This window comes from Temnothorax longispinosus, chromosome 11 (assembly GCF_030848805.1).
Source record: "Temnothorax longispinosus isolate EJ_2023e chromosome 11, Tlon_JGU_v1, whole genome shotgun sequence".
Lineage (NCBI taxonomy): Eukaryota > Metazoa > Arthropoda > Insecta > Hymenoptera > Formicidae > Temnothorax > Temnothorax longispinosus.
Genome location: NC_092368.1, coordinates 17,353,636 through 17,425,724, shown reverse-complemented (window position 1 = coordinate 17,425,724; position 72,089 = coordinate 17,353,636). Strand labels below are relative to the sequence as shown.

Below are 72,089 nucleotides of genomic sequence, written 5' to 3'. Positions count from 1 at the left end.
ATTAATATTAACCGTCCTGAGAAATCTTTAGCTTCTAATAATCTTGCTAATTCAATGGCAATTAACGATCCAAACGAATAACCCACTATTAGAAATTTCCTTTGATCTTTTATTTTCTTTAATATGTGCTAAGAAAATAAATATAAATGTATGTGTAAGCTGTGGTATAATACGAAAGATTTGTACCTCTAATTGTTAAATATTACTTATATATATATACCTATAAACTATTTAAAAATAATCAAAACAAATATTTTAATTAAATTTGATCTCCTTACAGGCAGCAAATAAGCGGCTGATTTCATCACTGAATGACTTTCATCAGGAATATTAAGTACACCGTGTTGCACACACGTTGTCGAAGATTTAATTCCTGATGCTATAGATTTATATACACTTGAACATCCTTCGATTCCCGGTAAAAGAAATATATTGTCTCGATCAACCTCCTTGGTAACAAGTTCTACAAGAATATCTGGAACAAAGTCTGAATCCTTCACTTTTCGAATCAACATGTCGAAGCCTTCCAAATTACTTGGCTCAATTTCATTTGTATCGTAGATCTTTCCTTGTTCCGTTGTAATTGTCATTTGTCGAAGTTTAGCAAAATTTAGAGTTTTAATGTCTTGCGCTGTCAAGGAAATATCAAACTCTCTTTCCAACGTTTGCTTAATTTCAACTGCCATCATCGAATCCATACCCATTTCGACCAGTGGTACGTTTGGTGGCACTGCGTTTATGTTCTTTAATTCTATTTTGAAATAAAGTAAGAATTGTATACTAAAATCAATTTTATGTCATTGTAGTTAATCCTTTAAAATTGAATATACAACAAAGATTTTAATTAAGAATTATTACATTTCTTGGTAAATATGCATAAAAGATCAGCACTCACCGATTTTATCGCTACTTAAATATGTTGTAGGGGGAGGGAGTCTTTCTGAGTAATTCTATGCAAAAAATAAGTAAGAGACGGCATTGTTTAGAAGAAATAGCAAATTGAAGTTCCACAATTTTATTACTTTTTGTAGGTATTATAAAGTAACATTAGTTCTAAGAGAAGTAATTTGTTGATATGTGTGTATAGACAGTACACGTGTAGGCGGGGAGGGCTACCGCCTCTCCCCCACAAGCAGAAGTAGATGGGGGTGGACCTTGGTTCGCGTGGAAAGTTTCTCATTCATACAACAATTGGTGGGTTAGACCTTTGATTTACATTGAAGTTCATCCCACCCCACACTGCTTATAGAGCAAAACAAGGTCTAGCATTGTACGATTTAGGTTTTCAACTTTCCACGCGAACCGAGGTTCACCCTCACCCACCCCTGCATGCGGGGTAGCCTCTCCTCCGCCTACATATGTACTGTATATACACACATATCAGTAAATTACTTCCCTTAGCACTGACATAAACTGTTATATTCTTTAGTTACATTATGTGTTTTTAACTTTTAAATAAACAGTGACGCCGATTATAGTAAGTTATAAGGAAAAGTTATTCAGAATCACGTCCTTAACAACATATGTAAAGGTCATTAAAATCGGTGAGACTACTCCCTTTCTGTATAATTATATACCATTTTTATGTGTGTATTTTTTAACGAATAATTGTAGAGATAACTATTAAAAAGTGTAATAACTATTAAAAAGTGTAACAATTATTATAGTTTTTAAACTTGTTAAGATAACTTTTACTCTGTTCATCGCTCTGATACTGTTAAAACTGCATCAGATGTAAACAATCAATGCATGTCACATTTATAACAAATTTGGTTGAACATTTAATGCGCCAGTGCGCACTAGTGCGACCAACTGAATTTGTTATTAATTACAATTACATGTACAAAGAAAACTATGTGACAAACAATAGTAGAATAAATTGATATAATTATTATTTAAGTAATCCGTAACAAAAATTCTAGACAAAATTATTTATTAGTTGAATACTTTTGTGTTAAAAGACGAGGGCCATTATTTTTTTTTGCTTTTACTTTTTGCTTTGCCTTCTATTAAATATTAATTATAATCTAAAAATTTTGATTATATATAGGACCTAAATTATACAATAATTAAAATGAGAGAAACACGTAGAGGCCTCCTAAGAGGCCTACTTAAAGTGTTAAGTCTGCAGTAATTGTAAGATAATTTTCCAAATATTATAAGTATAAGTATTCGTGTAATTTTGTGCAAAAAATATATTTTTTGAAATATTACTTATTCCAATAAATATACTTGGAATAACATTTTTATTTCACTTCTATTTCCTGGCTATTATATGTATTTAGTATTTTTCTTTGTTTAGCTTTGCATAAAACTGCTTACCCATAATATGAGCAACTGTTTCATAAATATTCATTGATCCGCCAATTTTTGCTTTTTCAGCAACAACCATACTGCTTACGACAGGTCGATCTTGTAACAGAAATATTTCTAATGTCTTCAAACAAGAAGATATTCGTTGTTGCAATGTACCTCCAATAACCAATTCCTTATTTTCTTCTTGCATATCTGCCACGAGTCCGACATCACCAACAGCACCCCACTGTATCGCTAAACCGTGTAATCCTTCTTCTATCCTCTTCTCACAGATTCTCTCCATTACGGAATTAGCCATCCCATAATTTGTCTGGCCTGCGTTTCCTCTTCCACACGACACGGAGGAAAAAACGATAAAATGTCGAAGTTGCAGACAAATCTTCCTCGACAATTCGTCCATTTTTTTCGTCATCCATGCTTTTGATTTGAATGAATCCTCGAACGTTTGAGGTGATTGATTTTGAAATATACAATCTTTTAAAACAACTGCAAGATTAAATATGGCATCCACTGGTGCTCTTTCTTCAGCAAATTTTAACAGGGATTCACAATCTTCATGTTTCAAATTATCATCGACTGTAACGATCTGTACATCCACACCGTAAGATCGCCATAGCTTTACTCTTGATTGCTGATAACCTGTTCTGATCCCGGTTCGTGATGTTAATACCAGATTTTTTGCACCTCGAAGAGTCAACCAGTCTGCTAGCTCTAAACCAAATCCGCCAAGTCCACCCAAAATAACGTAGCATTTATGCTCCAAACAATAATATCGTGGATGAGCGAGTAGTGGAGAATCCAAAGGCTCTTCCTCTTTGTGAACTCTGATAATTATCTGCGAATAAGCAATTAAGAAACAATCGTTTTTTCTATAAAGTAATAAATTATAAATAACAAAGATTTCATATTTTATTTTATTATTGATATTGTTTCGCATTTTATCATTATTTTTATTATTAACTTTAATTAATTAATAATTAACGTTATTTATTAATATAAATACAAAAATTTTTTATGTCAAATATAATTTTAGTAAACCTACATTTGTTACTACCTTTATAGCATTAATTAGAAACAAAGAATTGTTTCTAATTTGATATGATAAAATATTCTGTATCATAATTACATATTTCTGTGTATATTAAGAAATAATTGTACCTTGCCAATATGTTTTCCAGCGGCCATATATCTAAAGGCAGCTTCTATTTCATTTCTTTCGAAGACTCTTCTGCATAGTGGTTTAATAGCACCGTCTTTTATACCTTCTGTTATCGTTTTCCACAACCTTGACTTTTGTTCTGCGTTTGAATAGAATAATTTGTCTAATAAAATGCCATGAAAGCTAATATCTTTAGAAAAGATAGATATATCCAAGGAATTATTGGAAACCATATCAAATTTTCCAATTTCTAGAAAACGACCACCATTTGCTAAACAGCGAACAGATGCTTGTAATTTCTCTTCGGCTAAAGAATTCAATACGATATCCACCCCACGACCTTTTGTACGCTGCATAATCATTTGTTCAAAGCTTGTATCTCGAGAGTTTCCGATATGATCTTCGGGAATGGAGGGAAACGTTTCTCTTATAAACTGTCGTTTCTCGACAGTTCCAACTGTCGTAAACACTTCGCAACCTTCGTGAAGCGCAAGATGGATCGCAGCTTGACCAATGCCTCCAGTACCAGAATGAATTAAGATTTTGTCTCCCTTTTTCATTTTACCCCTTATGTATAAAGCATAGTAACACGTGCTGTACACACACGGAATTGTTGCTGCGTCTTCCATTGTCCACTTGTCAGGTATAATCCAACTAAGATATTTATCGGCCACAAGAATGTTCGTCATTCCTCTATGCATAAAAATTTTGAAAATGTATTTATTTATCTAAACGTTACATTAAAATAACGTATATATTGCATATTTTTAATTTAATATTAAATTTAAGTTAATGTCACTTAAATTAAAACGTTATTAATACTAATTAATGATACTCATATAAAATAGAAATTAATACTGTCAATTGCAAAAAATTCTTTTTATCGCATATGTATTGATACTCTATATTTTACCCGTGTGAACATAATCCCATTATCCTCTGCTTATGCGTATTGAAACCAACAAATTCCAAGCCAATAAAACAGTCGTTACCGCGTTCGCACGTTTCAGCGTTGAGTCTGCCAGTAGCTATCATGATATCTTTAAAATTAACAGACGTATAAATTACATCAACGAGGTTTTCATGGTTAATGCGAGACATTCTGCTCTGTGTCCAGCAAAGAGTACTCATATCTCCTTGTACCTGTTATAAGTAAATATTAATTAATATTTTTTATTATAAAATTTATAATAGAACATCTTAACATACCATCTGCGCAACGTAAGCGCTCTGAACAAGTTTTGATTCTAACGTTGGTAATGGAAAATGCCTGTATGATCCCCAAACGTTACCGGAACGTATAACATTGATGGGTAGGTCCAACTGTAGCTGCTTCGTGTACAATGGTTCTTGCAAAGAAAATGTAGGCGCTTTGTCATCTTGAATAAATACGCTTCTAATTATTTCGCCGCCTGGTTCTTTTCGCAAACAATTAATAAAACCGAGTAGCCCGCATTCGAAGTCTGCTTCCGAGACGAGAATTATCTCGGTATCTACACCAGTCTCGTTTTGCACCTTTATGATTGATTGCAGTTCATCTACCCATGAAAATTCGTAATTGTTCACATGTACAATCCGCTGGTTTCTCGTAATATGTCGCGTTTTTCTTAATAACAAAAACTTCTTGTCATTTATTTGTTTTTCCAGTATGATATCCAACTCATACGTTTTCAGGCATGAATAATCATAGACCGCACCGGATTCCTCCAAAGTTAGTAGAAAACCCTGTGGCATTAACAGAGACAGCAACTGTTTATATAAACTTTTGCTATTTTTTGTCAAAATATTGAAACCAAGAACTATCAAACAATTCTCGTCCTTCGACAACTTAGTAATTTCCGTTGTAGAAACGTTGTCGGGTAAAGAAATATTTGGGAATTTCTCGCGGGTCGTCACGAGTTTAGTGTGGTGTCGAATCAGCGGTAAATCATTTAAGATTTCACTAATAAGTGGAGAATTTAAATCTTCTGGTACCACTTTGTCACTGTCATCGACAAATTCGATAATTTTAATATTTATCATATTGCCACATTCGAGTGCAATGTGCATTGACATTCTTATTGCATCTTGCAACGACATAGTACCTAAATCACGATGAGCAACAAATTTGTATTCTTCAAGAACGGTATTAACTACTTTTTGTCGGCGAGATATAGGTGTAGCCACAGTGCCACAAATTTCTATTCCTCCAGATATTATAGCGTCTAAAGACTTGTAACGACGAACAGAGAATTCTGCAACGTAGCAAATTTGAAATTTATTTGTCAGGCAATTGGCCGCATTGTATCACTTATTTTACTTACGTCTATCTTCAAGTGGATAATCCTGAATTATCTGTATGTGATATTTCGGATCGATAGTTAGTTTGCGAATTCTTGTTGGAACAAAAAGGCTTCTTGAATTCTGTCCTAAAATCATCATCTGTAACATACTGTCCATAAATGCCACCCAATTGCATGTCCATGCGATATGGCCGTTTGATCCAGTAACCGATGCGCTTTTTAATCCACGAAATGCGCCAGCATATTGATAACCGCGAAGTCTTAATTCCTTATAGATGTCTTTTGTACTCATTTCTTCTTCACCATCGATACATTCAGCAAGATTAGCTGATATTTTTTCATTTTCAACATTGGTTGGAATTCGTACTGTTCCAGTAACAATAGCATTATCTCCTTCCATTATTTCAAACCTTTTGCTACCTAGATATAGGTGTAAATTCATTAAACGTAATATAATTTTATAAGAAATTAAAATTAATATAAATATGTCAATTTGGAGCTGGACCTTACAAATGTAGTTGACTTGTGAAAAGAAAGAAGATTCCGCGCTAAGATTAATTATTCTCATATATTTTCTCTGTATATTTTTTACATTTTAATTATAGTATATATTGTGCCATAAAAACGGCATATAAGCTTTAAAATCTAATTAAAAAATAAAAAACTCACGCTAGAAAATTAATTGTTTACGTAATAATATTACCTTCTTGGATCGAGAGAGTTAATTCGATCTCATTTTGTTGTGATAGCACTGTAGCACGAATAAAATTAACGTCTTCAAATACAACTGGTGTATTGATACATTCTTGGTTTTTTAACGATGCGATCATTTCCCAGATATAAAAAAGATATCCCATAGCAGGAAATAAATTTTTTTCATTAACGACATGGCCCGTTAAATACACAAATTCTTCATCAATTGTACTAATACTGACAACTATTTCCTTTTTGTCAATTTTTTTTTTGTGAACTTGACGCACTACAAACAAATCTTTTGAATGATCCCATCTGCAAACGTTATTAGAAATTATTATATAATTTTCGTGTAAACGAATTAATTGTAGAAATTACTCAATTCAAGATTTGATCTAAAATTGAAACTCAGATTCTAAAATATCACTGTTATCTGTTCTATGTAATAGGCATAAAAGGATTAACATGTGTATATAAGAATACATTTTATAAGAATACATTTATCTTTGAGATAAGTAAGGTGATGGAATGTCTTCAAAATACAGACATGTGATTTCGAAATTAAATGATAAAACTAACCAAGTTTGAAAAAGAGTTCAAAGTTCTAATTTGCTATTATATTAAATATGTTCTCTTCTGATTTCACCTAAATATTTCAAATACCTTATGAGAGGAGAAATCATTGGGGTACCGCGGCTTACAGGAAATTCCACTGTCGGATAGAGATTTGCAATCTGTGGCTGCAATCCAGCGTTATAAAGTTTTCCGATTGATTCTAAAAATATCTCATTATTATGATTCTCGGTTTGTTCATATAGCGCTACGTTTGTTACTGTAGAGTATAAATAATTGTTCAAAATGTGTTGAAGAATATTCTGAGGAGATATTTCAATCGTCACTGTATCTTTTGGAACTGAACGTATCGTCTTTGCGAATAACACCGGAAACAACAAGTGATTTGTATAATATTTTGAACATAAAGGTATAGTATTGGAGTACTCGTTGGGGATGTTGTCAGCCACTTTGAGCTGTGAAACTTTTTTTGTGGTAATGTTCGGTTCAAGTATTCTTCAGACTTAGCTACAGCAGGTTTGATGTAACGACTATGAAAAGGTATATTACCACAAGAAATTTCTTTTACAGGTATACTATTCGCCTAAAAAAAAGAAAATAAAATCTAAATATTATAAAAAGAATATATAGAAAAAATAGAAATATATAAATATTATTAATTGCTTGTTTTAACAAAACAATTAAAGAAACTAGATAGAAGAAAGATTATATTGTTTATAACATTAATATATACCTGCAATTTGTTGAGGAATGCTCTTATAGAATTTGTTGGTCCGCTTACAATAAAATTAGAAGAACTATTGTAACAAGCTATATCGATATCCGAAAGGCACATAACTTTTAAGGTTTCAAGGTCGAGATTAATTTCAGCCATGGAGCCGTTAATTATTTTCGACTCGTGAAGGGCTAAACCGATGAAATATGCCGACAGAATCGTTTCTTCGGACGTTAAACATCCATCGGCATATCCACAGATTAGTTCACCAATGGAGTGACCGATTATAAAATCGGGGACTACACCAATAGATGTTAAAAGATCAACTAATCCAATCTGCGATACATATAAAAGAAATAGCTTTCTATTTGGTTTAAATAAAGATTAGAATTATGAAGTAATTATAAAGTAATTTTTATATTTATATATATGTATATACATATATACATATATATATTTAATTTATGAAGGCAAATAAAGAGTTTTTTTCTTACCTGTAGTCCAATAAGACTCAATAAAAAATTTAAAATATTATCAAAAATATTTTTATTATCACTTGTTAAAATATCTGTAAGTGATATGCCGTAAGATCTCAAAACGATACCACATTTCTGGATTGCCTTGGCAAACACTGAGAATTTCATTAGAGCGCGACCTATAAAAATTTTAATAAAGTTTCTAAATTTTAATATACAGATATGTACATGCATCCGCGTATTTAGATATTTAGATTTTTTCAGTTAACGGTAAGGGTACGTAAGAAACTCTAGCCTCTTCCCATATTGTTGTATTTGTTCTAGGATAAAATTTAATTTTACTCGTTAACTGTAATAAATTAAATTCTTAATAAATAATAAGCAATGAATCAAACTTTTATGTATATATTATGATAAGTTTGATAACATACTAGATAAGAATATGTTATAATCATAATCGTAATACTCCATATTTGTATATACGTTCTGTATATTTATATATCCTATAACTTAAAATTCTTCTTTGTTGAATGTACATTTAGAATATTTCATAATAATATATTTACTTACTCATCCCAAACCATTGAGATCCTAATCCAGAAAATATAAAACAAATCGGTCTTCTGATATATGGAGTATGTTCTATTTTATTAATTGTATTATGAGATATTTTAGACTCAGTTATCATGTATCCTCTGTAAGGATGACCTTCTATATCATCATTATGAATATGATGTAGCAGAGATATAAACTCAGCATCTATTGGTCGATTTCGCACCTGCATTCAGTAACAAGAATGTACATCCTATAATTCTTGGAATAATTTACAAACAAGGACGATAATATTATCTTATTCTGCAGCGCAGTTTTACTTTAGCAATTATTAAATGCATTATTATTACTTAATATATTAAGTAAATATATATTTAATACATTGACTTTCCTTTTTTGTGCAAATTCGAAATAATTTCGAAAGTAATTATGTACGTAAATATCTTTTTAGACACTATATAAATACACGTGTGTATATTTAATTGTTATGTTTGTTATATTTATATGATAATACAAAAAACTAATGTCAAAAATTATTTCTAAAATAAATGAAATAAGTCATTATATATAATATTTGCTTACATCATCTAAGATGATTTTAACTGCTTCCTCCGTACGACCAGACACAGCTACAAGCCTAGGTAAATCATCATTTGGAGCTCCATTGTCAATTTTTTGTTTAGGATTTGAGTTTAATAATATGTGGCCATTAGCCCCTCCAAACCCAAAAGAATTGATAGCTACATAACCACCCTCCCATTCTGTTGGTTCAGTGACGATCTTTATTCTTCCTTCGATAATAGCAGTTAACTCTTTTCGCGGACGCTTGAAGTGTATAGTAGGCGTAATTGTACCAGTTTCCATCGCTAATAATACCTTTAAGAAATTACATCTTTTTATTAACAGTAATTATAGTAATTATTTTATATAAATTTATTATATACATATGTAATATAATTGTAACAATATAAAAAAATATAAATTGCTACAATCACATTTTCAGCAAAGTCAGTGTTAAATCATTTTTTTACACAATGTACCTTTGCGATTTGACAAAGGCCACTGGCGGGTTCGGAATGTCCAATATTTGATTTTACCGAGCCCATCAATAAAGGAGTGTTTCTTTTAGCGCATATAGCCTGGTCGACAGACATAACTTCTACGGGATCACCAGCAAGAGTACCAGTTGCATGGGCTTCCATGTAAGATAACTCACTGGGCATGATTTCACATTCCTTATAAAATTCATCCAATAACATTTTTTGCTTTTCGACCGATGGAAAGGTAATACCTTCTTCTTTAAAACCATCGCAATTTATTTTACCATGTACGAGGGTTGCATATATTCTTCTTGCATTTTTTGCCTTTTGCAGATATACTACAGCGACCGTTTCGCTACGCATATATCCAGTGCCTTCCTCGTCAAAGGGTTTACAATAACCATCAGAAGATAAAACCCCTAGAAGGAAATTAATTCATGTTATTAAATAAAGTTCTTCAAGCTTCGATTTAATATCTAAATGTAAGGATAGAAAGAAAGCATGGGCTTATTGAACATTATAGACAAAGAGTGCGATTGTTTCACAGAGCACGTTATTGGATAAACAAAAACGTAAAATAATAACATAATCTTAATATAATTCACACACAACAAGAGTTTGTCGATTTTAATCAATTTAAAATACGAGGTTATTCTCGTCCAATTTGACGTGGGAATTGCTCAGATATATCGTATTAATATAACAAGAACGACATATGATCAATGATTATTTAAAATCTGAAATTTGCGTAAAGATGGAAATATAAATGAGATATAAATAAACATATCAAAAAATGTTTATGATCCATACAATATATAATATACAATATAATAAGATATAATAAATACATACCTAGATGGTAAAATTGAAATTGTACATGAGGATGGAGGATTAGATTGGCGGAAGCGATAATGGCCGCATCGCACTCTCCGGACTGAATCAGCTTGTAAGCTTTCACTATAGCAACGGTACTTGAACTACATGCAGCATCAATATTATGCGATTGTCCAATAACGCCGAGCCAGTAAGAAATTTGATTGGCCATGAGAGAAGTGTTGCATGCAATCATAGGTAATCCAGCAAACTAATCACAATACATATTTCTAAATATATTTAAAGTATTAAATGTACAAATAATAAGTTACAAATTAAATATTTATTTTTTTAACTGTTTAAAAATATTGTATAATTTTTATACACTTTACATAATAAAAGGGGATTTCTATGCTTGCAACAATTTTACACATATAGTTATTATTTAATAACAATGGAATTTCGCTCGACAAAGCAACAGCTAAGTAGTTTAAAACGGCCAAAATTCGAGCAATTAACACAGATGTTAAAAATATATTTAATACTTCAATAACGGTATATACAGTCGTGTTTACGTTTCGAGCCTTACTTGGCCTTCTTCAGAACAATAAAAACGTATAAAGAATAACGCATTACAATATCTCAACTCATTTTACAAAAAAGGAATCAGATTCGACCCAACGCTACAGTTTACATATTAATCAGATCTCACCCATGTATAAGAACGATTAGTCATAGAGAAGTCGGAAGAATATAGCGTCAAGTACCCATTTGTCAAATTACAAGCAGAGAATCCGTCGTTTCCTTCGTTGCATGACTTATGTGTGTCCATAAAACCCGTGCAATTGTAAGACCTTTGTCGCCAGACCGTCTTAGTGGCAACTATATGGAAAGTTAGAAATTCCGTAAGACAACGTGAATTTAATTATTGAGTTTTGTCTCATAAACGGACTCACATAAGCGATCAATGCAACAAGAACGGAGGTGAATTTTTCCATCGTCTTCCAACAGCGTGTGCTCATCGCGAAGGATTACAGACGACTGAGACAATCGTTACGCCTTATATTTTCGAAGAAACGATAAAATCCGTTATTTTCGAGTGGTTGTTTCAACCCCTAAACGGCGAGATAAGCCGCTAAAAAAAATACGTGTCTAATATTTTTTGATGCTTTACAACATATCCAAAGCGCATTTAAATCGGTGAGGGACACTTCCGACCGTTCCTTGTGAGACAATGCTCGCGTCGCAAGGGCACAGCAACCAATAGTCATTGTTATTAAAAAGACATTTATGATAACAAGTTCAAAATATCAAAATAGGCATCGTTCAATAATTCCGTGTCCTTGTGTCCTTTAAATTTATGCCATTTGGCTGCTCTTTAATGTGTATCATTTCTGCGGTCAATCTTTTTTTGTAATTATGCTCAATTTCTAAAATGCGTGCATTGTCCCAATCAAATGAATGATTGAATTTGTACATGGTTCTGAAATGTGGGTGGTCTGAAAAAAAATATGGTCATTAACTATATTGTATTGTCTTCGGAATGACGGAGCTTTTTTTCTCTCCTCGTTTTTGGCGTCAAGAAAAAAATTCCTGAATTTTTCACTGTTTCTGCCCAATCTAGAGTAGACTAACCCCTTAAGAAATATTTAAATTTCAAAGCACATTTAGTGAGAAGTAAACATACGGGTGATAATTTGGTATAATATACATTTTTTAGTGGAATATGTATTTCATGTAAAATTACATATAATCTGCATTTTTCAGTGTAAGTAGTAAAATATTGCATGATTTTTTTCAGTGTATTTTTAACATCTGTGTTAATTGCTCGAATTTTGGCCGTTTTAAACTATTTAGTTATTATTTCTCTTTAATTTCTATTAATTGTATATAATTGTATATAATAATTGAACATATCTCACTTCAGGTTCAAAAGCAAAAAAGATCGAGTCCCAGACACAGAAATTGCTGTAAGAACACTCGTTCTTGTTCCCTGTAATTCTTTTGGGTTTACGCCGGCATCGATAATTGCTTCGTAAGTATGCTCGAGTAACGTTCTAAGCATAGGATCCATTATATGAGCTTCTGTTGCGGGTATATTGAAAAATTCTGAATCGAATTTCGCGATATTGTTGACTTTACCAATTCGATGGGGCATATTATAAGCTATATAAGAAATAAATATATTAAAAAGTAATAAGTAAAAGAGGATTTGACAGTACAATGCGTTTGACAAAGCGTACATTAACGTAAGTTAACGTTATAATAACTAATATATAATTATACATTGGACATTTTGACTTTGTTTTGAATAGTCAGATCTTCAGCCGTGACAACTGAATCAAAATAATCTCATACTCTCCAACAAGAAATAATTTCAAAATTTGGTGGTCTAAAAGTAGTATAATCTAGGAGAAAATTCAAATAAAAGTTAGAGCCTCCGCACAAGACTCTCGTATTGTAACGTAGCGTAACGTAACATGGATCAACGCACAAGAAATGTATCAATTACGGCGTTGTACGTTTCTTGTGCATTGAATTACGTTACGTAACCTTACCAGACAAGAGTCTTGTGCGAAGACTCGTAGCCTATCCCTATAATATCACAGTTTATAATATAATCGAAATAGAAATGACAGTCGGAACTTCAACGACAAGAGAAGTAAATTAAATCGCCCATCAGTTCATAAAATGCGAAAATGAGGTCATATTTTATAAGAATATTTATATAACACTAAGGAACACGGATTTTTGGTCGGGCCAATGGCAACTGATTGTGATAGATTTTTTTCCGTAGAATCCGAATCTGAAAACGAAAATAATGAATTGGCTCTATTTTTTAAGAAATACGGTGCTTCCGTTGTTTTTCTACAGATGTTCAAAAATGACCAAAAACTGTTTTTAGCACTTTTGACCCCGTTTATTTAAAAAACCAGAGCCAATTTAGTATTTTCAAGGTCAACTTCTTGTTCAGCGGAACTAAATTAGTAAAAAATACCTATTCCTTTAAAAACAATCTGAAAACAATAAAATTTTGTTGACCAGTGTAATATATACACTTATTTCTATATAAAAAATAATAATGTTTTTAAGAATTTATAATATGCATCTGGATTGTTTTCAATTATGATATTAGAAATAACGTAGCCATAAAAATGTTTGAATTAATAAAAGATAATTTATAATTTTCGACATAAATTACGAGGATTGTTTTCGTTATATATGTATATATTATGTACGCATATACGTAGAGTTACACAATTTTCTTGGATTTTGATATCGTTTTTTTAATTATTAGATTAGATATTGCAAATCTTTAATTACGATTAATATATACGATAATATAAAAAGAATATTTTTCCTAATAAGTTTTGAAAATATATCTTAAGGAGGTTGATTGCCGTCACATTGCGGGGCAGGCGGCGAGAAGGGACGATTGCCAACTCTATAAGAATCAAATTTTTCGACGCGTGAAATAAACGAGTTTTAGCAAATAAACATTATATATGGAGTGCATTTAATTAGCTGTTTATTAAGGTTTTAAATCGTTGTTTTGTACAATTAAAATCAAAATACGTTAAAATGTGGCAATACGCTGTTTTATTTTTGCAATTTCTTGATAACTATCAGTCTTCGTAAAAGTATTTCCTAAATATGTAAAGAATTATTTGCATCTATTCTCATTAAATTCTTGTCATTTTTAATAGGCTTTCGAGAGTTACATTACAGGTGTCGTAACATTTTTGCTATGTCGCCCGTGTATAAGAGAGAGATAAGAGTTTATCTTTAATAATTAGTTACTCGACAACAATCCAGACAATTGTCTTCAACTTTGGCATGGACGACAGATTCCCATATAGACGAATATCCTCCATAAATTTGAACAAATTCTTATCATATTGATTTGAACAACCAACCTCCTTAATGTTAAAAAAAAATTATTACATTTATTCCACCGTCCATGATCGCTCGAACCAAGATCCACCTTGTTAAATAGATTTTCTTGAAACTCTTTTAAATTGTCGCTATTAGGAAATCGGCCAGCAATACCAGAGATTACGATTTCTTCTTCAGCATCGACGCTGAAGTTCGGTCGATTCATAGTATCTTTATTTTATCGAAACAAACAAATTCTACAACAAAATGTCATTATTTATTTTTTGAGAAAACAGACATAAATGTAAAATACAGAAAAGAATCAAATACAATGTAATATTACATATACGTACCAATAGGAAGTGGAAGCACTGTGGCAATTGAGACAGTCAAGAGTGAAGTCGACTAAATCATATCTTCGAACCTCTATTTATTCTTTCTGCGTTATATGTATATTCTACTTCTACATACATAATAATAATGGAGCCGATTAAAATTGTAAATATTTGAATAGCTGACGTTTCCGTTTCAATATATTTACCACACAATCATAGAAATTATTGAGGAATTTGCTAATACGTAGTAACAGAATGAATTCAGAAAGAGAATATCAAAAAATTACTATATGTTATCATTTTATGTTTGTGAGTATTATTATTGTGTGCGTTTCAGATATGTTGTAACATAATTTAATTAAAATAGTAAAACAATTGTTATTTTAATATCTGATATGTAAAATATAATAATTATTTATATTATTATACAATATATCTTCACGTAAGTGTATGAACTAATATAGTTAGAACATTCTAAGTTTATTGAAAGAAAATGTTTTCTTTATATATTTTACATCAATTATTTTCAGTTTAAATAGATATATACAAGCTGATAGAATATATGCTGGCAAGCGTATATCTATTTATTGTACGAAACTTGCACGCATACACGCACGCATTGTATTTGTCCTAATTTTGATTTTATTCGGATTCTTGTCACTAATTGAATATTCAATACATTAACTCATAAGTTATAGCTTAAATGGAATAAACTAAACTTTAAAACTAATTCGAAGATAGGAAGTTACGAATATACGTTTTTTATTCTCGCGTTCTCTGAACTCTGGTGAATGTGTGACTTTACTTCTCTTTGTCCTGACTGTTATTTCTGTTTCGATCATATCACAAATTATGATTATTAATCAAGTTTTACTTAAATTTTTTTGTGGAAAGTTTTACTGATAATTATTCTTTGATTTTGGCTGTTAGCACATCGCTGAAGACGACTCAAAACAGAACTGAAACATCCGATGTATTATAATTATGTGTCTTATTAGTTATTAAAGGTTTATATAACGTTAACTTACGCACTGTTAATCGTGTTACATTTCCAAATCTTTAATTTTACTTGCTACTTGTTAATTTCATTATCGAGTTCTTAATTACTTATCCATTTATTTTAACATAAATATATTATAATTATTTTGCATCGTATTCTGCGCATGCCATCGTGTACTGACCTAACACATTGGAATATCCTTGTTCAGACTTTTTTTTTATAAGAGACAAAATTAATTCTTATATATTATATAGGTATTTATATGTACATGCATGTGTAATAAGAAATAATAAAAAATCAAATTTTGTTTAGACACATATACATAATTCACACGTGCAATATCTGTATAAATGAGTATTGATTTTAATTTTAGACATTGTCATGTCTACTTTGGGCAAGATTCCGATAACCTTGGCGCTTTAATTTGACGATGGTTTCTGGTAGTACTTTTAACGCTGAACAAAAAATTACATAGGTCTTATAGGGCTAACCGCTCTGGTTTTCGAAATATACATTGTTAAAGTTAGTAAAACTTTAGATTAAAAGCGACCACACCGATTTCAATGACTTTGATATATGTTGTCGAGGACATAGTTCTGAGTAACTTTTTCTTATAATTTAATCGTCGCTCGTTGCTTATTAAAAAGTTATTAACAAGTTTGAAAAATGTAGCAGGGCAGGAGAGGGACTCACGCGTGGAAATATAAATCCATGTGGCATCTTGTTTCGCATGTAAAGTGTATGCGTGGAGACAGTAGGTTCCGCCCCCTGCGGGGGGCTCCACTATTGTTAAACTAGACACATAGTGTGCATTCAAAGTACATGCGTCGGTTTTCCACGCATGAAAAGTTGTAAACCCATGTAGCACCTCGTTTCATATCGACAACATATATCAAATTATTGAAATCGGTGTGGTCGCTCTTAATCTAAAATGGTGCGTGTCCACCTGCGAGTAAAACTCTCGAGAGTAGCTCTCGAGATTGATTCTCGCAAATGGACATATTCCTGGAGAGATCTACCTAACGGAGAATGAATCGCAGCTCTCGGCGAGCGAACTTGTCAAGACCTACTCTCAAATCGACACGACGTTATTTTACTTTCGGAGACCAGCTCGCCAAGCTCGAACGCTGTTTGTATTTTGAGAGCTACATGTTGAGAGTAAAAACCAAGATGGCAAAAATTTGTTCCTTTGATGACACAAAGAAATTTATTGAACAATGCGGAAATCATGAACTATTGTGGAATACGATACTTTATAACTACTAACTGTGACAGAAATAAAAAAATTTTTAAATTTTTATGTTCTGCGAATAAAGTGCGAAAAAAATTCATAACTTAAAGAATCAGGTAAGAATATTTTAAATACATTCTCTAATTACTTGATGGTCAATAAATAATTAGTTACACTTTAGTTTTACATATGTAGTTTGCACGTTTTAGTTACACTGTAGTTTACAGTGCTGAAATAAAATACATTTTTACGCGAATTAAGTACATTTAAAAAAAAAGGAAATAAATATCTACATATAAAAATCTAACATCAAGGTATTTCGCAAACTGAAAACTAAATAATAATATCGCACTATGTATTTCACTTCACAACTTGTAAGTCTGCAGAAACTTTTAATTGTTGGGAATCTTCAATCTTAAGATCTCTAATTAGAGCAGATCCGGCACCGAATGTACACCTGCGATCAATCCATTGCTTAACCCAGAAGGTTTTTTTTGTTGTTACTTAAAACCCTTTTTCTCTTTAAAATAATTCTAGCCACTATAGCAGCCGCAAGTTTTTTCGTTTACGCGACATTATAATGTTACCACACTCAGACATCGACTAAAAAAATACGTTAAGTGGACACGGTTTTGAAAGAACTCTCCGAAAAAATACTCTCCGGATTCTCGCGAGATGCTCGCGAGAATACAATGTCAGAAAAATTACTCTCAAATGGACAGTGTCAGAATAACTCACGAAAAATATTCTCGAGTTTTACTCGCAAGTGGACACGCACCATTAAATTTTACCAACTTTAACACTATATATCTCATCGAAAACCAGAGCGGTTAGCCTTATAAGACCTATATAATTTTTTGTTCAGCGTTTTAAAAGTATTACCAGAAACCATCGTCAGAAACAGACGCCAAAGTTATCTAACTCTACTTTGCATATAATGTATTCACGCATTTACGCATTCACAATATGAATAATATCCGCTAAACTTTGATATCTGATGCATATGTAAAATCATTGTCAATTGTCAAGCAATGTGAATTCAACAGGAAGAACAACTAACTACGTCAATGCATAAATGTCAAGGTGCTATGTATACCAAGTTTGTCTGGAACTTTCCGTCAAGCTTTTGAGATAAAATATCTCTGAAACTTAACCAGCTTTTTGATAATTTAAGGGCATTTTTCTGACACAATATCGATATAAGATGTCGATTGCGAGCTGTCTAACCAGTCCGGTTAAAATCGGTGCAGTCAATTCCGAGATTTTGATTATGTAAAAAGAGATATTTTTTGCGTTCTAGTTCCAATTTTAGTCATACCAACACATTCAGTGATTTTGTCCCTCAAAAGGTTTTTAGAATGTCTACATACAATATTATTAAAATTATGCAATGTAAGTAAACATTGATATGCATACATGCGTAATAATTTCTGGTGATGCTGGCAAGACAAACTAGAGAGAGTGGAGGAGGAGGAAAAAGAGCAGGAGGAAGGAAGAGGGAGAGGGAGATTGATTGAGCTTTATTAGCTTTCTCCTAGCTATTTTTTACATCAAATTGCTTTACATCAATTCTTCTACATGAGGTACAATATATATTCTTTTAACATACGTTTAAATAATTCAATTCTTTCACATTGCTTTAATTCTGTCGGTAAGGCGTTATACATATTTAAATCTTCGTAAAACAAACTCTTTTGTCCGTTTTTAGTTCTACAAAATTGTATTGCAATACTTCCGGTCTTGTTTGGAGAAGACTGGGGAGGAGGAGGGGAAGAAGAGTGTCAAATGCCAGCTTATTTAAATATTCATGGTTTAAAAATTAATGTATGAATGACAGACCAAAAGAATTAAAAAATCCAATAAAAATAAGTTTCGATGAAACTTCAACAGAATATGATATCGCAAAGATTGCGGTGATATAACTGTAGTAAGATGATTTTGATGCAAGAAATCATGTTTGAAATATTTTTTGTCCAATAAATTATTGAAATATTTATAATAAATAATTTATATTAAATGATACAAAATATTTATTTCATAAACATTTAAAAATTATTTAATATTATTAAGTACGTTTAAAAATTAGTATGTAAACGCGATATAAAAAAGTAAGAGACATATAAAGCATAAGAAAATTGTTTTAAGAGAATAGATTAAGATATTAAAAAGAAAATAATCTATAGAGACTGAAAAAAATGGAAGGTTCAGTAATTCTAGGAAACAAGAATATAAATTATTATTACTCTCTCTTACTATAATATTATTTATAATCTGCAATGTAATGTTAGAAATGTCGTACTGCATTGCACAAAAGAGCCGCAAGCTCTAATACATAAAAGCGATAGCAACGCGTATAACAAATTTTTATCTTATTTCTGAAAGATGTGATGTTGTAGAATAACATTATCATTTATGAATGAATAGATTAGATATAAAAATGTTTTTAATTTTTATTTATAAAAAAAATCTATAAAGGACTATGCCCAGTTTTTCATGAAAAAATGGGCCCTTAGTGAACAGCAATCAGACATAGCAAGAATTGTAGGGCATCAAAGAAGATTAAAAAGTTCCATTTGCACAACTTTGTAACGAGTCCTCTGAATGCTAAAGCTGTCCAAAGTTTGCTATTATGACCATGTACCATTGGTCTGATCTCATTTCTCTGCATCCAGGCTTTTCCGCGGTGACGGCAATAACAGATTATACCAAAGACATTGAATTAATATGTCTAGAATGTATTTGATACAGTTCATTAACCCAGCTAACAAGGAAAGGTACGGAAGTGTCCCTCTCCGATTTTGATGAGCTTTTAAAATATTGTTTTCTAGACAAAAATAAGGGACACATATTTTTTATACGTGTCCATACGCATATTTAGAGGCGAAAACATCCCTTTGAAAAAAATTGACTTTTTTTTCATAGATAGACATATTAAAAACATATTTTAAACAAAAGTTGAATGGTTTAAAAAGTACTTTAAAATAATAATAATAAATTTTTATTTTTAATAATTTATAATTTAGGTTAGGTCCGTACGCTCACCAGACTTCAATTAGGCAATTTTAAAACTTTTCGTTTTGTACTTCGTTAGTACCCCCCTATCGATTAATATATGACTCGCCATGACTGTTCATGGCACTCGGGGCCCAAACTGGGTATAGTTTTTTCAGGAAAATAATAATGATGATGGAAGTATTTTGAAGACTTTTATTAGATTTTTAGAAAATTTAAATACACAATTATAACGTACATAAATAGATCATAAAGTTTTCCTAAAACATTTACATATATCTCACCGTTTCCATGATAATTGCTTAGAATACTATCAAATATAAGCGTTATCCTTGAGAGGTTGTTTACAAACCTAAAAGACCATATAAAAATATGTACTCTTAAATTTTTGTGTTTAACAATATATTTTAAGAAGAATTAAATCGATTCCGGACAATTATGATATAGTAGTTCTAAGACATAAAAAAAGCAAAATTGTCTAAATAATTATTTCACTTCTGAAATATATATTGTTAAACACAAAAATTTAAGCGTACATATTTTTTTATACATGCTTATTTTAAATTTTAAAGACGTATTGTAGGATAACATTATTAGAAAGACATCTTATTTCCTGATATATAATATCTTTGAAATATTTTGTTTTAATGTTACCGCGTCCCGGTAAAGTATATATATTTATTGTATTATTTTATCTTCTATCTTATTATCTTCTATCCATTCTTCGTTAATAGCTGATATGATTTTGTCGTTTTCCATCATTGTGATATGATTACCTTCCACATAATGAATTTGCACTTTACCTTCGGTAACCTAAAAATAATAAGTTCTTGTTATTAGTTTTATTTCAAAAATATTTATCCAAATTATAGATTTATTTACCTTATGTAAACCATAATCCTCTTCAGTAAAAGAGGCAATCGGAAATGTGGGTTTTAGCAATGTTATAGGTGATTTAAGGCGAGGTAATGATGAGATATCGTAATCCTGTACAGCGACAATATGATTGTAAATTGTGAAATATATAAGCTTTTGATTTTCGATGGTCAATACATTTAAATCCTTCGGGAAGTAAGCATGAAATACTTTTAATTTTTCCTCCGTGTTACATTTATTCAGCTCTAACGCAAGCTGCAAATAAGAAAATTTTGCATTTTGTATGGTTAATAATAATAAATATGCTAAAATAACATCTGCATTTTATCAGTAATACAAAAGATATATTAAATTCTCGAACGATGGTAAAATCTGTTGTTATCCTTGTTTATTTTATTAAAATTCCTAAATCTCCACATAAAAAAGCGTCATAAAAAAGCCACAACAAAGTGATTTTAATTTTTATTGTAATTTTTAATTACAATAATATTTTAATATACGTTTTAGTCTGTCATCAGATCATTTTCAGTGTAAAAAGTTAAGATAGCATATAAAGACCGGTAAACAAAAAGATGAAAGTGAAAAATGCACGCATTAATCATATTAGTTTTTACTGCAATTAAAATCGAACGCACATCCTATTTCTCTGACAATGAGTATAAAAGTCGAAGAGCAAAATAAGAATTATGATGCGAAGACTTATGGTGATATAAGATTAAAATTAGATAAATAATTTTTACAATAAAAAATCCAAATGTATTTTTTATAATTTACTAACCGTTTCTTTATTAATTGTAGCGTACATTCCCAATAAACCAAGTAAAACTGTACTTCGTAACTCTTCTAGTGAAGCACAGTGAAAATATTGATTAACCAAAATTTTCATTTGGTCAGGAGCTCCGTCTATTAGTATTAACCGTCCTGAGAAATCTTTAGCTTCTAATAATCTTGCTAATTCAATGGCAATTAAGGATCCGAACGAATAACCCACTATTAGAAATTTCCTTTGATCTTTCATTTTCTTTAATATGTGCTAAGAAAATAAATATAAATGTATGTGTAAGCTGTGGTATAATACGAAACACTTGTACCTAATTGTTAAATATTACTTTCAACATAAATAGTTTAATTAAATTTAATCTTCTTACAGGCAGCAAATAAGCGGCTGACTTCATCACTGAATGACTGTCGTCAGGAATATTAAGTACACCATGTTGCAAACACGTTGCCGAAAATTTAATTCCTGATGCCATAGTTTTATATACGCTTGAACATCCTTCGATTCCTGGTAAGAGAAATATATTACCTCGATCAACCTCTTTCTTGGTAATCAATTCTACAAGAATATCTGGAACAAAGTCTGCATCCTTCGTTTTTCGAATCAGCACGTCAAAATCTTCACCAATTTTGTTTGTATTGTGTATCTTTTCTTGTATTCCTGTAATTGTTATTTGTTTTAGTTTAGCAAAATTTAGAGTTCTAATGTCTTGCGCTGTCAAGGAAATATCGAACTCTCTTTCCAACGTCTGCTTAATTTCAACTGCCATCATCGAATCCATACCCATTTCGACCAGTGGTACATTTGGTGGCACTGTGTTTATGTTCTTTAATCCTATTTGGTAAAATAGGAAATAAAGTAAGAATTATGTATTAATTACATTTAAATAAGTTTTAGGTAAATATACCGAATAGGGGACTACCTTCTATGACTTTGTCCTTAACATTATATTATAGAAGTTCACCTTCCTGAGTAACTTCCAGAAGGTTTTATCCGTCGCTTGTTCTCTATTAAAAAGTTATTAACAAAAATATTTCAGAAATAGAACGTAATTTTTATACCATTTTGCGATTTTCACGCAATAGTCGAGGTTTACCTTACCCGCTCGGTGGTTATACATCAGTGTAAAAGAAAATTTATTATTGTACAATTTTACATGGGTTTTCAACTTTTCACGTAAAACGATATCTACCCCACATTGTCCGGTGCTTGCAGTACATAACGAGGTCTTATATCATTATACGGTTTGCATGGAAAGTTGAAAACCCATGTGGAACCATTTTATGTTAATGAGATGTATGCTAAACGGAAAATACGCGTTTCTGAGATTAGAGTGCAAGAGGAGAGAAGAAAAATATATAAGCCTCGGCAAAATGTAATTTTTTTCTTAAGTGTAAGAGTATCAAAAAATTACGTTTTATTTATTAAAATAATTTTGTTAACAATCTTCCATTTATTAAAAAAATTTTATTAATAACTTTTTAGTAAAGAACAAGCAATGGTTAAAATCTTCTGAAGGTTACTCAAAAAAGGATGACTTCTACAATATATATCAAGGTCAAGTTCATAGAAGGTGAGTCCCCTATTCGGTAATTTACCAAGTATTATGTTACTCTATTTAATGTTCTAAAATTGCATACCAACAAAAATTTTAATATTATAAATCAAATTGTTACATTTTCTGTACGTTTAACACTTAGCTGTTTCTAAATTAATTGTCAATTATTTATACTGTCAATAATTCTTTAATTGTTAATATACATTTTATTTGAGATTTCTTAAATTTCTAGAAAATTTACTAATATCGTGAGACGCTAAAAGAATTTATCAATTGCGGACTAAAATTAGGACCCGAATTACAAAGCATTTATTATTTTATTAAAAATAGGAAAGTACTTCTCTTTCATGGCATTATAATTAGTTTTCTTCATTGTTTAGCTTTGTATAAAACTGCTTACCCATGATATGAGCAACCGTTTCAGAAATATTCATTGATCCGCCAATTTTGGTTTTTTCAGCAACAACCATACTGCTTACGACAGGCCGGTCTTGTAGCAGAAATACTTCTAATGTATCCAAACAGGAAAATATTCGTTGTTGCAATGTACCTCCAATAACCAATTCCTTATTTTCTTCTTGCATATCTGCCACGAGTCCGACATCACCAATAGCACCCCACTGTATCGCTAAACCGTGTAATCCTTCTTCCGTCCTTTTCTCACAGATTCTCTCCATTACGGAATTAGCCATCCCATAATTTGTCTGGCCTGCGTTTCCTCTTCCACACGAGACGGAGGAAAAAACGACAAAATGTCGAAGTTGTGGACATATCGTTCTCGACAATTCGTCCATTTTCTTCGTCATCCATGCTTTCGATTTGAACGAATCCTCGAACGTTTGTGGTGATTGATTTTGGAATGTACAATCTTTTAAAACAACTGCAAGATTAAATATAGCATCCACTGGTGCTTTTTCTTCAGCAAATTTTAATATAGATTCGCAGTCTTCGTGTTTCAAAGTATTATCGACTGTAACGATCTGTACATCCACACCGTAAGATCGCCATAGCTTTACTCTTGATTGCTGATAACCTGTTCTAATCCCGGTTCGTGATGTTAATACCAGATTTTTTGCACCTCGAAAAGTCAACCAATCTGCTAGCTCTAAACCAAAACCGCCTAGTCCACCCAAAATAACATAGGATTTATGGTCCATGCAATAATATCGTGGATAGGCGAGTAGTGGAGCATCCAAAGACTCTTCCTCTTGATGAACTCTTATTATTATCTACGAACAGTCAGATACAACAATCATTGGGTCTGTTTTTTATTGCTGAACTGGCTGCACTTGTTCATCAGAGTTTATCCTTTTCCTTCCAATGTGGAGTAAAAAAAATAAACTCTGAACTAGTGCACAATTTTCCTATCGAGGTAAATAAAGACTATGCATTCTCCGATATTCACTGTCAGTACTTTTGTCTTAAGATATCCGAAACTTAGAATTACGTTTTTCTCGATATTAGACCGGATGGACATTGATCGTCTTTCTCTTATAAATGTTTTCAATGTTCTAAAAAATAATTAATATAGGTATCTAAGTATAAAATAAAAATGTTTAATAATGCTCATGGCACTGAGTAAAAATAATACCAATGTCTTTAACTAAATTCTAATAGACAAATTAAATCAGTAATGTCCTTATTGGTAAGACTGCTTGCGCACTTGTGAGCAAAAATCATATCAACTCTACTTATAGTCATTGTATTATATACATGTAAAATGTTTGTTTGATGTGATTGACTATCCGCGCTCTACATACCTTATCCAACAATAATATTTAACATAAGAGCGAAGGAAGCTACGTTTATATATTGTTGAATAATTATAAAAAGTGAATAATTAAGGTTATTCTTATATATAAATAAAAAAAGTTTCTTGACTGAGAACATAATTTAACAAAGCTTACATTTGTTGCTATCTTTACAGCAGTTAAAGAAACGGAATATCTCTAATTAAGCAAGATAGAATATTTTGCATCATAATTACATATTTCTGTATAAATATATAATTAAATAATCTTACCTTGCCAATATGTTTTCCAGCGGCCATATATCTAAAGGCAGTCTCTATCTCATTTTTATTAAAGACTTTTCTACACAGTGGTTTAATAGCGCCATTTTTTAAACCTTCTGCTATTTTCTTCGACAACGTTATCTTTCGTTCTAAACTTGATGAATTTATTAATAATTTATCTAATAAAACACCATGAAAACTGATACCTTTGGAAAAGATAGACATATCTAAGGAATTATTGGAAATCATATCAAATTTTCCAATTTCCAGAAAACGACCACCATTTGCTAAACAACGAACAGATGCTTGCAATTTCTCTTCGGCTAAGGAATTTAATACGATATCCACTCCACGACCTCCTGTACGCTGTATAATCATTTGTTCAAAGCTTGTATCTCGAGAGTTTCCGATATGATCTTCGGGAATAGAGGGAAACGTTTCTTTCATAAACTGTCGTTTCTCGACAGTTCCAACTGTCGTAAACACTTCACAACCTTCATGAAGGGCAAGATGGATTGCAGCTTGACCAATGCCACCAGTACCCGAATGGATCAAAATTTTGTCTCCTTTTTTCATTTTACCCTTTATATACAAGGCGTCATAGCACGTGATGTACACACACGGAACCGTTGCTGCATCTTCCATTGTCCATTCATCGGGTACATTCCAACTGAGGTATTCGTCGGGCTCGCAAATGTTTGTCATTCCTCTAAACATAATAATTTTTGAAAGTATATAATTTGTGTGCGTATGTCTCGTAAAAGTTATGTAGTAATCATATTTACTATATATAGAACGTCTTGTTCTATGTAGTTCATATTTAAAGTTTTAAGAATTTTTGAAATTTTGTAAGTGCCACATTTATCGGATTCTATTCTTCTCTAATAATAATTTATCAATTTTTTAAGAGTCTTGAAAAACCACTATTCATGTTATTTCTTCATACTTATTTTATAATTTCTACATATCTTTACAGCATGTAGTACGGTAAGGCGTTATATTTAATTCACAAAATAAAATCGAGATTTATATTAAATATTAAATTAAAAGTGCCAATAAACGTAAATAGTCTTCTTCATTGAGTGATTATTGATAGAGACGTTTTACCCGTTTAAGCACATTCCCATTATTCTGCGTCCACGCGTATCAAACCCAACAAATTCCAAGCCAATGGGACTATCTAAATAACTGCGTTCAAATAATCCAATAGATTCGGCAGTAATTCTACCAGTAGCCAACATAATATCTTTGAAGTTGAGAGGTGCATAAATTACATTAACGAAATCTTCACGCTTAATGTAGGAAGACATTCTCTTCTGTACCCAGCAGAGAGTACTCAAATCTCCTTGCACCTATTACAAAGAAACATAAATAATTACAATCTAATAATAAAATTTACAATAGAATTTTTTGACGCACCGTCTGTTTAACGTAAGCGCTGTCTACGAGTTTTGGTTCCAATGATGGTAATGGAAAATGCCTGTATGATCCCCAAATGTTACCGGAACGTAAAACGTTGATAGGTAGGTCCAATTGCAACTGTTTCATGTACAATGGTTCTTGCAAAGAAAAACCAGGCGCTTTGTTATCTTGAATAAAAACGCTTCTAATTATTTCGCCTCCCGGTTCTTTTCGCAAACAATTAATAAAACCGAGTAGCCCGCATTCGAAATCTCCTTGCGCGACGAGTATGATCCTCGTATCTATACTAGTCTCGTTTTGCACACTCATGATTGATTTCAGTTCATCTATCCACGAAAAGTCGTAATTGCTTACATGCATAATTTGGTATTGTTTTTTTGCAATATTTTGTGTTTTTTTCAGCAGTAAAAGTGTCTTTTCGTTTATTTGTTTCTCCACTATGATATCCAACTCATATGTTTTCAGGTATGAATAATCGATCGTACCAGATTTTTCCAGAGTTAGTATAAAACCTTGCGGCATTAACAAAGGCAATAACTGTTTCTGCAATTTTTTGCCATTTTTTGTCAAAATATCGAAACCAATGACCATCAAACAGTTTTCGTCTCTTGACAACATAGTAATTTCTGTTGTAGAAACGTTATTCGGCAAAGAAATATTTTTGTATCTCTCATGACTCGTCACTAGCCAGATATGATGTCGAATCTGAGGTAAATCGCTTAAGATTTCATTAACAAATGGAGAATTTAAATCTTCTGATGTCACTTGGTCATTATCACCGATAAATTCGATAATTTTAACATTTATGTTATTGTAACATTCGAGTGCAATGTGCGTTGACATTCTAATTGCATCTTGTAACGACATAGTTTCTAAGTCACGATGAGCAACAAATTTGTATTCTTCAAGAACGGCATTAACTGCTTTTTGCCGGCGAAATATAGGTGTAGCCACAATGCCACAAATTTCTATTCCTCCAGATATTATAGCGTCTACAGACTTGTAATGACGAACAGAGAATTCTGTAACGTAGCAAATGAAATTGATTTAGTCAGGCAATTAGCCACACTGCATTACTTATTTTAATATTTTACTTACGCCTTTCTTCAACTGGATAATCTTGAATTAGCTGTACGTGATATTTCGGATCGATTGTCAGTTTGCGAATTCTTGTTGGAACAAAAAGGCTTCTTGAATTCTGTCCCAATATCATCATCTGTAACATACTGTCCATAAATGCCACCCAATTAGATGTCCATGCGATATGGCCGTTTGATCCCGAAACCGATGCACTTTTTAATCCACGAAATATGCCGGCATATTGATAACCACGAAGCCTTAATTCCTTGTAGATGTCTTTTGTACTCATTTCTTCTTCATCATCGACACATTCAGCAAGATTAGCAGATATTTTTTCATTTTCAATATCAGTTGGAATTCGTAATATTCCAGTAACAACAACACTGTCTCCTTCGATTATTTCAAACCTGTTGGTACCTAGATATAGATATAAATTTTTTAAACATAAAACGTTATAATAAATTAAATAAACGAGAATATATCAATACGGGATTGGGTATCTCACAAAAGCAATTGAGTCATAAAAAGAAAGATTCCATGTTTGATTTAATTATTTTTATCCATATATTTTTTTGTTTTATTTTCATTTTAGCTTAAAAATATTGCATCACAAAAGTGGCTTAAATATTAAATCTAATACTTACATGAGAAAATTAACTGTTTACGTAATAATATTACCTTCTTGGATCGAAAAGGTTAATTCAATCTCATTTTGTTGTGATAGTACTGTGGCCCGAATAAAATTAACATCCTCAAATACGATTGGCACATTGGTATAGTCTTGCTTATTCAATGATGCCAACATTTCCCAGAGAAAGAAAAGATATCCCATAGCCGGAAATAAATTTTTGCCATCAATGACATGACCCGTCAAATATATGAATGTTTCATCAGCTACATCAATATTGATAACTATTTCTTTTTTGAAAATTACTTTTTGATGAGTATATCGAAATACGTAGTAATTTTCCGAATGATCCCATCTATAAACATTATTAATATTTATTATGTAATACACTTATAAATAAATTAGTTGTTTATTTATTATCGAAATATGTGAAATTTATTGATACTATAGTATTTCTTACATTCTCCTTCCCTCTTTATGACAAGTATGATACACCATGTAAAGATATTTATCTTTAGAATAAGTAGAACAATAAAGTATTATTGGGGTATAATAATTGCCAAAAAAGGAGACCGTCCTTCTATGATCTTAACTTTCATTTATGTTATCAAGCTCTTAACTCCAATCGTAACATTTCGAAAGTTTAAAACCGCGTACTAAAGCCGACACTCAGTATTTATTAAAAAATTATTAATAAAATAAGTTTTATAAATAAAACAAAATACAATTTTAGGTTTTCAACTTTTCATGCAATGCCAGATCTATTTTATATCATTTGGTGATTGCAGCGCGAAACAAGAATTATTATTGTACGATTTCATACGAATTTTCAATTTTTCACGTGAAGCATTTTATAGCTGAAGTTTTTGTACTAGCTGAACTAGTGTACGTTTTGTGTACTTAAAATAAAATATTAGAATATATTTTTGAAATTTAGCGAAAATAAAAAGGAAAGTTGTAATCCAGTTCACACAATGCAGCAATTACAAACAAATTTCTTAACTACATCACTTGAATAAAAGTCAGAAATGTAATTCAATATTATGTTATTCGTTAAATATACTCTTGTAATTAAATCACTTGAGTGCTTCAAAACTTATAAAAATTTTCGTTATTCGGCAATTTATTCATTTGTACATAAACATAAAATATGCATACCTTATGAGAGGAGAAATCATTGGAGTACCGCGGCTTACAGGAAATTCAACTGTCGGATAGAGGTTTGAAATCTGTGGCTGCAATCCTGCGTTATAAAGTTTTCCGATTGATTCTAAAAATACCTCACCATTAAGATCCTCGGTACGTTCATATAACGCTACATTTGTTACTGTAGGGCATAAATAGTTGTTTAAAATATGTTGAAGAATATTCTCAGGAGATATCTCAATCGTCACTGTATCTTTTGGAATTGAACGTATCGCCTCTGCGAATAACACCGAGGACAACAAATAATTTGTGTAATATTTTGAACATAAAGATGTATTGGAATACTCGTGAGTGGATGTTGTTAACCATTTTGAGCTGCGAAATCTTTTCTGTGGTAATATTTGGTTCAAGTATATTTCGGACTTAGCTACAGCAGGTTTGATGTAACGACTATGAAAAGGTATATTACCACAAGGAATCCTTTTTACAAAAATATTATCAGCCTAAAAATATTGTAAAAAATTGTAAATATAACACACACACAATAGTCATTTGATTATCCTAGAAAATAATAAAATCGTAAGTATTACTAATTTGTTTTAACAAAACGATTCAAAGACACTAATCAGAAAATATTATGTTGTTTATAAACATTAATATATACCTGCAATTTGTTGAGGAATGCTCTTATAGAATTTGTTGGTCCGCTTACAATAAAATTAGAAAAACTATTGTAACAAGCTATATCGATATCCGAAGGACACATAACTTTTAAGGTTTCAAGGTCGAGATTAATTTCAGCCATGGAGCCGTTAATTATTTTCGACTCGTGAAGTGCTAAACCGATGAAATATGCCGACAGAATCGTTTCTTCGGCCGTTAAACATCCATCGGCATATCCACAGATTAGTTCACCAATGGAATGACCGATTATAAAATCGGGGACTATACCAATAGATGTTAAGAGATCAACCAATCCAATCTGCAATACATATAAAAGAAATAGCTTCCCATTTGGTTTAAATAAAGATTAGAATTATGAAGTAAGTCTAAAGTAAATATTTTTAAATTATTTTTACATATAATATATATGGTATATATAAAATATATTTTATAAAGGCGAAACAAATAATCTTTTTTCTTACTTGTAGTCCAATGAGACCCATTAAAAAATTAATGATATTATCAAAAATATTTTTAGTGTCACTTGTTAAAATATTTGTAAGTAGTATGCCATAAGGTTTTAAAATGATATCGCATTTCTGGATGGCCTTGGCAAACACTGGGAATTTTATTAGAGCGCGACCTATTAAAAGTTTAATAAAGTTTTCAAATTTTGATATACATATATATATGTACATTTGATGTATATATGCATCCGCGGATTTATACACAAACACACACACGTCATTTAGTATTTAATGTAGTCGGGAAGAGTATGTAAGAAAGGAGTCTAGCTTTTTACTTTGTAACATTTCATATTGTAACATTAATTCTGAGATAGAATATTCTGTTAGGGTTTAATTTTATTTGTTAAATTTATTAAATTAAATTCCTAATAAATACAAAGTAATAAGTAAAACTTTTATGCAGTATTATAAGTTTGAGAACATATTAGGTAAGAATATGTTAAGATCATGATCATACTTTTCTACATAATTGTGAAAAATTATATTATTTGTATGTATCGTGCTATATGTATATATCCTGTAACTTAAAAATTATTTATTGAATGTTGTATATTTAACATATTTTGTATATAATAATATATTTACTTACTTATTCCAAAACATTGAGATCCTAGTCCAGAAAATATGAAACAAATTGGTCTTCTTATATATTGAGAATGTCCTATTTTACTAATTACATTATGAGATATTTTAGACCCAGTTATCATGTACCCTCTGTAAAGGTGACCTTCTATATTATGATTATGAATATGATGTAGTAGGGATATAAACTCTGTATCTATTGATCGACTTCGCATCTGCAATTCGTAACAAGAATGTACGTCCTATATAGTTCTTGGAAAAATTTTACACAAAAAAGAGAAGATAATATTATTTAATTACCGGCTTCCAAAAAGATCGGTAACGAAAAATTATACACTTTATAGCACGCCCCGGAAAATTCTACCTCTTTTTCATACATAATTCTTTGAAATTCGGTCAATTATTTCCCGAAAAATTAGAAGAATTAAAAAAACCGGTTTCCAGAAAATTGGTAACAAAAACTATACACATCATGGCACTCCCCGGAAAATTCTACCCCTATTTCATATACTTTTGGTAAAAATTCGGTCCACTAACGAATGAGTAGTTCGCAGACAGACAGAAGGACGGACGGACAGACAGACAAACAGTCGGGTTGTATAGTAACAAAAAATTAATATCATAGAATTGGAACCATTTCTGAACTAAATGAAATAATTCATTACAATATTTGCTTACGTCATCGAAAATGATTTTAACTGCTTCCTCCGTACGTCCAGACACAGCTACAAGCCTAGGTAAGTCATCGTTTGGAACTCCATTGTTGATTTTTTGTTTAGGATTTGACTTTAATAATATATGGCAATTAGCCCCTCCAAATCCAAAGGAATTAACACCTATAGAACCACCCTCCCATTCCGTTGGTTCCGTAATAATCTTTATTCTTCCTTCGATAATAGCAGTCAACTCTTTCCGCGGACGCTTGAAGTGTATAGTAGGCAATATGATGCCAATTTCCATCGTTAATAATACCTTTAAGAAATCATATCCTTTTACTAGCAATAATTATAATTAGTAATTATTATAACTACTAGCTGGTTACCCGGGTTTCGCCCCGGAAAACATGTAATAAGACACGCAAATAGTCTCTCTCTCTCTCTCTCTTAAACACTATTAAACACTAAATTACAAAGACTCGTCAACTGCTGCGTTCGATTTATCTTTAATCTCAAGCGTGATGAACACATTACTCTATATAATAATGAAAAAATATACACATCATGACTTATTATTTCTCGAAAAATTTGAAAAATTCTGAAACCGGTTTCCAAAAAATTGGTAAAATGTTTTTTATGGAAATTTATCCATAAAAAGTATCTATAAAAAAAATTCAATTTGATATCTCATAAATTTGCGGAATTCTTTGAGATTTGGTCAATTATTTCCCGAAAAATTAGAAAAATTAGAAAAACTGGTTTCCAGAAGATCGGTAACAAAAAACTATACACATCTTGGCACTCCCCGGGAAATTCTACCCCTGTTTTATATACAATTCTTTGAAATTTGGTCGATTATTTATCGAATTCGGTCGATTATTTCCCGAAAAATTAAAAAAATTAGAAAAATCAGTTTCCAGAAAATCGTTAGCAAAAAACTATACACTTTATGGCACTCCCCGAGAAATTCTACCCCTATTTCATGTAAAAACCCTTGGTAAAAATTCGGTCCACTAACGAATAAGTAGTTCGTGGACAGACAGACAGACAAACAGTTGGGTTTTATATAATAGTATGACATGTATTTTTTTTTTTAATTATAACAAGATAAGAAAATATAAATTGTTCTATTCACACTTTAAACAAAGTCAATGTTAAATTATTTTATTATAAATATACCTTTGCGATTTGGCAGAGACCACTGGCAGCTTCGGAATGTCCAAGATTTGATTTTACCGAGCCCATTAATAACGGAGTGTTTCTTTTAGAGCATATAGCCTGGTCGATAGACATAACTTCTACGGGATCACCGGCAAGGGTACCGGTTGTATGGGCCTCTACGTAAGATAATTCATTGGGCGAGATTTCACATTCCTCATAAAATTTCTCCAACAATATTTTTTGCTTCTCGAACGATGGAAAGGTAATACCTTTTTCTTTAAAACCATCACAATTCGTTTTACCGTGTATGTACAAAGGTCGCATATATTCTTCTTGCATTTTTGGTTTTTTGCAAATATACTACTGCGACCGTATCGCTGCGCATATATCTGGTACCTTCTTCGTCATAAGGTTTACAATAACCATCAGAAGATAGGACTCCTAGAAGGAAATTGATTCTTTTTGTTAAATTAAAGTTCTTCAAGCTTTGATTCAATATCTGAATATAAGAATAGAAAAAAAGCATATAAATAAAATTTATTTTATTATTCTAGAATGTTAACATTGCTCATACTTCTCCTAATATTGATTTTGGTTTTAATTAATATTTATAATTTATAATTAGATTATTATATATATATACATCTCTCCTGTGCACTCCACAGCTAAAGATTTTTTTTTACAGATTTTTTGTTTTACAAAAAATTAGCAAAAGTTTGCTAGAATAATCTAGCTGTTAATATATATAGAAGTCTGTGACGTATACTTGCGTGACAATGTCAGTACATTATTTTTCCATATTCTTACTTTCTATCCTTACTGTTTTCCGAAAAATAAAAAAAATCCCGGAGTTTGGACGTAACAAGATCTCTCTAAATATCCCAAATGTATAATATTTTAAGAGATAAGATGAACAATAGTTACATTTGTTACAGATAACAAAGCATTTGCATTAAACAAATATTTTCTGGTTAAGTTATTGTTAGCTTCATAAATAAAAAAAATATTATATTAATATAACAAGTATAAAACATATGATCAATAGTTATCAAAATAAAACCTGAAATTTGAGTAAAAACGGAAATAAATAAAATATAAATAAATACGAGTATATCAATATTTTTTATAACGTAACATACAATAAAATATAATATAATAAATAAGATATAAGAAATACATACCTAGATGGTAAAATTGAAATTGTATGTGAGGATGGAGGCATAGATTGGCGGAAGCGATAATGGCCGCGTCGCAATCTCCGGACCGGATCAGCTCGTAAGCTTTCACTACAGCATAGCTACTTGAACTACATGCAGTATCAATATTATGCGATTGTCCAGTAACGCCAAGCCAATAAGAAATTCTATTTGCCATGAAAGAAACGTTGCATCCAATCATAGATAATGTAGCAAACTAATCACAATACATGTTCGTAAATATATTTGAAGTATATATTTGAAATGTATAAATAATAAATCAAATATTTTTAAAACTATTGTACAATCTTTTTTTACTTTATATACTAAGGAAACAAATTTCCATATTTGCAATAAGAATTTTATACATATAATAGTTTTATCATTTTCTTAAATAAATTTCTATTATTAATTATGTTGTATATATATTATATATATATTAATTAAATACATCTTACCTCTGAGGTTTAAAAGAAAAATACGATCGAGTCTCTGACACAGAAATTGCTGTAAAAACACTCGTTCTTGTTCCCCTTAATTCTTTTGGGTTTACACCTGCATCGATAATTGCTTCGTAAGTATGCTCGAGTAACATTCTAGTCATAGGATCCGTTACATGAGCTTCCGTAGCGGGTACATTGAAAAATTCTGAATCGAATTTCTCGATATTGTTGACTTTACCGATTCGATGAGGCATATTATAAGCTATATAAGAAATATACATATTAACAAATTACAAGTAAAAAGGTGCTTTAAGAGAACTTATTGGCAGTGCATAAATTAACGTTATACATCGATCTTTAGTATAACTAATAAGATACATATAATTATATATCGGACGTTTTGGCTTTGCTTTGTACCATCTTCAGCGATAACAATTAAATCAAAATAATCTCACGCTCTTCGACGAGAAACAAGTGAGTAATTTCAAAATTTGATAATCTAAAAATAGTGTAATTTTCCGCGAAAAAATCCAAGAAACACATAGCTAATGATCATAGTTTATAATATGATCGAAATAGAAATTACAATCAGAACTTCAACAAGAGAAGTAAATTAAGTCACCTTCCAGTTCAAAAAGTGCGAAAATGAGATCATATTTATATAAAATATATACTTATTTCTACATAAAAAATAATAATGTTTCATAATATGCATCTGGATTGTTTTAAACTATGAAATTAGAAATAACGAAGCCATAAAAATGTTTGAAAGATTATTGAATAAAAGATAATTTATAATTTTTGACATAAATTACGAGAATTGTTTTTGTTAGATATATATGTATATATTGTGTACGTATATGTAGTGTTATGTACAATTTTCTGGATTCTGATATCGTTTTTAAAAATTATTGGATTAAATATTGCAAATCTTTAATTACGATCTATAATAAGTTTTGAAAGTATATATATCTAAATATTAAAATAAAACTACATTACAGTTATTCCACCGTCCATGATCGCTCGAACCAAGATCCACCTTGTTAAAAAGATTTTCTTGAAACTTTTTTAAATTGTCGCTATTAGGAAATCGGCCAGCAATACCAGAGATTATGATTTCTTCTTCAGCATCGATGCTGATATATGAGTTTGGTCGATTCATAGTATCTTTATTTTTTTAAGATAAATCAGATAAATTCTACAACAAAATATTATTATTTATTTTTTTGAGAAAACAGACACAAATGCAAAATTAAAAAAATAATCAAATACAGTTTAAAATTGCATCTTTTACATTTTATAAAAATTACGTACCAATAGAAAGTAGAAGCACCGTGGCAATTGACACTTCACACAAGAGTGAAGTAAAAAGTTGCAACTAAGTCATATCTCCGAGCCTCTTATATTATATACTTCTTCTACATACATATTAATGTTGCAGCCGATTAAATATTTAAGTATTTTAATAACTGACGCTTCCGTTACGATATATTTACCACACAATCGTAGCAATTACTGAGGCAGATAAATTGCTAATACATAATAATATAATGAATTCAGAAAAAAAATACCAAAAAATTACTATATATTATCATTTTATGTTTGTGAGTATTATTATGAGTTTTGGATATATTGTGAAATAATTTGATTAAGAAAGTAAAACATAATTGTTAGTTTATGTAATATCTAATAATGTGAGGTATAATTATTATTTATACTTTCACACGTAAGTTTACAAACTAAATTAGTTAGAAACAGTCTAAGTTTATTGAAAGAAAATGTTCTTTATATAAATTTTACAATTATTTTTAATTTAAATGTACTTGATCATGCTGGCAAATAAATATATCTATATTCTACGAATCTTTGCGCGCATGCACGTATGTATTTGTCCTAATTTTAATTTTATTCAGAATCTTTTCCTTAATGTTGAATATCAAAACTCATGAGTTAATAAACTCATAAATTAAAACTAACGGATATATACGAAAATTACGATGATTATTCTTGCGTTCTTTAGACTGGTTGGGTGAGTTACTTTATTTCTCTCTGTTGATCAAGTTCTGACTGACATTTCTATTTCAATTATATTACAAATTATATAGTCATTATCCAAATTCTATCAGTGAATTTTTTCGTGGAAAATTATACTATGCTTTTAGACTACTTTATCTAAAAGTATTCACCTATAATATTGCTTGTCGGAGAACAAGAGATTATCTTTTTATTTTAACTGTTTATACCGCATCGCTGAAAAAGGCTCGAAACAAAGCTGAATCATCCGATGTATAATTATGTATATTTTTATATTAATTAAATATTGATATAACTTTAACTTACTATTAACCGCGTTGCACCGCTTAAGACCCACCTTTTTACTTGTTAATTTTATTATCGAGAATTCTAAATTAATTAGCCATTTATTTTGATATAAATATGTTATAATTATTGTGCACCGTATTCTGCGCATACCATCTTCTACTGATCGAACACACTGGAATATCCTTGTTCAAATTTTTTTACAAGAGGCAAAATCATTTTTTATATTACATGTTTATATGTACATGCATGTGTAATAAGGAATGATGAAAAATGAAATCTTATTTAGACGCATCAAGAGACATGGTACTTAGTGTCTCGCGCCCAGTGTACGCGCAGTGATTCGAGACACAGACCATATATCTACATTTATCGCAATGGCGCCTTTTTCGTACCTTTTTTTAAAAGTTTAAGTTTTTATAAATTATTAATAACATATATGTCTAAATGTGCATTGATTTAATCAGAATGTTATATCTACTTTGCATAATGTATTCACGTATTTGCGAATTTACAATATAAATAATATCCGCTAAACTTTGACGTAGGGTGCATATGCTAATTTTAATTGTATGTAAAATTGTCAAGTAACGCTAAGTACAACAGAAAGGATGACTAACTAAATGACTATATGTCGTTGCATAAACGTCAAGGCGCTAGCAAGTTTATCTGAAATTTTTACGTTACAAACAAGTTGTCGAGTAAAATATGTCCCAGAAACTAAACCAGCTTTCTGACAGTTTAAGAGCATTTTTTGACATTATGTCGATGTAAACGGTCAATTGCAATCAGTCCGAATAAAATCGGTGTAATCAATCCTAAGGTTTTGATTATGCAAGAAGTAAGGTAAAAGTAACAGTACCTAGATACTCAAGAGTAGGTAGGTAAATGTACCGATGCCTGGACACGTACCTATGCCTGGATACCTTTAAAAAACATAAATTTATGGAAATAAACGTGGATACCATAACTAAAGTTTTAAACTACAAGAAAAAATATTTTTATCTTTGATTTTAATTTGCGTTATACTTATAAATAATAAATGTGTCGAGATATAGGTACATGTCCGGGTATTGGTACTTTTATCTTAATATTTTTTGTGTTCCTGTATCAATTTCATATCCATACATATATATATATATATATATATATATATATATATATATATATAGTCATATGTATGGATACATTCCTATAACGACAGAGAGGATGGAGAGGGAAATAGAGGAAAGGTGGAAAGGTGGGTGAGAGGGAGAGAGGGAGAGAGGGAGAAAGAGAAAGAGAGGAGGGAACAAGAGAGCCAAATGCCAGCTTATTTAAATATTCATGGTTTAAAAATGAATATGTACGTAAATGACAGACTAAAAGAATTAAAAAATCCAGTAAAAAATAAGTTTCAAAAAAACATCAACAGAATGTAATATCGAAGATTGCAACTATATATAAGTGTAGCAAGATGATTTTGATGCAGAAGTCATGTTTGAAATATTTTTTGTCCAATAAAATTATTATAATATTTATAATAAATGATACAAAATATATAATTATTATACAAACATTTAAAAATTATTTAATATTATTAAGTACGTTTAAAAATTAATATGAAAATGCGATATAAAAAAATAAGAGTCATATAAAAGTATAAAAAAATAGTTTTTAGAAACTAGATTAAGATATTAAAAAGAAAATAATAATCTATAAAGACTGAAAGAAACAGAAGGTTTAGTAATTCTAGATAGCAACAATAAAAATTATTATTACTCTTGCTATAATATTATTCATAATCTGCAATATAATGCTAGAAATGTTGTACTGCACTGCGCAAAAGATCCGCAAGCTCTACATAAAAGCGACAGCAACGCATATAACAAATTTTTATCTTATTTCTGAAAGATGTAATGTTGTAGAATAACATTATTATTTAGGAATATAAATTAGATATAAAAATGTTTTTAATTTTTATTTATAGAAGAAATATATAAATTCAGGAAAATAATTATAAAAGTGGAAGTATTTTGAAGACTTTTATTAGATTTTTGAAAAACTTAAATACACAGTTATAACATACATAAAAAAAATCATAAAAGTTTTGCCTAAAACATTTTACATATATCTTACCATGATAATTGCTTAGAATACTATCAAATATAAGCGTTATCCTTGAGAGGTTGTTCAGATATTCTAAACCTTAAAATGAGCACATAAAGAAAGATATGCACTCTTAAATTGTTGTGTTTTACAATATATCTTAAGAATGAAATTGATTCCGGACAATTATGATATAGTCTTTCTAAGACATAAAAGAAGCATAATTGTCTGAAATTAATTGGATTCTTTACTTCTCGAAATATATTGTTAAACACAAAAATTTAAGCGCACATATTTTTTTATACTATGTTTATTTTAAATTTTAAAGGTCGACGTATTGTAGAATAACATTATCAGAAAGACATCTTATTTCCTGATATATAATATCTTTGAAATATTTTGTTTTAATGTTACCGCGTCCCGATAAAGTATATATATTTATTGTATTATATTATCTTCTATCTCATTATCTTCTATCCATTCTTCGTTAATAGCTGATATGATTTTGTCGTTGTCCATCATTGTGCTATGATTACCTTCCACATAATGAATTTGCACTTTACCTTCGGTAACCTAAAAATAAGTTCCTTGTTATTTTTAAAAACAGTTTTATTTCAAAAATATCTATCCAAATTATAGATTTATTTACCTTATGTAGACCATAATCCTCTTCAGTAAAAGAAGCAATCGGAAATGTGGGCTTTAGCAATGTTATAGGTGATTTAAGGCGAGGTAATGAAGATATATTATAATCCTGTATAGCGATTATATGATTGTAAACTGTCAAACATACAAGTTTTTGATTTTCGATGCTCAATACATTTAACTCCTTCGGGAAGTAAGCATGAAATATTTTTAACTTCTCTTCCCATGTATTATATTTGTTCAGCTCTAACGCAAGCTGTAAATAACAATATTTGCATTTTGTATGATTAATAAGAATAAAACATGCTAAATTAAAAATAACATCTGTGTTTCATCATTAGTAAAAGAAATTATTGAGTTACTAAACTTGAGGTACTAAAATCTCTAAATTATCTTCTATAATTATTAACATCCATTCATTCTATCTCCAAATTATTATTATTATTTAATCCTCACTTTATGTATCTTTAAATAATAAATATTATTATTATAATTGTGTGTTATAAATGTATGTTATAAATGTATTATTAATTTTACTTATTCACCGTATGTAAAAGTATCTTTTAATTTAAACCTCAGTCTAGATTTTCTACACTCACACAAGAAATGAGATAAGATAAACACATTCTTGTTTTACTATTTCAAAATTCATATACAAATTCCTGAAGAATGTTCACGTTATAATGAAATATTTTATGTGTGTGTGTCGTTGTTTTAATTAAATTTATATAAAGTTAAATATTAATATGAAAAATTTTTACAATAAAAAATCTAAGTGCGCTCTTTATAATATACTAACCATTTTTTTGCTAATTGTGGTATATATTTCCAATAAACCAAGTAATACTATATTTTGTAACTCTTCTTGTAAAGTACAGTGAAAATATCGATTAGCCAAAATTTTCATTTGGTCAGGAGCTCCGTCTATTAATATTAACCGTCCTGAGAAATTATTAGCTTCCAATAATCTTGCTAATTCGATGGCAATTAAGCATCCAAATGAATAACCCACTATTAAAAATTCTTTTTGGTTTTTAATTTTCTTCAATATGTGCTAAGAAAATAAACATTAATGTATATATAAGCTATAGTAATATATGAAAAACTTGTAGTTGTTAAATATTCCTTATTATACATAAATTATTTTAAAAATAATTAAAATATTATAGAAATGTTAATAAAACTTCTATTACAGGCAGCAAATAAGCGGCTGTCTTCATCACTGAACGACTTCCGTCGGGAATATTAAGTACACCATGTTGCAAACACGTTGCCGAAGATTCAATTCGTGATGCTACAGATTTATATACACTTGAACATCCTTCGATTCCCGGTAAGAGAAATATATTGCCTCGATCAATTTCTTTCCTTGTACCAAGTTCTACAAGAATATCTGGAACCAAGTCTGAATCCTTTATTCTTTGAATTAGCATGTCCAAACCTTCCAAATTACTTGTATCAATTTTATTTATGTCGTGTATGTTTCCTTGTTCGGCTGTAATTGTCATTTGTCTAAGTTTAGCAAAATTTAGAGTTCTAATATCTTGTGCTGTCAAAGAAATGTCGAACTCTCTTTCTAACGTTTGCTTAATTTCAACTGCCATCATCGAATCCATACCCATTTCCGCCAATGGCACGTTTTGCGGCACTGCGTTTATGTTCTTCAATCCTATTTTAAAATACAGTAAGAAGACTATTATTTATAAATAAGTTTTATGTCACATTCTATTTAATTTTTCCTAAAATCTTATACCAACAAAGACTCTAATGTAAGTTTCAAATTGTTACTATTTTTACATGTATATGCAATCAGTTATTTCAGTACAAATGCTTTATAATTGTTATTGTACTGTATTGTTAATTATTTCTTAATTAACGTAAATTAGTGTACAGTTTATTTGAACTTTTAAAAATTTTAAGATTTAATAATGTGAGAAGCTAAAAGACTTCAAAAGATATCAAGGAGGAACAGTTTAAGGATGTTTGGACGGTACAACACCAGCAAAAAATGCTTTTATTTAAAAACTGCAGATTTCTTAGGTTTAAACCGTCTGAAATATAAAATAAATAAATTTATATTACATAAGAAGTTCAACCATCGTAAAATAACATGATTCTTAACGATTTAATTGCTATTAATTATGTACTTTTTATTTTTTTAACCTAAAATTTCGATACTGAATCGGACCGTAAACACTTTCAATGCATCTGTGTACCTACTGTATCACTGCGTTATTATCAAGTTTTATAAACTAAAATGACTTATACAGCGTATTGACCATGTTTTACTACAGTTTTAGGTAAATAACTTTTAAACGAGTACGTGGATCCAAATGAGCTTTACGAATATTTATTAGTTTCATTAGCATATATAAAAAATTTGATTTAATTCGTAACACTACTTCCTCATCAAATTATAAGAATAAGAAGAAAATTCATACGTCAACAAACTTTCGATTAAAATATTTCAGAAACTAAAGCCGCAATAAAAAAATCTAACGATATTTTTTAAATATAATGTCGATACAAGCTTTCGATTGCGACCAATCCAAATCAGATTGGTACAGCCAATCCCGAGATACCATAAGAATCAATGCAAACAAAAAATCAAATAACTTTTAAACCAATAAAAGAATTGTGCTCAAATTTTACACAGATACTTGGACGTAATAATAGAACAATCTATAAAGTTTTTAAATTTTTGGTGATACTGTCTTCCAGCAGTAAAGGAAAATTAGTGAACATATAAGGTATAATATACATATATGCTACTAAAAAAAGATCTTTTGACAAGTAAATAAAAATTTAAAAAAGAGTATATTTCTTATTAACTTCTCTTCTTCTATAAAATAAAATATGTAGGTAATAAGTATATAATCAGTTATCAATTAATTGAAAATAAGTTATTAGTTTAATAAAAAAATTAATTTTCTAATTTTTCTAGAAAATTTGAGGCCCAAAAAAAACTTTTAAATTATTTTCATTATTAATATAAAAATAATAAACTTATAATTCTTTTTTACGAAAGCTCTTTTATACCGCGTTTCTTAAAAAATAATTGTAAAGATAAAATAACTATAAAAAACGTAACAATTTTTGTAAGTTTCAAACTAGGTAAGAAAACATTTAATTATTCTAATGTTGCTAAAATCGTTCCAACGTGAACAACCAATGTGTGTTATTTAATTATACTCACACGAGAAAAATAACGAACCATTCGATATATGTAAATACGATATAAAAGATTTAAAACTTACTTCGTGATAAAAATTGTAAATATTTAAGACATTTTTTACACTAACGTTTTACAAAATTGCTTACCCATGATATGACTAATTGTATCATAAATATTCATTGATCCGCCAATATTTGCTTTTTCAGCAACTACCATACTGCTTACGACAGGGTGGTCTTGGAGCAAGAATACTTCTAACGTATTCAAACAAGAGATTATTCGTTGCTGCAATGTACCTCCAATAACCAATTCCTTACTTTCTTCTTGCATATCTGCCACGAGTCCAACGTCACCAATGGCACCCCATTGTATCGCTAAACCGTGTAATCCTTCTTCCATCCTCTTTTCACAGATTCTCTCCATTACGGAATTAGCCATCCCATAATTTGTCTGACCTGCGTTTCCTCTTCCACACGAGACGGAGGAAAAGACAACAAAATGTCGAAGTTGTGGACAGATCTTCCTCGACAATTCGTCCATTTTTTTTGTCATCCATGCTTTCGATTTGAATGAGTCTTCAAACGTTTGCGGTGATTGATTTTGAAATATACAATCTTTTAAAACAACTGCAAGATTAAATATAGCGTCCACTGGTGCTCTTTCCTCAGCAAATTTTAATATAGATTCACAATCTTCATGTTTCAAATTATTATCGACTGTAACGATCTGTACATCTACACCGTAAGATCGCCATAGCTTTACTCTTGATTGCTGATAACCAGTTCTTATCCCATTTCGTGATGTCAGTATTAGATTTTTTGCACCTCGAAAAATTAACCAATTTATTAACTCTAAACCAAAACCGCCTAGTCCGCCTAAAATGACGTAACATTTATGTTCCAAGCAATAATATTGCGGATGAGCAAGTAGAGGAGCATCCAAAGGCTCATTTTCTTTTCGAACTTTTAGTATTACCTACAAACAATCAGTTAAAATACAATAATTATTACGAAGCAAAAATGTCTAAAAAACGAAATTTTTATCTTACATTTTATTATATATGTTATTTTGCATTTTATCATTAATTTTTTTATTAATTCTAACACTTTTCATGATTTAATTTTATTAGTACAAGAAATTACATTTTTTTCCTAATGCATCAGATAAAAAACTATGTTAATGTACTCTTAATTGTAAAAAAACGAATAATTAATGTTACTCATTAATATAAATAAAAAATGCTATTCAATAAAAATTTATTTAAGTAAATTTGTATTTGTTACGATCTTTATACATGCAGCATTAATTAAAAAAAAAATCTTTCTAATATAACTTGAAAAAATATTTAATAACATAATTAATTACATACTTCTGCGTATTAAGAAATAATTATACCTTGCCAATATGTTTTCCAGCAGCCATATGTCTAAAAGCAGATTCTATTTCATTTCTCTCAAAGACTTTTCTACATAGCGGTTTAATAGCACCATTTTCTAAACCTTCTGTTATTCTTTTCCATAATCTTGACTTTTGTTCTGCATTTGAATAAATTAATTTATCTAACAAAATACCATAAAAACTGATACCCTTGGAGAAAATAGACGAGTTCAATGGATTATTGGAAATCATATCAAATTTTCCAATTTCTAGAAAACGACCACCATTTGCTAAACAGCGAACAGATGCTTGCAATTTCTCTTCGGCTAAGGAATTCAATACGATATCCACTCCACGACCTCCTGTACGCTGCATAATCATTTGTTCAAAGCTTGTATCTCGAGAGTTTCCAATATGATCTTCGGGAATAGAGGAAAACGTTTCTCTTATAAATTGGCGTTTCTCGTCAGTTCCAACTGTCGTAAACACTTCGCAACCTTCGTGAAGCGCAAGATGAATCGCAGCTTGACCAATGCCTCCAGTACCAGAATGAATCAACACTTTGTCTCCTTTTTTCATGTTACCCTTTATATACAAAGCATAGTAGCACGTGCTGTACACACACGGAATCGTTGCTGCGTCTTCCAATGTCCATTTATCTGGTATGACCCAACTGAGATATTTTTCAGCCACGCAAATGTTCGTCGTACCTCTAAACGTAATAATGTTTGAAAGTATATAATTTGTACATGTCCCGTAAAAAAGTTGTAACTACTTACTAATATAAAATATATTATACAGAAGTAGTATATAAGTGTAAAATGTAGAGGGTTTTTTTTTATTTTTTACTTTATTTGAAGCATACTTTTATACTCAAGTTCAAATTTAAGCCGATAAAATTAAAACTATATTAAATATTAAATTAATACTACTATATTTATATTTAATGTAAATAATTTTCTTCATTGAGTATTGATAGTAAAACGTTCATAATTTTACCCGTATGAGCACATTCCCATTATTCTTCGTCCACTCATATCAATTCCAACAAATTCTAAACCAATTAAATGATTATAATCGTATTCAAATAATGTGATAGACTCGACGGCGATTTTACCAGTAGCCAACAGAATATCTTTGAAATTGAGCGGCGCATAAATTACATTAACGAGATCCTCACGCTTAATGGAGAAAGGCATTCTCTTCTGTACCCAGCAAAGAGTACTCAGATCCCCTTGTACCTGTCATATAAATAAACATAAATAATTAATATTTATAATAAAATTTAGAACAGTATTATACTCCTTGACGTACCAGCTGTTTAACGTAAGCACACTGTACGAGGTTTGGTTTCAACGATGGTAATGGAAAATGTCTGTATGAGCCCCAAACGTTACCGGAACGTAAGACATTGATAGGTAGATTCAATTGCAGCTGTTTCATGTACAATGGCTCTTGCAAAGAAAAAGCAGGAGCTTTATCATCTTGAATAAATACGCCTTTAATTATTTCGCCGCCTGATTCTCTTCTCAAACAATTAATAAGACCGAGTAGCCCGGATTCGAAATCTCCTTCCGCGACGAGAATTGTCTCCGTATCTACACCAGCCTCGCTTTGCACACTCATGATTGATTTTAGTTCATCTACCCATGTAAACTCATAATTGTTTACATGTACAATCCGCTGGTTTTTCGCAATATTTTGCGTTTTTCTTAATAGTAAAAGCGTCTTTTCATTTATCTGTTTCTCCAATATGACATCCAGCTCATATGCTTTCAGGCATGAATAATCGTAGACCGCATCAGATTTTTCCAGAGTTAGTAAAAAGCCTTGCGGCATTAACAGAGACAGCAGTTGTTCGTATAATGTCTTGCTATTTTTTGTCAAAATATCGAAACCAAAGATCATTAAACAATTCTCGTCTTTTGACAACTTAGTTATCTCCGTTGTAGAAACGTTGTTGGGCAAAGAGATATTTGGAAATCTCTCGTGAGTCGTCGCGAGTCTGATGTGATGGCGAATCTGCGGTAAATTATTTAAGATTTCACTAACAAGTGGAGAATTTAAATCTTCTGGTGTCACATTGTCACTGTCATCGACAAATTCGATAATTTTAACACTTGTCACATTGTAACATTCAAGTGCAATGTGCACCGACATTCTTACTGCATCTTGCAACGACATAGTTCCTAAATCACGATGAGCAACAAATTTGTATTCTTCAAGAACGGTATTAACTACTTTTTGTCGGCGAGATATAGGTGTAGCCATAATGCCACAAATTTCTATTCCTCCAGATATTATAGTATCTAGAGACTTGTAATGACGAACAGAGAATTCTGTAATGTAGTATAAATAATTAGAATTAAAATTGATATTTCGTGCAATTGCTTTTGAACTGAATCACACTTACGTCTTTCTCCAATTGGATAATCCTGAGTTATCCGTATGTGATATTTCGGATCGATTGTCAGTTTGCGTATTCTTGTTGGAACCAAGAGGCTTCTTGAACTCTGTCCCAAAATCATCATTTGTAACATGTTGTCCATAAATGCTACCCAGTTACACGTCCAGGTGATATGGCCGTTTGATCCCGTAACCGATGCGCTTTTCAATCCACGAAATACACCGGTATATTGATAACCGCGAAGTCTTAATTCCTTATAGATGTCTTTTGTATTCATTTCTTCCTCATCATCGATATATTCAGCAAGATTAGCAGATATTTTTTCATTTTCAATATTGGTTGGAATGCGTACTGTTCCAGTAACAACAACACTGTCTCCTTCGATTATTTCAAACCTGTTGCTACCTAGATATGTAGGTATAATTTTTTTTTTTAATTACATGATACCTATACAAAAGCAGTTGACTCGTAAAAATAATTCTAATACATTCGGTTTATTCTCATCCATATATTTCTTACATTTTAAATATTGCATCTTAAAATGTGCATAAATCTTAAAATCTAATATTCAGGAAAGAAAAATAATTATTTAATATAATTAAATAAGTATAACATTACCTTCTTGGATCGAGAGAGTAAATTCAATCTCATTTTGTTGTGATAACACTGTAGCACGAATAAAATTAACGTCTTCAAATACAATTGGTATATTTGTATAATACTCTTTCATCTTTAACGATGCCATCATCTCCCAAATATAGAAGAGATACCCCGTAGCAGGAAATAAATTTTTTTCATTAACGACATGGCCCGTTAAATACATGAATTCCTCATCAGCTATATTGATACTGACAATCATTTCTCTTTTTTTAATTACTTTTGCCGCACTATGTTTCATTACATAGAAATCTTCGGTATGATTCCATCTGCAAAAACGTCATTAAAGCTTCTCATATATATAATGCAGGTATAAATAAATAGTATTTTATTTGTTAGTCACTTATTGACATAATCGATATTTAAATACTAATTCTATAAAATTCCACCATTCTTCGATTTTTGCATAGGTATGAGACAATTAAGGTATATTTATCCCTGGGATAAGCAGAACAATAAAATCTTCAAACTATAGGTATGGCTCTATGATATAATATAGATAACAGTTTTAGTTTTCCGACAAACAAGAACCAATTTTTAATATAAAAAAAATTAGTGGACAAAAAATATGAAAAAACTAATCCAATATTATTTTGTTTGTTAATACCTATATTTTATCATGTTTTTTATCTAATTCATGTAAATGTTTTAAAATCCATGATAATTTTCATTATTCGGCGATTTATGATATCTACTTGTATTCGCGTACTTAAAACATGCTTACTATACCTTATAAGAGGAGAAATCATCGGTGTTCCGCGGCTTACAGGAAATTCTACTGTCGGATAGAGATTTGCTATTTGCGGCTGTAAGCCTGCATTGTACAGTTTTCCAATTGTTTCTAAAAATATATCACAACTATGACTTTTCATACATTCATGTAACGCTACATTTGTTACCATAGGATATAAAGAATCCTTTGAAATATACTGAAGAATATTCTGAGACGGTATTTCAATCATTATTGTGTCTCTTGGGATTGAACGTATCGCCTTTGCGAATAATACCGGCAATAACAAATGATTTGTATAGTATTTTGAACATGAAGGTATAGTATTGGAGTACTCATTTGGGGATGTCAGCCACTTTGAACTGTGAAACTTTTTTTGTGGTAATATCCGATTCAAGTATTCTTCACACTTAGCTGCAGCAGGTTTGATGTAACGACTATGAAAAGGTATATAACTGCAAAAAATTTCTTTTGTAGAAATTCCATTAGCCTAAAAGAATGCATAAATTCGTAAGTATTATTAATATTATTATTATTGTTTGTTAAAAAAAAACTATTTAAAGAAATTAATCAGAAAATATTACGTTACTTATAAGCATTAATATACCTGCAGTTTGGTGAGAAATGCTTTTATAGAATTTGTTGGGCCGCTCACGATAAAATTAGAAGAACTATTGTAACAAGATATATCGATGTCCGAAGGACACATAACTTTTAAAGTTCCAAGATCGAGATTAATTTCAGCCATGGAACCGTTAATTATTTTCGACTCCTGAAGAGCTAAACCGATGAAGTATGCCGACAGAATCGTTTCTTCGGCCGTTAAACATCCATCGGCATATCCACAAATTAGCTCACCAATGGAATGACCGATTATAAAATCGGGAATGATACCAATGGATGTTAAAAGATCTACCATTCCAATCTGTGATACATATGTATAAAAAGAATATCTTTCCATTTGTTTTAAATAATTATTAGGATAATAAAATAAAAGTTTAATTATTGTATATTTGATATATGATATGTACAAAATATTAAATTAAATATACAAAATAAGACATTTATAAAGTTTAATCAAGGAATTTTTCTTTTTTTACCTGCAGTCCAACAAGAGCTAAAAATAAATTAATAATATTGTCGAAAATAATTTTGTTTTCGCTTGTTAAAATATCTGTAAAGAATATGCCATAAGATCTCAAAACGCTATCACATTTCTGGACTGCTTTGGCAAATACTGGAAATTTCATTAGAGCTCGACCTGCCAAATTAAGAAAATTTAAGAAAAATTTTTTAATCCCCTCTAACGTATAGATACATTATATGTATACACGTGCACACGCGCGCGCGCGCACACACACACACACACACACACTTACTCATTCCAAACCATTGAGATCCTAGTCCAGAAAATATGAAACAAATTGGCCTTTTTATATATGAGCAGCGCTCCACTTTATTAATTGTATTATGAGATATTTTAGACCCAGTTATCATGTATCCTCTATAAAGATGACCTTCAATATTATCACTATGAATATGGTGTAGTAGAGATATGTATTCTGCATCTACTGATCGACTTCGCACCTACATTCAGTAAAAGGAAACATTTATCATACTTTTGTGGAATAATTTTACATAAAGAGAGAGAAGGAAGATATTATTATTCTATGTTACAAAAAATTTCTTTTAGAATATATTATTATTATTTAATATTTTAAATAATGCGCTTAGACATTTTTTTCTTCGAGCAAATTTAAATTTATTTTAGAATGTTGCAAAAATATCTTTTTAAACGTTATATAAACATGTTGTTAAATTAATATTAATAAATATAGTTAAATATATTTACCTTAGTTGTATATATTATATTTCTAATATAAAAATATATAATATAAGAAATAACAATACAATTGAATAAATAATTTCTTGAGAAAATTAAGAAAGAAAAAAAGATGAAAACAAATAAGAGTACGTAAATATGACAATTTTCGATTATCAGCCAAATCATTATTCTTAAATTAATAAAGAACATATACATATAAATTTAAAAATACCAGTTTTCATTGTTCTTAAAAAATATCTTAAATATCTTAAAAGTTACCAATTTTGCAGACCACTAGAGTAGAGAAATCCCTTAAGTAGAGAATAAATATTGAAATAGTTTGCGTATAGTTAACAACAGAAATAGTTATACTTGTATCATATCGCAGAAGAAAAGATAAATGTTATAAAATCGGAAATAGATCCTAAGATAAATAAAATAAGCGATTAATATTTGCTTACGTCATCTAAGATGATTTTAACTGCTTCTTCCGTACGTCCGGACACGGTTACAAGCCTAGGTAAATCATCGCTCGGTACTCCATCATTGATTTTTTGTTTAGAATTCGATTTCAGCAATATGTGACAATTAGCCCCTCCAAATCCAAAGGAATTAACACCTACATAACCACCCTCCCATTCCGTTGGTTCCGTGATAATCTTTATTCTTCCTTCGATAATAGCAGTCAACTCTTTTCGCGGACGCTTGAAGTGTATAGTAGGCGTAATTATACCAGTTTCCATCGCCAATAATACCTTTAAGAAATCATATTTTTTTGCTAGTAGTAATCATTACATGTGTATGTATTGTAATTATAAAAATATAGGAAAATATAAATATAATTGCTGTAATAACATTTCAAGCGAAGACAATAATGTTAAATTATTTTATTACAATTATACCTTTGCTATTTGGCAAAGACCACTGGCGGGTTCGGAATGTCCAAGATTCGATTTTACCGAGCCCATTAACAAAGGAGTGTTTCTTTTAGCGCATAAAGATTGGTCAATGGACATAACTTCTACAGGATCACCGATTATAGTACCAGTTGCATGAGCCTCCATGTAAGATAACTCACTAGGTGAGATTCCACATTCCTCATACAATTCTTCCAACAGCACTTTTTGCTTTTCAAACGATGGAAAGGTAATACCTTCTTCTTTAAAACCATCGCAATTTGTTTTACCTGATATGACGGTCGCATATATTCTTCGTGCATTTTTTGCCTTTTGCAGATACACTACTGCGATCGTATCGCTGCGCATATATCCGGTACCTTCTTCGTCAAAGGGTTTACAATAACCGTTAGCAGACAGCACCCCTAAAAGAAATCAATCAGTAAATGAAATTTTTCAAGTTTCGATTCAATTTATTAAATGCAGAGATATAGAGGAGGCACGGATATGTTGTTCATTTTAGATAAAATATATATTTGTTGTGCGGAACGCGCTGTTAAACGAACAGAAAAAATAATGCAGTCAATAAGTTTATTTCACACATACAAAAAAAGTTTTATAATTTTACAATGAAAGTAAAAAGCAAAAAGAAGTGTCCAAAGAAGATGTAATTCTTCTAGATTATTCGATAATATCTAAGTTATCTAACAAAAGTACGAAAAATACCTAAAATACATATCAAGATAATAAAATCCGAAATTTACATAAAGATGAAAATGTACAAAGTATAAATAAATTTATCAGTATTGTACAACAGTATTAAAAATATAATAAATACCTAGACGATAAAATTGATAATTTGCATAAGGATGAAGGCATATATTAGCAGTAGCGACAATAGCCGCGTTACATTCTCCGGACCGAATCAGTCTGTAAGCTTCCATCATGGCAAAGTTACTTGAACTACATGCAGTATCAATATTATACGATGGTCCAATAATGCCGAGCCAGTAAGAAATTCTTTTTGCCATGACAGCTTTGCTGCACTCAACCAACGGTAATCCATTCAACTAATCATAATACATATTTTTAAACGTACTAAGATATTAAAATTTACAATTAATATATACACACACACACAAGTAAATATTTATTTAAAAATATATTTATTTTTAAAGCTACTTAAAAATCTTTTGCTCTTGTATAATTTTTATATATTTTACGTAAAGAAACAAATTTCTATATTTACAATAAGAATTTTACATGTATATAATTACTGTTCTCTCAGAAAAATTTTTATTAATTATATTGCATAAATTATTTACATCGCGATGAATACCTGCGGTTTATAATAGGTGAATAAGACTTGAGTTTCAGAAGAACAAATTGCTGTAAAAACACCCGTCCTAGTTCCTCGTAACTCTTTAGGATTAACACCCGCATCTATAATTGCTTCGTAAGTATGCTCGAGTAACATTCTGGCCATGGGCTCCATTGTATGAGCTTCTGTTGTGGATATGTTGAAAAATTCTGGATCAAACTTTTCTATATTGTTGATTTTACCGATTCGATCAGGCATATCATAGCCTACATAAAAGTTCAATATATTTTGTAAGAATACATATGTATTTTTTCTTGTCAAAAATAAAAAAAATGTTTTCAAAGATTCATATAATATGTAAAAAAAATTGTTCCGAAAATAACAAAGTCATAAAAATGTTTGTTAATTAACGAAAAGTAATTTATATTTTTTTACATAAATATAAAAATTATTGTTGTGATATAGTATAGTGCATTTTCTCGATCTTGATACTGTTTTTAAAGACAACTAAATTAAATATTATGAATTCTTAATTACAGTTGAAAATACGTTAAATAAAATATGATTTTTTTACTCTAAAGTACATATCTGCATAAATAATATAAATATGTATCTCAATCTTAAGAAGAAAGAAGTTTATTACAATTATTCCACCGTCCATGATCGTTCGAACCAAGATCTAGCTTGTTAAGAAGATTTTCTTGAAATTCTTTCAGATTATTAGTGTTAGGAAATCGACCAGCAATACCAGAAATAACAACTTCTTCAACATCGGCACTGATACATAAATCAGGTCGATTCATGATTCCGATACTTTTTCAAAACAGATAATTCTAGAATGAGATACCATTATTCATTTTTTGAGAAATTAGTTGTAAATGTAAAATGTATTAAAAAAATTAAATACAATATAATATTATATACATACCAATAGGAACTACTAGCAATATAGCAGTAGAAACAATCAAAGTTGAAGTTAAAGAGTAACTAAATTGTACAACTCTGCTCCTCTAATTTATTGTTTCTGTTCACTTCAAACATATACATATTAATGTTGCAGTAGCATTGAATATTAATATTTCAATAGCTGATTTCCATTGTAGTATATATGCTTATTACTTATTACATAATCATGGAAATTTTTGACATAGATATAACTTACTAATGCGTAATGGAGAACGGATTCAGAAACACATACCAAAAAATTATTATTTATTATCGCTTTACAGTTGTAATAAGCTTAAAGTATATTGTAAAATAATTTAATTATGCGATAAAACGCCATTTTAATATCTACTAATGTGTTCGAGATATATAATTATTATTCATAGATGTTTATATAAGTTCAGGACAGTTTAAGATAATCGAACGAGCAAGCTCTATACATAGTTCTTCTTTCCGAATAAAAATTATATTAAATGTAAACAGAAATATAAGAATAATAAGCCACAAAATTTATTGACAAAAGTAATACTGTACGATATAACTTATAATTGTTTTATTTGTCTCGTTACAGTATATTTGTTTTAATTATTACCTTGGTTCAAATGCATTTCACCAAATGTTGATTATTAACTAGTAAATTAATGGTCAATAAAAACTCGAAATTAATACAAAATACAAATAATATTATGACTATTGCACTACATGATTCTATGCTTGCCATTCCACATTAATTTATTGCACTAGAATATCTTTATTTAGATATTTTTACAAGAAAAAAAAATTAATTTTATTTTATATATTTATACGTGATACAAAATAAGATAAATTAAGATTATTTGGTGTTCGCACGTAACTTACACGTGGTATGCAAATGCACATTGATTTAATCACATTGTTATATCTACTTTGCATATTGCATTTATGTATTCAAGAATAACATCCGGTAAACTTCGACATTTGGTGCATATGCCAATTTTAATTGTACGTAGTCAAAGCTATCATATATTTTATCTTTAAAAATACTACAGATAATAAACTTCTAACAATTTTCAAATAGCATATTATACTTAATTGATTAAAAAATATACTAGGATATTGATTATACTTAGAGTTTTCAAATGTCCTTTCCCTAATTTAGTTCAACATTCAATTCAATATTTTTGAAAGCATATAATGAATCGAACAAAGTATTACAAAATTATTACTAAAATTGATATCCCAACAATTATTAAATCACGAGACAGTATATAGTGTATCCCGTGCCAAATAAATATGGAGATATAGTACGCCGTGAAAGTAATGTTATGGGTTTTAAATATAATATACGCTTAAAGAGATAGATATTATTTAAAAGAGATTATTTAAGAGTAGATATTATTTAAAAAAGCATGTTGAATGAGTTATGTAACAAGCAAATCGATATTTGCTGCCAAATTGCTATTGTATTATGCTGTGCATATTTTGGCTCTGTTTTTGCTCTCATTTTATGAACAGTAAGTTTTGCAAATAAAACACAAGCCTATAACGAGGATGCAAATAGCATCGGCTTTGATACAAATTCTGGTTGAATTTGCTCTCAATTTGCAAGCGTATTTTTATTATTTTGCTTAAAAGATACTAAATATGTAGAAAAAATTAAATTTCTATCGTCAGGTTTAGAATATTACAGTCAGGTTTAGGATATTTGATTGAAAGAATAAACGTTAAACTTCAAGTGATGAATAAAGCTTATGTTATTGGAAAACAATTCTCATTGTCTTTAAGTTATGGATGAATCACTGTTCACAAAAGTCAAGGATTGAATTTACGAAATGCTATTATGAAAGTATGTAAGTAATTTTGCATTTAGTCAAGGACAAATGTATGTTTTGTCGCGAATAACATCCTAAGAAAGTTTGCAATAATTATGTTAATTAATCACGAATCTTTATTTATATCTAATAAAATATATTTTGATTTAATAAGCGGTGTTACTATATGCGTCTATCATATGGCTAAATTAATCAGAGTAGCTTAATGCGATCATCAGTTTTATCTTAAGACCGCTTTAAACAATTTAAAATTTATAACAAAAACCACGGCAAAATAGTGCAATTGTATAGTATACAAGTACAATCATTATATTAGATTTTATTGATAATATATTGTAGTTTAACCGCGCCTGTTTTTAATATCAAATCTTTTATACAAATGTATATCTATTAAAAAACAGAAAAGTAATGTGCGGCATATTTTAAAAATCTCTTTTATCATGATTAACGGCATGTAAAAAAATTTGATTAATCTCGATGCATGTTGTGCATCAAGATTAATCAATTTGTTAGAAAATATTCTAACAAATTTTTTCCAATATTATAATTCAATGTTGCTATAAAGAACTAACAAACTGATGCTTTTAAAAATATTAAATACATTCTAAAAAAACATGCTTGAAAATGCTTAAAAACTTCGAATTAACACTCTAATAAACTTTTATCAATTATAAATGACTTTATAATAAATTTGTTTTTACAATTTATTGTATCATTATTAAAAATAAAATATATATAGTTAATATAGTTAACATTAATAATAATAATAATAATATAGTTAAAATTGTGTTAAATAGGTTTTACATACAATTGAAATTACTGAAATTAGCATATCGACCAGACGTCAAAGTTTACCGGACGTTACGAGAATCTTGAGTGCATGAATATTCTACGCAAAATAGACTTAATAATTAAGGATGTTGGTTGCCGTCACGTTGCGTGGCAGAGGCAATGGGGCAGGGGAAAGCTTAAAAATGTGTTTTCATCGGGTAAAATATACGAGTTTTACACTGTAAATCCAAGTGTGTTATTTCAACACGCATAAACGTATAAAAATAATACAATTGACTGAAGTTTGTTTTACATGTTTTGTTGCGTGTGAAATTTTAACATGTTTAATCGTATATTAAATTAAGTATACGTTCAACCGTGTTAAATGACGTAATTTAACGGCAAGAAATATGTAAAAAGAGCTTCAGTAAAATAACACACTTGGATATGCAGTGCAGCAAATGAATATGTGAAATCCATTTAATTAGCTGTTTCTAAGATTTTAGAATGTATAGACAAATCACACAAGTAGATAGGCTATGCCGGTTCTGGATCAAGGCGTGGTGCTCGCGCGGGGTGTGGGGCGAGGGGATCTCGGCGGCGCGGTGATCTCGGTGTCTCGGTGTGGAGAGGGGATGACGTCATCGGCGTGGCCGCCGAGATCCCCGCGCCGCCGAGATCTCCTCGCCCCGCACCCCGCGCGAGCACCACCCCTTGATCCAGAACCGGCATAGCCTATCTACTCACACATTTCAGTTTTCATAAAAATTTTTTCTAAATATATAAAGAATTATTTGCACCAATTTTCATTAAATTCTTATTATTTTTAATACACTTTCGAGAGTTACATTACAGGTGTCGTATAACATTTTTGTTATGTCACCTGTGTATAAAAGAGATAAGAGTTTATTTTCAATAATTAATTACTCGACAATCATGCAGACAATTGTCTTCAACTTTGGCATGGACGACAGATTCCCATATAGACGAATATCCTCCATAAATTTGAACTAATTCTTATCATTCTGATTTGAGCAACTAACCTCCTTAAATCGATACATTCTTGCACATTATAAGTGATTTACATGTATATCATCTTCATTTATTTTATAATTTTATTATTACATATACAATATAAATAAAACACAAAATTATAATTATATCGTTTATCATTAAATACAAAAACAGCAATCATTTTACTTCTTATAGTTAAATCATGTCGCAACGTATCTAAAATTTATGAAAAATCATAAAGTAATAACAAATATCTAATAACTTTCTTTCTATGTGTTTTTTTTATTTATTCTATTTATTTAAATATAAAATTTATGCTATTAATAGATATGTTAACACACTATCTATTTCAATAATTTCTATAAATGAGTACTTAATAAACTTGCCGCAATGAAAGCGTTAGTTGTTGCAAATTAAACATTTAATACTTTTACAATATTAATAAGGCTCGAGTGCCAAATTTGCCAATCTTGTTTCTACCGTTTTGAATTTCACCATTGTCACGTTGACAATAGCGACTTACAAATTCAAAACGGTAGAAACAAGAATCTCATACCATAATCGACGCAAAATGCATCGCATGATATATAAACTCTTTTATCGACAAAAAAAATCTGTGATAATATTTAATAAATCTTGTCTTATCGGATTTAATAATAATTAAGTAATTATAATTATGCTAATTATATAATTATATTAATTTATTTTTTCTCTCTTTCTCTCTCTCTCTCTCTCTCTCTCTCTCTCTCTCTCTCTCTCTTTTTCTCTCTCTCTCAAAAGTCACTTTAGGAAGCATTCATTCGGGAGTCGGGACTAATCAACACGCACAACTATTAATAGATTTAAAAAATCGTGAGAAATTTAATATGATTGTAGTAAATAATTTAAAGATTTCCAATCAATATTAATTTTATGTTGGAGTCTTTAAGAGGTACAAAATGATTTTAATTAAACCGGCATTTTTTAAACACTTATATAATAAAGCTTCTATAAAAGATATTTATATAACAAAAAAGATATAGCACAACTAGATATAATAATGATATAAGAACGTGGTGATGAAAAAATGGTCTGATCGTTCGAATATAGATTTTTGCGATTCACGCGTCTTGCGACAAATGACTAATTAGCATTTAATGATACCTTACACAGAGCTTCGATGATAATATACCTCTAACAATAAGTACAAGAACCTACTCCAACAAATATTACATATTTTATGCTATAGGATTGTACATTTAAAGAAGGCCTACCCAGTATTTTACTCGCGAGTAAAACACTATTCTCTCTCAACGCTATCGTCTCGCTCAATAAGATGAAGTAATAAAGAATAGATATATGCATCTACACTCACAATCAGACAATTATCATGTATAGATTACCACGCAGAATACAATCTAAAAAATATTTACCCATCCTTTTCATAGAAAAAAAACCGTACAAAAATTTAAAGGATTAAATTAAAAATTAAGTTATTAATTAAATATTTTTATAAATATTTTTGCGAAAAAGAGAGAAACTAACATATTTTAATTAAGTGTAATTTATTAAAATAAATATAATTTATATTTTATTAAATTTTCTTACATCCATCCATAATTTATAGTACATTACGTATTAATCTTAAATAACTTTATTGGATTAATCTAATAGATTGATTAAACAAAATTATTTCTTTTTATTAAATAAATTATATAAAACTTACATTAGAAATACGAAAAAATACAAAAAAACGACAAATATATTTTTCTCCTTATTAGAAATAACATTACGATAGTAAAGCGCAATATTTAATTAGAATCTAACCTACGTGGAATACAAATAATCTACTAAAATGATACGTCTAAATTAGAATACGTCTAAATTAGAATAACGCTCAGAATAATTAATATTTTCAAAAATAACTGTTTTATGTGTAACAGATTCCTTACATTTACTCGTAGACATATATGGAGGGGTAAAAGTGGTGTAAAAGTCAAATTTTTTAAGATATTGACTCGTGTGCATAGATGTAATCTATACAATATATAAATTGCATTTATGCACACGAGTCAATATCTTTAAAAATTTGACTTACATCACTATGGCTTTTACTCCTCCATATATGTCTACGGGTAAAAATAAGAAATCTGTTACACATAAAACAATTATTTTTAAAAATATTAATTATTTTGAGTGTTATTCTAATTTAGACATATCATTTTAGTAAATTATTTGTATGTATAGTTGTATGTTTTTACACCTCCATATACTGGCCACAATCTGGCCGTTAAAACCTAAGACACCTGTATATTTTTCGAATAAGAGCAGAAATATTTTTAATTCTACTCTTATTCGAAAGATATAGGAAGAACGCAATTATTTTATCGTGGTTCAATAATAACATATGTACCACCTTTTACCGCAAGACCAAATAATTTTTCGTTGAAAATAAACGGCACTGCAGTCTGGGAACGAGGTTTGAACTTATATTTGGAAAAAAGACTGACGAGTCCGACCTTTGTTTGCACGTATCCAAATCGCGCACCTAAAAATTAATAATACCAATGTAATAAAACTTATATAAAACGTTTGCGTAGTAACTTATTATAGATTTAGCTCTTATCAATCTAAAAAATATTTACCCATTCTTTTCATAGAAAAAAAACCGTACAAAAATTTAAAGGATTAAATTATAAATTAAGTTATTAATTAAATATTTTTATAAATATTTTTGCGAAAAAGAGAGAAACTAACATATTTTAATTAAGGGTAATTTATTAAAATAAATATAATTTATATTTTATTAAATTTTCTTAATAAACATTTGCGTGATTCAACAATTATTATCAAAATAAAATTGAACAAAATGCTAAAAAATATGGTAACTATTTAGATTAACGTACCCTCCTCCAATGACTTTAACCTTGACATGTGTTGTCCTGAGTAATTTTTTCTTATAACTTAATCGTCGGTCATTATTTAAAAGTTATGAACAAACGAATTTAAATAAAATATACGTAATTTTCGAACAATGTGTACATAAGAAGAGTGAGTTTGTATGTAGACCTACTGTAGGACTTCACAATATTTATCATTGCTTATCAGAAGCTTTTTACTTCTCTACTATTGCCAGTCTTTGCGTTGGGGGTGGATCTCGATTCGCATGGAAAGTTGAAAACCTGAACCGTACAATGATAGACCTTGTTGCGCCCTGTAAGCAGAGATAGGATGAGGTGGATCGAAGCGAGGTTCACCACACCCAACTCCGGCCTGCTTATAGGGTAAAACAAGGTTTCTTATTGTACGGTTACATGTGTATTGTCTATACACACATATCAGTAAATTACTTTCCTTAGCACTGACACAAACTGTTATATTTCTCGAAAGCCCAAAATCGAAAAAATTTGTGATGTTCTGTGATTACAGCTGCAATGTGATCTGGAGACGTCATTTTATAGCGCGGATAACTTTTGAGCTTTGTACGTATCAATTTTCTAGCTAAAACTAGTATTTTAAACTTTAACCGTGTTTTCCTCGAAATGGCATTTTTCGCTAATTTTGCCACGATAAGTAACGAACGACTGCAGATATCGACATTTTTTTTTTTTTTTTTTTTTAGATAAAGAATTTTTCCGTAAACTGAACCTATATATTTTAACGCACAAAAATTAATTTGTTATAACTGTTTTAACAACAAATAACTTAAATTTTTTGAAATTTTTTTTTTGGTTGTCATTGTAATCTTGACGTACTTTTTTTAGACTTTAGGTTCAGTCTATAGAGGAGGATCTCACAAAAAATTTAAAAAATTCCTTCTAAAAATATGTAATATTAAGAGATATATTTTCGTAAGAAATTCTTATGTAATATGATAATGAAAAAATTATACATATAGTGTATATAAATTATATTTTAATTGGTGCGACTTTGTGATATCATTATTTTTTTCCGAAAAAATATATTTAAACAATAATATCTTAATATATTGGCGTTAAATAACACTTTTATTATGTAACACAACTCCTCTAGCTATCGATTGAGGCTATTATAAACTTAACACATCCACACCAGTTCATAATTTTCTGTGTTTTGTATCAAACAGCGCAGCATGAGGATATTTCGACTTATTAATATTTAATATAAAGATTGATAATAAAATAGCCCGATTGTATACTCACAAACATACGTATACGTAATAATTACATATGATATCCTGAGTCACTGGTGGTTCAAACCATTTCTATCAATCCAGATTATAAATTCTTAGAACTAGAAAAAAATAAAAAGTAAGTTAAATCGAGATTAAAGTTAATCTATATATTAATAGAACTGGACATTAAAATCAGTCCAGCCATTACTAAAATCCGATAAGCATACCTCGGCTCAACTAACCGGCTCGTGTACCCCGACCTGTTTTGTTACTGTCGCGCGTACACTTGGTGTGACACAAGCATCTTCGTTGATAATAATATCATTTTTACATACAATCGAAATTAACACATCATTTAAACCAAATGTCAAAGTTTATCGGATGTCATACGAATATGTATATAAATGTATTAATATACTTTGCAAGTAGATATAATAATGTGATTAAAATACTGCACTTTAGCATATCACGTGTGTAACTTACATATATGTTTAAACAGATTTATTTTATACATTTTATATGAGCACGAAACTATGCGGTATAATAATTGTAATGTATAGATATGTTTTGAGTTTTATACCATTTTGACTATTAACACACGAATTAATAGCCACAATAATGATAAAAAAATTCTAAAATAAAAATCAAATTTAAGACAAAAGCAGGAATGTGCTTAATTTCAACCGAGTTGAACTTTTTGTGCCTAATAATATTTTTAGAGACTGCAGAATGACTGAAAAATAATTCTAGTATACGATTATCATGTCTCGAGATTGATATTAATTTCGGAAAACTTTTGTATCAATTTTATTCCAACTGATCCGAAATGCGATTAAAAATACTAATATTAGAAAAATGTGTCCTTAGGTTTTTTAAACGTTAGTTTAGATTCTGAAATATTTTATTTGAAAGCTCGTTTGACATAAGAATTCCAGGTAAGCCTGCGACATTTATACAGTGACGTCGTCATGTGATCGCTCTTTTTATGAACTTAGCTTCGCTTGATAATAATTATATCTTACATCATTAAATACTAAAATAGCAACAAATTAATAAACGGCAATACGAGTCAGACGCGGTACGTGATGCGCAAATAAAGAAATTAATAGTTACAGAAGTAACGAATTACAATGTATATAATATTCCAACTTATAGCAATCATTTTACGTTCCTAATTCAATCATTTTATAATGTATCTATAGTATATTAAGACTATAAGTAATACTATAGACAAATAATAATTTTAAAGCATCAGCTGTTGCAATATTCAACATTTGACACTGTTGACACATTAATATGTATGTAATATGTATGTAAAGAATAATAAATAAAAAATAATGCATATGTAAAAGTAGAATACTATATAATACAGAAATAATAAAAGATAAGAACAGTAATGTGCAATCTAATTGTGCTTTAACTTCGACTTTAGTTACTTATGTTAGAGTGCTACCATTACTACTAGTTCTTATTGGTACGTATACATAATTCTGCACATTTGATTTTTTTTTTTTTTACATTTTACATTTATACATCTGATTTCTCCAAAAACAAATAATAGCGTCTCGTTTTAGAATTTATCTACTTTGCAAAAATAAAAGTACGATGAGCCGACCGAGTTTGTACATCAGCGTTGATGCTGAAGATGAAATTGTTATTTCTGGTATTGCTGGCCGATTTCCTAATACCAACAATCTCAAAGAGCTACAAGAAAATCTTTTTAACAAAATGGATCTTGGTTCGAGCGATCACGGACGATGGAATAACTGTAATAAACTTTTCCCTTGAAACTAGATACATGTTCGCGTATTTATCTTATATCTATTATTTAAATATAACTAGAGATCACAAACGCGCGCTTTCACTCAGGTAACGTGCCTTTTTTAAGATTGGATATAAGCTATGCAAGTTAACTCTGACAGCTACATTCAACGGTTACTTTCCGCAACTCTGGGGGTATTAATAAAATCCAAAAATAAATAATATTCCAAGTGTTTCTAATAATTTATTAAAGAAAAATTGAGCAAATCGCATGTTGTGTAATCGGATGTTTTAATAGTGAACGAAAAAATCCTAAGCTAAAATTTTATCGATCTCCTTCCGAACATGGAAAGAAAAGAGAAGAAAAAAATGGATTGTGGCAGTACATCGTCAAACATAAGTATACAAAGAATGGCTTATATAAATTATCAAAAGAAAATTAACTAATAATTATAATCTATTTTAAATTAACAAAATAACTTTTTTTTTAAGAAGTATAACTAAAATTAATTGTTTTAGAGCAATTCAAAGAATAAAAATTTTTTAAATTTTAAATCACAATTCAGATCAACATACGAGGGTCGGTACAAAAGTGCCTTCTAATATTTTTTTTTTATTTTGTCGCTATAGAAAATTTTGCGTTTCAATGAGTTGTTATTTGAAGTCTCTATTAGTTGAGCACCCAAAAAAAAATATTCTGCCGATAAGTGGGGAATTCCTCTTAGCAGGTCCTCTAAGCAAAAAAACCTTACATGAAGAATATCCTTCTTTAAGTAATACGTATTACTTTATAAATGAGTGGATGCGTAAGCTATAATCAAGAGTAAATTCCTCTACAGTAAATTCTACTATTAGCCTCTTAAAATAAGAGGATATGCTAGATATTTGCGGCGCGCGCGTTAAAGTTAAAAGACGATCGTCTTATTAGCTACGCGATGCGTACGCTACCACACGAGACGCCCGTGTAGAAAGTTCAGCCCCTTGCACAATGCCAGGCAGCAGGCAATAGGAACAGGAAATAATAAAAAATCGTTAATTACAACCTAAAATATTCGAATGTTATGATTTGTTGGCAACAGGCAATAGACACATAATTTCCAACGTGACGGAAACTCCTGTGTCTATTGCCTGTGTCACTGTTTATTCTGCATTTATATACATTGATTTCTGATTTTTATTCCCTGTTCCTATTGCCTGTTGCCTGGTATTGTGCAAGGGGCTTTATTAAGAATGGCCTTATATAACATAAGTCCTCGATCATTAGTTATATATTAGGGATGCCATAAGAAACGTTTTCTTATTTTTGTCTATTGAGGCCCTTGTAAGGATTTGATAAGAATGTTTTAACGTTTTAACTTTATAAACATACTATTTTCATAAATATATTTACGAACACAAAATTTCATAATAAGCCGGCACTGGTTTCTGACATTCACCCGACATTAAGAAATATTATATCATATATCTTATATCCAATTCAAAATTTTATTACTCTTTTTAAACTGAATTTGTTTATTAAGATGATTTTTGGAAAATTATATATTTCCGCTGGTTATGTAGACAATATATAACACTTACATCAAATTAAGAAGTGGTCTACCACGTAAGGCAGTTGGCTCACGATCCAGAGGTCCCGAGTTCGATCCCACCAAGGTAAGTGTTTTTTCCAATACAAGAAAATATTTATAATCATAGACTACATCTTAAGAAACAAATTTAGTTATAAAATAGTAATAAAATTTCAAAATAAATAATTTTTTTTATTTATTTCGGGTGAATATCGGAAATCAATGTCCTCTAATATTAAGAGGACTGCACAATCTTGAATCTAGAGTCTCATGATTAGAGGATATTCCTCTACAGTTTAAAACATCTTCTTAAGGCCCTATTTCAGAGGAAAATCCTCTAGCATGAACCAGGAACCGCTAAACTGCAGAATATTTTTTTTTGGGTGAGTTATATTGAGTGGTACTGTGATCATTTACGTGAGTGTGTCACTGCGGAGCAGTTTGAACTGGTGCGTGTTTCAAATGTGCATAACAGACAAGAGCGGTGGTTGAATTTCTTACCGTGAAAGAAGTAAGTTCCAAAATTTATTCGCGTCAGAAATATTCATGATAACACTATTTCTGAAATACGAATGAATTTCAATAGAACTCACTTCTTCCATGGTAATAAATTTTAGCACGTCTTTGTCTGTTATGCGTATCTAAAACACCCACCAGTTTGAACTATTCGTGTGACACACTAACGTAACTGATCACAATATCACTTAACATAATATAACTAGAGACTTAAGCAACAACTCAATGAAACGCAAAATTTTTTATGGTGCCAGATTAAAAAAAATAGGAGGCATTACTTTTGTATCAACCTATTATAGAATTACTCAATCATACTGATATAATTTCTTGAGTTATATATAATAAACGCAACCTATTGTTCATTAAATATCTAGCGATTTATGTGGAATTATTTTGTGTCCGTTCGACGAATCCGCGCCGCCCTGCCTCTACCCTACCCCTCTTCCGTTAGGTCGAGCTGGCTCCCCTCGTGCGACAGACTTTGGTTCTCGCGATTTCGCGTTAAGTTATCGAGAATTTAGTGGACGCGAGGGCATCGCGTCTGGCGCCCAACGGATTAATTCGAGAGCTGCCTGACTCGCGCGAGGGATTATCCCGAGAGGCCTATCACCCGAATCTCCTAATAGCGTTCCTTTGCTCTGGCCGAAAAAACCGTGACAAATCTAAAAATTGAGTTGTTATATAATCTAAAATTTTAGTCTCCTTACAGCTACTAAGCTACTGCAGCTTAATTTCTAATAATTGAATATTCTCATCTTTATAATTATAATACCGTCCAGAATACAAGCAAGATACGGTTGCTGAAGTAAAATTACTAAACATTTATTTCTTAAATTTAAAATAGATTAATTTTTATAGTTAAGTTTCTTTTAATATTTATCGAAAGAAAATTTGTATATTTGTATATTTTTGTATATTTACGTTTGACAATGTACTGATGCCACAATCCATTTTTTTTTCCTTTTCTTTTCTTCTCATGGTCCAGGAAATCGATAAAATTGTAGCTCAAGATTTTTTCGATTACTATTAAAACATCCGACTACACAACATTATGATTTGCTCAATTTTTCTTTAATAAATTATTAGAAACACTTGGAACATTATTCATGAAAAATTAATATAATAAAATTATAGATATATATTTTTATGTTATAGATAGATTATTATATTATAGATAGTAATTATAGATATTATATTTTGATCTAACAATGCTAAGTTTCTTTGGGTTAAATACCTTTTTAAGATATTTGGCTAAAATTTTAATGATATAACCTTTTAAACCTTGCTATTAAAAAAATAATAATAATTAAAATTGTTAATCTTTTACCATCTTAAAAAGGTAAATTTTTTAAGTAAGCAAGTCAAGCGTAGACAGATAGCCCTATATACGGGGCTATCTGTCCACATAATAAAAAACACAATATTTATATTAATTTTTATGCTTATTTTTAATATTATTTATTATTAATATATAATATTGAAAAAACTGCCTAGTCGTTGAGTCAGAGCAGTAGTAGGCACTTTGTGTAGATTTTTTGACAAGATTCCTGCGTGGAGCTGACTTTTCTTTATATACGGTGGCATCAAACCCGTAGACAGATAGCCCCGGTCTCCCCTATTATTTTTATTTTATTTAAGATACCTATTTTATTTCATAATTATTTGACAGAATCATATCATATTCTACTTCATCAGACATAATAATATTTGAAATACCGAAGCATAATTATGAAAGAAATGTATAGTGTGTATAAATTTTTTATATAAATTTTATATTTGTTGGCACAACTTTGTGATTATTAAGAAAAAAGAGATTTAAAATTATGATGTGTATTTCTCACGTTAAAATTTCTTGCTCAAAATTAATTTCTGCTTTTTAATGTTTTTCAATTTATTTTTATATAAAATAATTCTACAACATTTTTGAGTTATTTAGGTATACTATTTCTGGTGATGTATTAAAAAAAATATTATCTCGTACACAATGGCCGCATTCAGCAGACACAACTGTTGAGTGTCGTCTTATCAACACGCTACGTTGATTTGTTGGGTCCGAAAGTAAGAGCCAATCGTTCGATTGCTACTGAGCGGTTTGTTCTGCTGAACGCGCCTAATAGCTTTTTCGTGTCATTTGACCCCGATAAAAATTTTTTTATACAAACATCTAAATACATATAATTATATAGATAATATTGTATAAAATATATTAAATATGTCCATATATGTATTTTTCTCTTGTATAATTTCTGTTCGTATGTACAAAAAAAATAATAAGAAAAAGAATTAGAAAATAATTAAAAGAATAATTTTTGCATTGTTTTTTTATTGTTTTTGCATCGCTCATTTATTTGCCTATATATAATCATATATGAATGTAATAATGTATACAAAATATGATTATATATCAACAAATTTTTCACATTTGCACAGACTTTATTTTTTTGTAAAAAAAGCAATGCAAAAATTATCCTTTTAATTATTTTCTAATTCTTTTTCTTATTATTTTTCTTGTACATACGAACAGAGATTATACAAGAAAAAAAAATATAGTATGGACATATATGGACATATTTTATATAATATTTTATGTACTGACTAAGTATCTCTAAATATAATATCCCCGCACATTAGATCTTGCGTCGGCTCTCATAGCCCACTATCTACGTTATTTATTCTTTGTTCAGAGCCTTATTATACCTTTGTTTATAATATTTTATATAATATTATATGATTATGTATATTAAGATGTTTATATTAAGATGTATATTAAGATGTATATTAAGATGTTTTTATATAAAAAATTTTTTGCCGGGACATGAGCATTTGGTGTAGTTTATCTGTTTTTGGAAAATTAATTAAACAGTATATATCATAATGAGAAAAGATCGAGGTATTGCGGATTTTTTTGAAAACATTTTGATGCATTTATCATTCTTGATATAAAAAAAACTAAGTACATAACATTATATAATCATAGAAAATAATTCTATTTATATAGGCTTCGATATGCCTCTTCGAATCGGTAAGATCAACAATGTAGAGAAATTCGATCCAGAATTTTTCAATATACCCGCTATGGAAGCTCATACAATGGATCCTATGGCTAGAATGATACTAGAGCATACTTACGAAGCAATTATCGATGCAGGTGTCAATCCTAAAGAGTTGCAGGGAACAAAAACGGGTGTTTTTACGGGAATTTGCGCTGATGTACAAAGCCATTCTCTCTATTTTAAATCCAATGTACGATATATTTAATAATCTAATTAATTTATATAATGTTAATAAAAATGTACATAAAAGAAACGTAACTGTAAAATTCTTGTTAAAAATTTGGAAATCTATCTCCTTAAGGTATTTCTCTCACGGAGGAGCGTATTTTGTAGGCGCTTAAGCAGGGCCTCAGCAAACTCTTGTATATTGCATTAAACTTATATAAAATCAAGTTATAATTGATTATTATGTTTAATTATAAGAAAAAAGTGAAAATATTATGTGTATTTAGAAATTTTTCATTTTTCGGTAAATTTTACCGTCAGAATAACAATATGGCAACGCTGCGCTTTTCAGGGCGCCGATTGTAAAATGTGAAGTTGATAACAAAAGTGTCAATTTTAAGTGTCAATTTCATTAATCAAAGAATATTGTGACATTTTCTTTTTATCAAAGAGAGATATTTTATAATAATAATGCGAGTGATAAGAAACTAAGAAACATAAAGTGAAGAGTAATGTGGGCAAAAATAAGGGACAATTTGTGAAAATAAAAGTTGATAATAAACCGTACGTTATGAATGAAGTGTGACATGAGCGCACAGCTTGCAACGCCAGCGTTGCCAAATAATTCCTTGAAAGTCGCCATCAAAAATATTCATCTATAAACCACATTTCAAGTCAACTTTTAACATAAATATTTTGTTTAAATATTCGGTGACTCTGTATTTTTATCGGCACTCTCGAAAGTTTAGAGTTTAGCGAATATGTAGCGGAGTTAATATTTAATATCTCAAGATGTTTGATAAACAAATTATTACATTGAAATGTAAAAAATAGACTTTTTCGATAACGTCACATATAAAATATCGAATTTTCAAAGTCATAATTCTTCTTTATATGTTCTGTAATACAGTTTAATTTTTTTCTGGCGTAAAGATATGTATTTTAACTTTCTCGTACCAAAAAATCAGTTAATTCTTAAGACTCATGAAAGGAATACCTTAATACGTAAAATAAAAATGTGTACAATTTATAAATAGTTACAAATAATCTAAAAAAAATAAAAAATGAAGATACAACTTATTAATAGTATTCTAATAATTCTAATATTTCAAGTATTAAAAAAAAATTATGTGTTGTAATTAGTTCACTGGAGTACCATATTGGTGCAATAGATCTTTCGTGGCAAACAGAATTTCTTACTGGCTCGGCACTACTGGACCATCATTTAATCTTGATACTGCATGTAGCTCAAGCCATTTCGTCATGACAGAGGCTTACAAGATGATCCGGTCTGGAAACTGTGACGCCGCTATTGTTGCTACCGCCAATCTATGCCTCCATCCTTACATAAATTTTGGATTTTATCGCCTTGGTATATACTTCAACAATACTGTTATATCTTCAACAATACTGTACTTACTTTATAATATACTGACAATATATATATTTATATATTTGTCTAATTTTATTTATCAAAGTAAAAGTATTTAAATTACTTATATTTCCGTTTTAATTAATGATGCAAAATTAAAATAATTAATATGAATATCGTAATGTATCTCTACAACTGAAAGATATACATGTTTATATTCGCGTCCTTAAGTAAAATAAAAATATGAATAAAATTTACTTTGCCCGTAATGTTTATTTTACCAATGCTTATCGCATATTTCTGCATGCAACAATAAAATTAAAACTGGAAGAATTTGGTTGATTATAGGATCAATTTTTTTCAGGGGTTCTGTCTTCTGATGGTTATTGTAGACCCTTTGATGAGGCAGGCTCTGGATATATGCGCAGCGATGCAATGACAGTGGTGTATCTGCAAAAAGCAAAAAATGCAAAGAGAATATATGCGACCTTCGTATACGGTAAAACAAATTGCGATGGCTTTAAAGAAGAAGGTATCACTTTTCCATCGTTCAAAAAGCAAAAAATGTTGTTGGAAGAATTTTACGAAGAATGTGGAATCTCACCTAGTGAGTTATCTTACATGGAGGCTCATGCAACTGGTACCCTAGTGGGTGATCCTGCGGAAATTATGTCTATTGACCAGACTTTATGTGCTAAAAGAAACACGCCTTTATTGATGGGCTCGATAAAATCAAATCTTGGACACTCCGAACCCGCCAGTGGCCTTTGCCAAATTGCAAAGGTTAATATTTGTAATAAAACATTTAAATATATAAAATTTGCTTAAACTGCAACTGTAACAATTTAAATTTTCTCATATCGTTATTAGACTTTCCAGATAGCACAGATGATCGTTATGAACTCAAAAAGGATTCGTGAAATCCTTTCATAACGATCATCTGTGCTATCTGGCTTATTCATTATAATAATTTGCAACAATCAAACAATTCGGTTTTAACATTTTTTTTTTTATTAAGCGGTATCCATAATTAATGTAGAAAATCTAAGCCGATTTTTAGTACTTTTTGAATTAAAAAAAAAACCTAAATTTGAGAAAGTTATAGCTTGCTAAAGTTTCTTTAATGACGGCAACTTCAAAAGGTATGACGTCATTTCTCATATAAGGTATGACGTCACAGCACATTTTCGTGTACTATATTTTCTTCAATTTTGAAGATATTGCAAAAATTCAAAAAGTTTACAAAGAAAGTATGCCATGATCTATCAGACCAATTAATAAAAAAAAATTTATGTTAAAACCGAATTAGAATTACTGTTAACAAACGAATTTAATTTCTTGAAGATATTGTTAGCGATGGAAACTGGTATAATTACGCCTACTATACACTTCAAGTGTCCGCGAAAAGAGTTAACTGCTATTATCGAAGGAAGAATAAAGATTGTCACTGAACCAACAGAATGGGAGGGTGGTTATGTAGGTGTTAATTCCTTTGGATTTGGAGGAGCTAATTGCCACATATTATTAAAATCGAATCCTAAACAAAAAATCAATAATGGAGCACCGAATAACGACTTACCTAGACTTGTAATCGTATCTGGACGGACGAAGGAGGCTGTTAAAATCATTTTAGATGACGTAAGCAAATATTATACTATCTTATTTTATTTATTTTAAAAGTGGTTTAAGTTTTATATTTATCTTTTGTATTACTGTAACAATATTGTTATTATTGTTATAAATTGTACATCTCCAATCATTTATTTATTTTCTTAAGAAGATTACAATCAATATGTGTACACAAGACGGAATAAATATCACAGTTAATCGGTTATGAGGTAGATTGATGACATAATGTTCATTTATGCGAGTTATAAACATTTTTAAATAAATTTGTAACAAAATGTTTGAACATAACTTTTCTTTCTGTAATCAGGGAAATTTATATTTCTTTATTTTATTAATAGTTATTCATTATAATCCACTTACAGCAATTACACAATTATTATTATTGTTAATAAAATTATTTCACGAAAGGATGGGGCGTCTAAATATTTCTTTATACTGAATGTGCAGGTACGAAGTCGATCTGTCGATATAGAATACATCTCTCTGTTACACCATATTCATAAAGATAACATAGAAGGTCACCTTTATAGAGGATACATGATAACTGGATCTAAAACATCTTATAATACAATTAATAAAATAGAGCATCAATATATAAAGCGGCCAATTTGTTTTATATTTTCTGGACTAGGATCTCAATGGTCTGGAATGAGTAAGTGTGGTGTGTACGTGAGCGCGCGTGCATATACGCGTATTTGTATATTAAGGCTAAGGGATTAAAAAATTTTTATTAAAATTTTAGCAGGTCGAGCTCTAATGAAATTCCCAGTATTTGCCAAGGCAGTCCAGAAATGCGATATTGTTTTGAGATCTTATGGCATTTTTCTTACAGATATTTTAATAAGTGATAATAAAAATATTTCCAACAATATCATTAATTTATTTTTAGCACTCGTTGGACTGCAGGTAAAAAAAGAAAATTTTTTGTTTAAACTTTATAAATATATTTTGTATGTATCAAATATAATTAAATTTTTATTTTATAATTCTTTTTTTATTTAAAACAAATGGGAAGATATTTCTTTTATATTTATAGTATAGTATATTTATATTACAGATTGGAATAGTCGATCTTTTAACATCCATTGGTATAGTTCCGGATTTTATAA

The 72,089-nt window shown here is 30.0% G+C and overlaps 4 protein-coding genes and 1 long non-coding RNA gene across 5 annotated transcripts in view; 1 reads left to right on the top strand and 4 right to left on the bottom strand.

Annotated features, from left to right (window-relative positions):
• The window catches only part of LOC139822072 (fatty acid synthase-like), a 12,444-nt gene extending 1,545 nt beyond the window's left edge, over positions 1-10,899 (bottom strand). The window contains 16 exon segments of the mRNA XM_071793600.1: positions 1-128; positions 279-751; positions 2,323-3,151; positions 3,475-4,168; positions 4,389-4,618; positions 4,685-5,709; positions 5,779-6,177; positions 6,461-6,765; positions 7,114-7,447; positions 7,450-7,606; positions 7,757-8,074; positions 8,233-8,393; positions 8,785-8,992; positions 9,349-9,642; positions 9,807-10,225; positions 10,659-10,899. The exon segment at positions 1-128 is cut by the window's left edge and continues 127 nt beyond it. Of these exon segments, the coding sequence (XP_071649701.1) occupies positions 1-128; positions 279-751; positions 2,323-3,151; positions 3,475-4,168; positions 4,389-4,618; positions 4,685-5,709; positions 5,779-6,177; positions 6,461-6,765; positions 7,114-7,447; positions 7,450-7,606; positions 7,757-8,074; positions 8,233-8,393; positions 8,785-8,992; positions 9,349-9,642; positions 9,807-10,225; positions 10,659-10,875 (6,191 nt within the window). The 5' untranslated portion in view covers positions 10,876-10,899.
• Positions 10,900-20,576: 9,677 nt separating this feature from the next.
• LOC139821433 (fatty acid synthase-like) lies at positions 20,577-35,976 on the bottom strand. Its single transcript, XM_071792432.1, is given in 20 exon segments — positions 20,577-20,886; positions 20,956-21,204; positions 21,728-21,982; positions 22,098-22,561; positions 23,686-24,514; positions 25,309-26,008; positions 26,407-26,651; positions 26,719-27,743; positions 27,820-28,218; positions 28,480-28,784; positions 29,567-30,078; positions 30,240-30,557; positions 30,721-30,881; positions 31,367-31,562; positions 32,026-32,319; positions 33,183-33,467; positions 33,469-33,605; positions 34,346-34,577; positions 34,812-35,065; positions 35,803-35,976. Coding segments are annotated over 20 exon segments (7,158 nt in total). The 5' UTR covers positions 35,966-35,976; the 3' UTR covers positions 20,577-20,751.
• Positions 35,977-39,133: 3,157 nt separating this feature from the next.
• Positions 39,134-53,257, bottom strand: LOC139822071 (fatty acid synthase-like). The gene is made up of 20 exons (XM_071793599.1): positions 53,172-53,257; positions 52,887-53,076; positions 52,262-52,509; positions 51,761-51,992; positions 50,929-51,347; positions 50,488-50,781; positions 49,581-49,788; positions 49,302-49,462; positions 48,809-49,126; positions 48,201-48,691; positions 47,433-47,740; positions 46,821-47,219; positions 45,722-46,746; positions 45,407-45,648; positions 44,426-45,119; positions 43,177-44,005; positions 41,049-41,524; positions 40,655-40,909; positions 39,860-40,111; positions 39,134-39,783 (listed from the first exon to the last, which is right to left on the bottom strand). The coding sequence occupies exons 2-20, from the start codon at positions 53,044-53,046 to the stop codon at positions 39,649-39,651; spliced, it is 7,146 nt and encodes a 2,381-aa protein (XP_071649700.1). The 5' UTR covers positions 53,047-53,076; positions 53,172-53,257; the 3' UTR covers positions 39,134-39,648.
• A 5,211-nt stretch (positions 53,258-58,468) lies between these two features.
• Positions 58,469-61,195, bottom strand: LOC139822109 (uncharacterized). The gene is made up of 3 exons (XR_011734447.1): positions 61,144-61,195; positions 60,945-61,035; positions 58,469-59,311 (listed from the first exon to the last, which is right to left on the bottom strand). It is a non-coding gene; the product is annotated as an uncharacterized lncRNA (long non-coding RNA).
• A 1,351-nt stretch (positions 61,196-62,546) lies between these two features.
• The window catches only part of LOC139822351 (fatty acid synthase-like), a 20,603-nt gene continuing 11,060 nt past the window's right edge, over positions 62,547-72,089 (top strand). Inside the window, exons 1-9 of the mRNA XM_071793995.1 lie at positions 62,547-62,684; positions 65,936-65,938; positions 67,760-68,004; positions 69,123-69,351; positions 69,716-70,134; positions 70,696-70,989; positions 71,428-71,632; positions 71,723-71,886; positions 72,038-72,089. The exon at positions 72,038-72,089 is cut by the window's right edge and continues 266 nt beyond it. Coding sequence (XP_071650096.1) covers positions 62,645-62,684; positions 65,936-65,938; positions 67,760-68,004; positions 69,123-69,351; positions 69,716-70,134; positions 70,696-70,989; positions 71,428-71,632; positions 71,723-71,886; positions 72,038-72,089 — 1,651 coding nt within the window. The 5' untranslated portion in view covers positions 62,547-62,644. The remainder of the gene's footprint in view (positions 62,685-65,935; positions 65,939-67,759; positions 68,005-69,122; positions 69,352-69,715; positions 70,135-70,695; positions 70,990-71,427; positions 71,633-71,722; positions 71,887-72,037) is intronic.

Coding starts and splice junctions, on each gene's coding strand:
- LOC139822071 (XM_071793599.1), bottom strand. CDS start 53,046: ATGAATCGACCTGATTTATGTATCAGTGCCGATGTTGAAGAAGTTGTT. Junction 49,127..49,301: donor TAGCTCTTGTTGGACTGCAG/GTAAAAAAAGAA, acceptor TATGTATCACAG/ATTGGAATGGTAGATCTTTT. Junction 41,525..43,176: donor TACAATTAGTCATATCATGG/GTAAGCAATTTT, acceptor ATTTTAAAATAG/GATTGAAGAACATAAACGCA.